This window comes from Portunus trituberculatus, chromosome 37, assembly GCF_017591435.1.
Source record: "Portunus trituberculatus isolate SZX2019 chromosome 37, ASM1759143v1, whole genome shotgun sequence".
Taxonomy (NCBI): domain Eukaryota; kingdom Metazoa; phylum Arthropoda; class Malacostraca; order Decapoda; family Portunidae; genus Portunus; species Portunus trituberculatus.
Window position 1 is genome coordinate 23,430,636 of NC_059291.1, and position 72,089 is coordinate 23,502,724.

The 72,089-nt window shown below is 39.6% G+C and overlaps 2 protein-coding genes and 1 long non-coding RNA gene across 4 annotated transcripts in view; all 3 read left to right on the forward strand.

Annotated features, from left to right (window-relative positions):
- Window positions 1-12,661: 12,661 nt before the first annotated feature.
- On the forward strand, window positions 12,662-32,665 carry LOC123514048. Of its 2 annotated transcripts, none has more exons than XR_006677503.1 (3): window positions 12,662-12,898; window positions 15,432-15,559; window positions 32,180-32,665. It is a non-coding gene; the product is annotated as an uncharacterized LOC123514048 (long non-coding RNA). The 2 variants fall into 2 exon arrangements; XR_006677504.1 differs by lacking the exon at window positions 32,180-32,665 and adding an exon at window positions 30,678-30,727.
- A 19,292-nt stretch (window positions 32,666-51,957) lies between these two features.
- LOC123514161 (zinc finger protein 585B-like) lies at window positions 51,958-60,121 on the forward strand. Its single transcript, XM_045271810.1, has 5 exons — window positions 51,958-53,368; window positions 53,519-53,754; window positions 54,180-54,358; window positions 54,515-54,584; window positions 60,023-60,121. Exons 1-5 carry the CDS (start codon window positions 51,958-51,960, stop codon window positions 60,119-60,121), a joined length of 1,995 nt encoding a protein of 664 aa, XP_045127745.1.
- A 10,258-nt stretch (window positions 60,122-70,379) lies between these two features.
- Window positions 70,380-72,089, forward strand: part of LOC123514026 (daxx-like protein) — a 95,866-nt gene continuing 94,156 nt past the window's right edge. The window contains exon 1 of the mRNA XM_045271592.1: window positions 70,380-70,948. The gene's annotated coding sequence lies outside the window, so the exon portion shown is untranslated. The remainder of the gene's footprint in view (window positions 70,949-72,089) is intronic.

Below are 72,089 nucleotides of genomic sequence, written 5' to 3' on the forward strand. Positions count from 1 at the left end.
ATACTGTATCATCTGCGTACATTAGCACAAATAATTTCAAATAGATATTAAGAAATTCGTTATCAAAATCTAAATATTTACAATTAAGTTCAAGAAGTTTGTCCTGCAAGTCATTAATATAAAAAGCAAATAACAATGGTGACAAATTTTCTCCTGCCTTACCCCATATTACACGAAAATGTGTCCGACAATTTTTGATTCACCATCACACAAGATCTAACATTTTTATACATACTCTTAACAACATGTAACAATTTACCATTAACATTATCTCTAACCAGCTTAAACCATAATGCTTCCCTCCACACCATATCAAACGCCTTCTTATAATCTACGAACAAGCAAAATAATTTTTTCTTTTTCCATTTAAACAAATCAATAATACATTTGAGCAAATACATATGATCCAGGGTTGAATATCCTTGTCTAAATCCTGCCTGTGTTTCATTGATGATGTGGTTCGCTTCAGAATACTGATTCAAACGATTGTTCAAGATGGATGTAAATAACTTTCCCATACAGCTTAACAAGGTAATTCCCCGGTAGTTATTTGCGTCTCTGACGTCTCCCTTGTTTTTGTATAATGGTATTATTACTCCAATGGTCCACTCCATTGGGAAGACTCCTTCATCCAATATTTTATTAAACATCTTAACATAAAGAGGGATAATAGGTCTTGAGTACTTTTAATATATTCATTGATGATATTGTCAGAACCTGGTGATTTGTTATTTTCCAACTTATTGATGCATGTTTTATCTCTTCAGACGTAATAGGGTTGTTCAATATGGGCACATTCCTCTCTTGGTTAATTTCATAGTCAATGGTGTCATTTCCCTCGTTATCAATAGTTAATAATGCTTTAAAGTGGTCGTAAAATATCTCAAGATTAAGTTCACTCTCCTTGTTTCCTCCTTGTTCACCTTTTAATATTTGCCAGTATGATTTTGGATCTTTGCTTTTGTTTTCTCTCAGTTTTTTCACAACAATGGAATTTTCTTTATTTTTCACCCTTGTTATTTCTTTTTGTAGTTTTTACTTTTCTCTCTCATAATACTATACGTGACAGGATTTTTTTGTTTATTGTGCTTGTTCTTAGCTTTGTGGTATTGCTTTCTGGCATTATAACACTGTTTATCATAACCGTTCATATTGGTGTTATTGCTCTTTTAATGTATTTACTTTTACTTTTGTGGGAAATACCTTCATAGCAGGTTCTACTAGTACTAATTGTAATTGGTGTGTTATGTCATCCACAGATAAAACGTCAACTGTATGAAGTAGTTCATGCACTCTACTGACATCCACATGACTCACATATTCCTCTTTTCTCTCATGACTCCATTTACCTGGTCTTGCTCTCACTATTTCCTCCTCTTTATTACTCTCTCTCGTTGTCTGTCTTACCACACATGCAAATTCTAGCACCGTCTGCAAACCACAATGCACATCCGAAAACAATGGCTCAAAATCCAATACCTCAAAATTTTTAACATGTTTCACAACATTGCAAGTACCTATAACATAATCAATACTTGTATTGTATGTGGTAGTATATTCACCAATTCCCAAGTCATTGCCAACCCTTCCATTAAAAATAACGGCGTTATTGTTTTTACATACTTCTACTAATCTCTTACCGTAGGAACTTCTGTCAGGGGTATTGTCTTTATTACTCCTACTCATTAAACATCCTGCAGCACTTAACACAGCGTTGACATCAACTACTGGCAATATATCGTCCTCAGTTATATCAGCAACATCTGACAGTATACCAGTATGTGCGTTAAAGTCCCCACTGACAACGTGAAAACAATCTGAATGAGACAGAAAAAACTCATCAAGTTCATTAAAATGTTCTCTCTTAGCATACCGTGAGTGGCTTGGTGGTATGTAAATACAGCTAATAAATAAATTCTTTTCCAATCCAAGATCTTGTCCGTTTACGCAGATAGATAATAAGGTTTCCTCACTACTTTTAATTTCTTTCCACTTTATACTTAGAGTGTTTCTCACACCAATTAAAAGACCTCCTGATTTATATCTAGTTAGAGCACTTCTGTTCTTATACACAATATCAAACCCGTTATTTACCATTATTTTCCTAACGTTATTCATGTCAGCGTCATCACACCTGGTTTCACACATGCACAATACATCATAATTCACAAGAAACAACATAAATTCCTTCGTTAATAGCTTGGACTTTAAGCCACAAACGTTAATTGTCAAAATATTCATACGCAAACTTTGAGTGGTCGTTAGCGTAGGTCCTTGTGTAGTGGGACTCTGAGTGTGTGTTAAAACTTGTGGATCACTGTGTGCTTGTTTTGAACTTGTGTTTGCGTGTGCAGTTATAGAGTGTCGCTGTGGTGTTGGGTTGTTTATCACTGCGTAGTTTATATTGTTATGTATCTGTGTTAGAGTATATGTAGGCGTTATTTGTGTTGAATTTTTTTGCTGACTTACGGTGTTGATTGCAGAGTAGTGGGTTGCCCTTGGATAGTGCTGTACTCCTGCTACTTGTTACTTAACGAGGTGGTCCAATCTTAGGCGCTTCCAATCCGGAGATTCGATTCCCACTTTGAAGAGATCGTCTGGTGTTGTAATCTCGACGGGTCTCTCCTTGTCCTTGAGCCATGCCAGTATCTTACCATCCCGAGTAGTGACGTTCCTTACAGCCTCTTGTTCCTTTACCATCTTCATGAGCGTAGATCTCAGTGGTGTCAGATCTTCATTGATGTAGATTTTCTTCTGTTTCTTCTTAAGCTCTTTCTTGTTTTTCACCACTGCGTTCCTTTTCTTTCTGTGGCAGAAACGTACTATCACAGGCCTGCTTCTGTCACCAACCTTCCCCAACCGGTGAGCAATGGATATATCATCTGCTTCTAATTTCACTCCTACATCAGCAGCAACTTCGATAACCTTTGCTTGTAAAATATCCTCGTCCTCGTCCGGTTCTTCCTCAATACCAAATATACGCAGGTTGTCTTTCCGTGTATACTGCTCCAGACGGTCGTTTTCGTAGCGATGTTCCAGGTTGATTGTTTGCGTGTTGAGTGATAACGTGTTGGTTATATCTTTCACTGCCGTAGAAACTGCAGTTGTGACAGCCACCGATATAATGCTGGCAATTCCGGGCATGATGGCAGCAACGACTTCCTTAACAGTTTTGGTTCCCTTGATAGGCTCCCTCCCTTCGGTTGTTAGGTTTACAAGCTCTTCTTCCACTTTTTCCTTTACCAGCTGTTCCAAACTTGAGCTAACAGACTGCCCGGCCATTGTAGGGTCGGTAGGACTGCTAATGGTAAATCAAGGAGCTGTCCCATGCACGTCCTTCCTCGACCGCTGTGGCAGGTACAGCGGTGTGTGTGTGAGATACTTTGGTAAACATTTCAACATTTTAATGTTTACTAATGGGGTAAGATGGACACCATGCCAGGGGAAAGGTGGGTTTATTGTGCTAATTGCAAAAGCTGGGCTCATGAACAATGTACAGGGATAGATGGTGATGGTGATGATGCTGAGGGAGAGGTTTTTGTGTGTGATTTATGTCATTAAGTTGTGCAGGGATAGATGATAATTAGGGATTTTTTTTTTTTTCGTTTGATTTGTATCAATAAATTTGGCTCATGAGCAATGTGAAGGGTTATGACGATGACGAGGAAGAGTATTTTTTACTTGTGCTTTATTCCAATAAGGATTTGTTTCTTCATGTTCAGTTTGCAGGGTAAGATGGACCCCTGGGGGTCCGTCTTACCCCATAATTTTATTTTTGGCCCGAGAAAAAATATTTCTTTGTAAATTTTTGTGCTTCATTGTTTTCCTTTAAAAACCGTAATCCGGGTGTGGACTTCGAAGACAACATCCCAAAGCACCACCACAAACCCACAAACCCTCAAAAATCATATAAATGTAGTTTTTAGACTCAATACTTTGTTAAGTGGTCTGTCTTACCCCACCTTCCCCTACTCCTTTCTTTCCTTCTACTTAGCCAGAGACGTATCCACATGCAGGCATTTTCTTTTCTGTTGACTCTTTCGGTACCCCAAAAGAAGAGCAGCCACCGCATCAGGCATCATCACTAAAGGAAGACATCTTTGTGGGTAGGTATTAGTTTACATTCACTTCCTGCCAAGGCACCAACTAGTCTCCAGCAGACCAACTAGTTTCCAAACGTTACGTGTGACGCTTTCCGATTAGAAGGAATGAGTCAGTAACTCTACGTACGTAAAATTTCAATCACAAATTGGCAAGTGTGAACCCGCCTTAATAAAAATAAGTCATACTATACAGACTTTACTGACAATTTCACTATCATATTCATTTGCATCCAACAACAGAACCCAGTTGCGTCCTCCCCGCTGAGTCGGAAGGACGTCATATCACTCTTCGTGTTTACATGAGTGGCAGCCCCTACAAGCGGAAATCAGAAGTGATTTGGAGTGATCACGCCTACTCATTGGTTACTGAGGGAGGACTAGGCCCATTTTGCCAGCCAGAAATAGGCCAGAAGCCAGAAAATAAGCGTCCGTGCCTGGGTTTGGTGGTGCCCGCCGCCACAATAAAGCCTGCTGCGTTCCACGTGGGCCCAGCACAAAGGACTATGCTCGTCGAAGGCATTGTTGAGGTGGAGGTAGGCATAGCAGCCCTAAAGGACATGGAGATTGTCGAGGAGCCTCGTCCTGCACCATCTGGCAAGGAAAAAACACCAGGAAAATGCTGCTGCTGACCAGATCCCCTGTCCGAGGTGCCCCGGCCACCTCGGACCGTAAACAAAGGCGTCGTCTGCTCTTCCCTGCTGGCCATGGAAAGATGGCCAGTGAGCTGTTCAGCTGGTTTGCAGCCTTGATGAAGCAACATTCAGACCTGCAGCCACTCTACAAGGAGGGACGGAACCAGCCCTATATAACGGTCAGTACTGACTCCTCCTTTTACGCCACCCTGTTGAGTGAAGGCTTCCTGGGCCTGGTTATGGAGTGTCCTGGCGAAGGGGGCACTCACCCTGTCATTATTCATGGTGTGGCGACCCACATCAATGTCAACCTGATAGAGGTACCAGCTGGATTCCATGGGCTGAAGAGGAGGATGGTGGGGCAAGGCCCCAGCTGTTGGGAGTGGTGACAGGTAAGGTGCCTAGTGAGGTGCATCTCCTGGACCTTGGACGTCGGCGTGTGGAACGATACACGCCAGAACCAGACTTATGTCGTCACTGCAGTCGCTGGGGACACAAGGAGTGGCGCTGCCAGTCTGCCCCTCGCTGCAGGTACTGTGCTGGCCCCCTTAAGTCAGCACAGTGCCTGGATAAGATCAAGGAGGGCACCAAAATCCCTCCTCGCTGCTGCAATTGTGGGGGTGACCACAACGCCCACTCCACCCTCTGCACTGTCAGGCCTTGGCCTCAAAGGGAGCCTGCCACGGATGAGGTGAGTCGGCCCAGGTTTGTGTTCCGCCAGGCTCCACCTCCCCAAACCAACGCCTGGGCGACGAAGCCCTTCTTTTCGGCAGCTGCCCCTCACCTGTCCCAGCCTTCTTGCTCCACCAGTGGCACTTCAACCACACCTGCCGTGTCCTCACCTTTGCCGCAGCGCACTGCTACAGTGTCCCCTGTGCCTCCAAACACAGTGCCCCAGGCAGGTATCACTCAGGAACTGCCTGCCACCAACGCTACCCAGCAGCTAATGGCGGTGGTGAGTGCACTAGCCGCCAAAGTGGACAACGTGACTATTTGTGCAATAGAACAGCACAGGTTTGGTTTCAAGGTGCAGTCTCCTCTGAGGAAGTCTTTGAGCTTGGAACACCACAGGGTGGAGTCCTTAGTCCAATGCTTTTTAGTGTTTTAATGGACAAAATTGCGCGCTGTTCCTTTTCGCAGGGCACCCAGGTCCTCATCTATGCTGATGACATACTCTTCCAATGCCCCACACCCAGGATTCTCCAGTTAGCTTCGTCACAACTGGCAGCGTTGTGTGTCCAAATGGGATTAGTGATTAATGAATGTAAAACAAAATTTCAAGCTAAAGGGAAGGTCTCTCAGCTGCCCACTGTAAATAACATTCCCATCCCTAAAGTTCATATACACAAGTACCTGGGTGTTCAGATGAGCTTCAGGAAGTCTCTTCAAGCCGTCCAGTATGTTCGAGACCTCTGTCTGCCACGGCTAGCACCACTTCGGCTGCTAGCCAACAGGGGCCTGGGGGCTGGCATTCCAGTCTTAAGAATGTTCTATATATCTGTCATACGGTCCCTTATTGACTATGCCACCCCTGTTTTAATAGTGTTTAGTGCCACCCAACTCCGTCCCCTGGAGCTTGTTCAGAATGAAGCCATGCGGATAATCTTGGGATGCCCCAGGACTGCACGGATTGAAGTTCTCGGAGCTGAACTGCATCTGCCGAGTATTATGTGTAGGGTGCAGGAAATTACTTGTCGCACAATTAGTTGGATGCTATGCACGGGCTCTGACTCTCTAAAGCGATCACTGACCCCCCCTGTATCATGATCCTTGCACTCCTACAACACCATACCTCAGGAAGATCTTGGGAGTACTGACAAGTGTAGGTGTAGCCGAGGCTTGTATTAACGTTGTTGTCACCGATACAACCCGCCTGGAACCCTCACCGTGTCAGTGTTGATATTCACTCTCTGCATCAGTCCAAGAGGGACTGGCTCCCTCATGTGCTGCAAGACATGTTCATGACTAAATTGTCCAAGTACCCACACGTTCAGGCTATTCATGTTTATTGTGATGTCAATGGCAGCAGGTCTGGATGTGGGCTGTTCATCCGTGACTACATCTCTGACAGTCTCTACACTGACACTGAAGTTTCCAGGCGGCTCCCTGCACCCATGTCTTCCACTAGAGCTGAACTGTATGCTGTACTGGAGGCACTCCGTATTGTGGCGCCTCTCCATAAGAATGTGCCCTACAAGATGACACAGTGGACCCTGGCACTGAGTACACTCTGGGTTATGTTAAGAGTAGCATTAAGGACGTTGTACAAAGTAGCATTAGTGATCAGTTGGAGCTTTGTTGCCATAGGGGCAGTAGCACTAGTCTTGACTATACACGTGTCTCCCAGAGCTGTACTTACACCTACGAGAGACACACTGCATCACATGACAGGGTGGCAATGAGGCTCAGATTAGGCTACAAATACTTTTGGGAAGTCAGTGCTTCTCCTGGTGTGTGTTGTGTGCTGTGTGCTGCACCAAGGGGACATACTCTGCGTCACTATATCATGGAATGTCCTCTCATTGCTAAATTTAGGCCACAATGTCAGCATGGCTTGTACAGCCTCATTGACCATCTCTTAGACTCAGCCACTCTCAGGGATATACTCAGGGAATATCCTCAGTTTGCCCCCAGACTGTAGGATGTTTAGGCAATAAGGTGTGCAATATGTGTATCTATTTATTGAAATACTTGTATTCTTGTTGTGTATAATGTCTAGTGTTAGATTTTTGATACTTTAACCTTAAGTCTTTGCCCAGAGGGTGGATGGCAAGGTCCATCCTCCTCCTTTGTTGTAATTATTTATTAATTCAACAATAAATGTATCAATCAATCAATCCAACAGCAGGATCAGATGCAGTGGAACTTGGTAGCTCATTTGACGTTTTTTTTTTTTTTTTCTTAATATGAAATATTGTGATCTATTATCTAATAAGGATATGGATATACATGAATAGTATGAGAGGGATTCAGTGTCAAGTGAAATATTAACTTCATAATACAAGTTGATATTCAGAGTTTAAACTCAAGTGCGTGAGCTACGAGCTTTATAAGTCATCAAATATTGTATTACTGTTCTTATTACATAAAAAAAATATTTTGCATAGAGCTTAAAGATACCCCAAGATTGCTAAGTTAAAAAAAAAAAAAGAAAGCTTTAGGCTCGTCACCAAGGAGGTTGAATAAGGGAAGTCGGCATGACGTCACAAAGGTGAAGGGTACACTGGTGCCCCTATCCCTTCCACCTAAAACATTACCAGCCTCCCACTGAAAATACATAGAAACGCCCGAGTTAAAATCCTTATTTTCCGTCTTATGTCCATGTTTCGACGCTGAAGGTGGATGTTCACTCCTGGTGTCAGAACCGACCCCTCCGGTTCCATGTCAACTGAACCAGTGCCACTTGCACCAGTACCACATGCACCAGTGCCAACTGAACCAGTAGACAACTGAACCAGTAGACAACTGAACCAGTGGTCTACTGAACCAGTGGTCAACTGAACCAGTAACCATTTGAACCAGCGACCATCCGAACCAGTGCAACTTGAACCAGTGCAAACTGAACCAGTACTACTTGAACCAGTACTATTTCAACCAGTGACCATCTGAACCAGTGGTCATCTGAACCAGTGGTCAACTGAACCAGTGGTCAACTGAACCAGTAGTCAAGTGAACCAGTGGTCATTTGAACCAGTGGTCATTTGAACCAGTAACCATCTGAACCAGTGTAAACTGAACCAGTACTACTTGAACCAGTACTATTTCAACCAGTGACCATCTGAACCAGTGGTCATCTGAACCAGTGCTACTTGAACCAGTGCAAACTGAACCAGTACTACTACTTGAACCAGTACTAATTCAACCAGTGACCATCTGAACCAGTGGTCATCTGAACCAGTGCAACTTGAACCAGTGCAAACTGAACCAGTAGTACTTGAACCAGTACTATTTCAGCCAGTGACCGTGTAATACAATTTAACCCTTTTCGAAGGCCGATGGTACTGTACTCCGTTGTGTAACCCTTTCATTACAGGTGTAACTCGTTTATGTTAGCATCCTCCCTGCACCAGCTTAAACCACGCATACTGAATTAAAACAACAAATTATCCTAGGCTTTGCATTGAATTAAAACAAGAAATAACCCTAGGCTTTGTACTGAATTAAAGCAAAAAATAACCCTAGGCTTTGTACTGAATTAAAGCAAAAAATAATCCTAGGCTTTGTATTGAATTAAAACAAGAAATAAGCCTAGGCTTTGTACTGAATTAAAACAAGAAATAACCCTAGGTTAGTACTTATTTAAAGTAACTTGTCGGCTTCTTCACCATAAGATCTAACTTTAACTGCTAGTCTGTTTGCTAAAAGTACATACAGTATGTATTTCTTGGCCTCTCAAGATTGACAGCTTGGGCATTTTGCATTGTTAGCCTATGAACTGCAATGTTATTTCTTGTTTTAATTCAATGCAAAGCCTAGGATAATTTGTTGTTTTAATTCAGTATGCGTGGTTTAAGCTGGTACTGCATTTTATTTATATTTCTTCAACTTTATTTTTCTTCAAGATCTGAATATAATTAGTTTACTTACAATTCAGAGTATTTTTTATTCCATAAAATATGTGCGAGTTCAGCAGAATTTGTTGTGACTCAACTGTATTTTTATTTCCTTCGGAAACCTACATTAAAATGGTCACACTTCATTTACAAACACAAAGTGAAAAATATTTCACAAAAGTAATAAATAAAAATAAATAAAACAAGAAAAGGAAATATAAAAACTGTTATAAGCTAGGAAAAGAAAAAAAAACAAAGAAAAAAGTAAAAAAAAAAAAAAAAATAAATAAAAATATAATATAAAACTAAAAAAAAAAAAAGGTCCGCGACAGCATCCCGACTCCACGTGTCGCAGGACTGGGACCAGCTCAAAATAAAATGGCTTTGCATAAGCGCGTGGTTTAAGCTGGTGCAGGGAGGATGCTAACATAAACGAGTTACACCTGTAATGAAAGGGTTACACAACGGAGCACAGTACCATCGGCCTTCGAAAAAGGGTTAAATTGTATTACACGGTCACTGGCTGAAATAGTACAAATTCAGTACAAATCCTAGGATTATTTCCTGCTTTAATTAAGTACAAACCTAGGGTTATTTCTTGTTTTAATTCAGTACAAAGCCTAGGCTTATTTCTTGTTTTAATTCAATACAAAGCCTAGGATTATTTTTGCTTTAATTCAGTACAAAGCCTAGGGTTATTTTTGCTTTAATTCAGTACAAAGCCTAGGGTTATTTCTTGTTTTAATTCAATGCAAAGCCTAGGATAATTTGTTGTTTTAATTCAGTATGCGTGGTTTAAGCTGGTGCAGGGAGGATGCTAACATAAACGAGTTACACCTGTAATGAAAGGGTTACACAACGGAGTACAGTACCATCGGCCTTCGAAAAGGGTTAAATTGTATTACACGGTCACTGGCTGAAATAGTACTGGTTCAAGTACTACTGGTTCAGTTTGCACTGGTTCAAGTTGCACTGGTTCAGATGACCACTGGTTCAGATGGTCACTGGTTGAATTAGTACTGGTTCAAGTACTACTGGTTCAGTTTGCACTGGTTCAAGTTGCACTGGTTCAGATGACCACTGGTTCAGATGGTCACTGGTTGAATTAGTACTGGTTCAAGTAGTAGTACTGGTTCAGTTTGCACTGGTTCAAGTAGCACTGGTTCAGATGACCACTGGTTCAGATGGTCACTGGTTGAAATAGTACTGGTTCAAGTAGTACTGGTTCAGTTTACACTGGTTCAGATGGTTACTGGTTCAAATGACCACTGGTTCAAATGACCACTGGTTCACTTGACAACTGGTTCAGTTGACCACTGGTTCAGTTGACCACTGGTTCAGTTGGCACTGGTGCATGTGGTACTGGTGCAAGTGGCACTGGTTCAGTTGACCGGCAACCGACCCCTCCATACTCATGTCCAATGGGGCTGCAATGTCTATGGAAGTCCCAAAGAGATCTTGCGACGACGATGGGACATCATACCCATCATGCCCTTCCTCTGTCCCATCGTCTTTGGTGGGTAAACCATTTTGAGAGCACGGTGTGGACAGAGGCGTTTTTTTTATTTTTTTTATTTATTTTATTTATTTTTTTTTTACTACACGTAGAGACAACGCACGAGCGGTCACACTACTCACGACGATTCTAGCGACAACGTTTTCGTGCGTAACTGCCAAACGTATGTTCAAAGACCAGTCGTAACTCGGTATTTTAACGATTTTTGACTCGTTCGATGTCGAACGATGTCATTAACAGCACCTACGACATCGTATCTCTCTATAACGTCATCGTACGCCCGATGAAATGGCTCGATTGTCGTAATGCTTCTACGATGTCGCGTGACAAGGACATCTTACGACATCCTACAATATCATCGTGTTAACGTACGACTTGACTCACGACATCTTATGCTGGGGTCACACTACAGCTTTTTTTACTACAACGTCCCCGACGGTCGTATGAGGGCTGTCGCCGGCAGCAATGACGTCATTTTAACGGTGTCTGACCTGTCGTAAGATGTCGTGAGTCAAGTTTTACGTTAACGCGGCGATGTCGTACTATGTCGTAAGATGTCCTCGTTATCACACGAGATCGTAGAAGCATTACGACAATCGAGCGCTGCATTCGACTGTCGGGCAGAAGATTGATGATTAATTGATACATTTATTGTTGAATTGATAAATAAATACAGCAAAGAAGGAAGATGGACCTTGCCACCCACCCCCTGGGCAGAGTTAAGGTTAAAGTATCAAACATATAACAATAGACTGTATACATAACAAGAGTACAAGTACTTCAATAAATAAATACAGATATTGCACACCTTATTGCCTAAACATCCTAGAGTCTGAGGGCAAACTGAGGATATTCCCCGAGTATATCCCTGAGAGTGGTTGAGTCTAGGAGATGGTCAGTGAGGCTATACAAGTCATGTTGACCTTGTGGCCTAAATTTAGCAATGAGAGGACATTCCATGATATAATGACGCAGAGTATGTGTGTCCCCTAACACTATATATATCCCTCACTTATAGCTTCCTTCAGTGGCCCTCACCCAAAAAACCCGATTACCCACAGGCCTCCAAGCTTGTTTGTTGAGACGAGTGATGACAAACGAATATAATGAGGGTTATGCTTATCTCGGCACCTTTCTGCACCCTCAGAAGAGGTAGTCATATATCTTCCTGGCACAGAAACATGATTCCACCGATATACTATAATGTTATTTGTTATATCCCTGTATAAATGGCAGCACCACTGTAAAAATCACTGTCAATTATCGCCCGCACACTCTAGCTCAAGTTATCTGTTTTGTTTCTCCCGCGTCGTGCGGTGCCCACCAAAAAAATAAAATGTTGGAACATCTGGAAATCTCAGGTATCAAAAAACAAGCATGGGATTACAAGAAAATTCATAATGAACGATGAAAAATTATATAATAAAAATCTTATCATTATATACCTTACTCTAACAGATCTATCAGTAAAGAATAAAAGAAACTAATAGAAATGAAATAAGTTTATCTCAATCCACACCATCTACCGCCCTCCTCTACAAGATTATTACCAAAGCCTCACGAAATAGTTCATATAAGACTTAATACCTAAATCTTAGATAATGCATCATAACCAGAAATGGCAAAAAGTATTCCAGAACCTTTAAAAAATATATATTAATCTCTAACCAAGTCATTTTATACCCTTACAAAGATAACCATTTCAAACGTTCTCCAAATTAATATCTTGAATAAAAAGAAAAACTCGCACAAGTCTATTGATGCAAGTTCTGATATTATACACCACATTAAGGTTTAGAATGAACACTAAAAATATAAAAATAGAGCTAGATTTAATCAAGATCAAGTTAAGCTTTGCAAACAGACGCCTGCTGGAAGATCAAGAAAAAGAAAATAGAGGCTCAAACAAACCCAAACAACAACTGGAACCAGCATGTAACAAGCCAAAACACCATGACACTTACATACGCTTAATGAAACAGACAAAGAACAACAGGAACAGCCATAAGCCATGAGATAAAGGAGGGACAAGCACCGTTACGAAGGCTTTGAAAATTCCAACAGCGCAGCAGCTCTGTACTGGCAGACGGAGAGGTGAGGCTGAGCAATAACCGTTCAATTTTACGTATTTCCAGACTTTCCTAGCATTCATTAATATACTTATAACATCACTAGTCGCCCTTCATGCATTGGTGATTGGGGGCGTTAGGGAATGTGACTCTATGTGTGTGTGTTTCTGGGGGTGTGTTAAATGCCTGTGTTGGAAGTGTTGTAGATAGGGTATTCACTTGTGGGGGTGTGACCTTTAGTTGATTTTCATGAAGCCACATGAAGATTACTTTTCTATTAATTCGAAAAATTTTCAGTGGGTAAAACTGCAGAGTAAGGCCTTCCTCCTTTTCCCCACCAACCTCCTCCCCGACCAACAATCTCGGGGGACCTGTTTGGAAAGTGGGGTTTTTGGGTGGAGAATCCTAAATAGACCAAATTTTGCAATGAAAATGTATGAGGTTATATTTGACTGAATAAAAAAAATCCTTAAAATACTGTTGAAATCTAACAAACTAACCTAACCTGGCGGTGAGGATGGCTTCCTTTTGGCTTCAAACCAGCTTCCCCATGACCAGTTACAAGTTGTACAGTTTTACCATAAGCACTATTCCAGTAGTCTTTATCAGCCCATTATGGATTTATAACTGATTAGGAGGGAGGTGGTTGAGGAGGAACCCACCCCCAGCTAGGTTAGGTTAGAGTAGGGTAGGGTAGGTTAGGTTAAATGTTAGGTTTATAAAGTTTTGTTAAATTTCATCAGTATTTTAGGGATTTCCTTCCAATTTAATGAAAGATTGCCTCTTGAACTTTTTATAATTGAAAATTTTGTTTATTTTGGCTTTCCCCACCCAATAACCTCAACCTCAACAAATGCCTAAGCTTGTTGGTGTTGGGGACAGAGCTGGTTGCGAAAGGGAGAAAGACTATAATCATTACTGGGTATTTCAGGTCACTATTTACTAGATATGCTTACACCAATTAAAACAGCTGCTATGGATTTGGGTGTCTTAGTTGATACTTGATACTTCTTTGAAGTTCCACCAACATATGGCTAATATAGTGCATAAAGCGAGCAGAGTGGCAGAGAGCACCTTGAAATCCACAATTAATCATGAGGCTTCATTGATGTTACCTCTTTTCACCACTCACATAAGACCATTATTAGAGTATTCATCATTTCTGTGGAACACAGGATATCTTAGGGACATGAGAATGCTGGAAGGAGTCCAGGGAAGGTGGACTAAAACATTTTGTGTTGTGAAACATCTTACTTACCAAGACCACTTAAATTCTATCCAGGGTAGACTACTTCGTCATGATCTGATCAAATGTTGGCAGATTTTCCTTAGAGTTTCATTGATAAAGCCTGAAGACCTATTCCATTGTCCACCTATTAACTATATGAGAGGACATCAGTATAAATTTTTTTCTGTACATTCCCTGTTAGATATAAGATCATTTAGTATTTGAAGCATTAATACTTGGAATTCCTTGCCACAGAGGGTCATTTCTTGTCAAGAGTGTCACTATTTTCAAAACATCTCTAGCCACACATTTGGGTGACATTGTACCAATACTGTTAATTGTTGAGTCTGTTTGTACCGAATCCATCTCACCCAACTCTATTCTCCCTTGTTTGTTTGTATTTCCTGCTGCATATGTTGTACTCTCCAACCCAGAATTATAGTATTGTCTTTGTGGTTTATTTATTTATTTGGTGCTGGCACAACAACAGAATGTGGCTTCTCCTACCTTAGTTAGGGAAGCCCACTAGGTGAGTGTAGTTTCACCCTTCACTCCTGTTCCATTTGCTTTTTTACAAATTATTTATTTATTTGTTTATTTTTTATTTATTTATTTAATTTTCTTTTTTTTTTTTTTTTCTATAGGTAATTTGGGCCCATTTTCAGTTAATCTGTGTGTTGCTTTTTCCTGCAGATCATTAGTTTCTATCTGGGAGGAATACGGATAAGCTTAGAGTCTTCTCCCAACTTCTGGAAACTAGATGAAGCAAAACAAAAGATTGTGAAAAGTTGGTAAATATCAAGAACATTGCCCTGCAGTTCCTGTTTACAAATCTTTTACCTTATTATTATTAGTAGTAGTAGTAGTATTTTTATTAGTAATGTTATTTTATTTATTTCTTATTTATTTATTTTTTATTCTATTAATATTTAAATAAGTTTCCAGAAGTTGATACATATTGTATAATTTTTTGCAACCTTGATTCTATTGGGCATTTCAGTTGCAACCTCAGGGAAAGAGGCTAAAGTTATCTCCATACTGTCTGCCTTTTATTTATTTGTTTATTTGTTTATTTATTTATTATTTTTTTCCTTTTTACTTCCACCATCAAAGACTAAATGTTGTTTCATAGTAAAAATAGGAAGCAGGTTATTAATAAGATTCCACAGACTAATTAAAACATTTCAAAATTAACTCTTATCTTTCTCCACAGGATGAAATAAAACACAGTGATTGATTGATTAATTTTGTGTTTATTTGAATTTGCCAGAGGATGCATTCTCAAACACAAGGACCAAGCACTGTGACTTATTTCATGCTTGTTCAACAGATGTGACATAAGTGCACATAAACGAACACATTTTCAACGTTCGCTGGCGTGGCTCAGCATCTGCTTGTTCATCACACACCTGAGTGTATCATTTAACAGCATTGGCATGGTATTCCTCACCAAAACAGGTAAATTCAAAGAATTGTCAGCATTATAAATTATTTGTGGGGGCTATATGATATGTGTGCTTCAAATTATTCAGAATGAGAAGCTTTTTATGATGGGAATGGTAAGAAAAACCTTTTTTTTTTTTTTTTTTTTTTTTTTTTTTTTTTTTTTCCTCAGTATCTTCCACATATAGATAATGCTTACCCACTATTTCAGTGTTGGAATTGTGCCTGTCATACTGGAAGGCAATGAAATATGTATTTGTATTATTAGCTTATTGTGTTTATATACATTTCTGCTCCAGTGATATTTGAGAGATTGTCTCCTGCCCTGATGGCTAGGATGGTCAGCACCTGCACTAGCTAAGAATTAGTTAGATCATGTGCAGAAAAAAAAAAAAAAAAAAAAAAAAAATATATATATATATATATATATATATATATATATATATATATATATATATATATATATATGTGTGTGTGTGTGTGTGTATATATATATATATATATATATATATATATATATATATATATATATATATATATATATATATATATATAAATTCATATGATTTTTTTTTTTTTGCTTTGTCAGAAACAACATTCTGGGGATGAGAGTTCCAAAGTGTAATTCTTCTGACACTGAAGAACCATTTGTTTCTATCTAATTGTGTTTTCACATGAGCAAGCCTGTATAGCTGACTTCTCGTGTTATCCAATATTGTGTTACAGAACATATCTTTGGGAGCAGTGGTACAATGATCGTAAAGAATTTTCCTATACTTTATCGTGTTGTGGGACAACAGTTAACCATGAACCAGGCACAGGGCAGGGGTCTCAGCCTAAAGGGGTTGGAGCATTCTCGATGAGTCCTTATGATCGTTATTTAAACATGCCAGTTGTGCTAAATGTTTCTACATTTTGCACAACTTTAGGGAGGCTGTGGCATGTGGATAAGGTGGTGAGCATGGAATCGAGCAGATGTCCACGCGTAGGTTCGAATACCACCAGATACCACTCTGAAGCTATGCCATTTGTTGAATGGTTTAAAGTTACCTACATGTCACCATAATACCCAAGTTCTAAGTGGTTACACCAAAGATGCACTTGGGCCCCTCTGACACACACAAACACACACACACACACACACACACACACACACACACACACACACACACACACACACACACACACACACACACACACACATGCTCCTCAAGTTTGTTGTCATTTTATTCAAAAGTAAGAGATGCTGTACAGGAAAGGGATGGTTGGGTAGACAGTGTCTACCTAGATTTAATAAAAGCTTTTGACAAGGTACCACACAAGAGGTTACTATGGAAGATTAAGAACAATGGGGGAGTTGGAGGACAATTATTGGAATGGATGAAGGATTACCTTAGTGAGAAGGAAATGAGAACAGTGATAAGAAATAGTAGTTCTTCCTAAAGGTCACTAGTGGAGTACCTCAAGGGTCGGTGTTGGGACCAGTCATGTTTGGCATCTATGTGAATGACCTGCCTGAAGGAATTGAGAGTCATATCAATTTGTTTGCGGATGATGCCAAGATAATGGGGAGAGTGAAAAATGTAAATGACTGTATGAAACTGCAAGAGGACCTTGATAAAATTGGTAGATGGAGTAGAACTTGGCAAATGGAATTCAATCTGAATAAGTGTAAAGTCATGGAATTTGGAAAAAGCAAGTGGAGAGTACATGGCAATTACAAAATGGAAAATTTTAGTTTGGAGAGGTCTAAAGAGGAAGTGGATTTAGGGGTGACAATTACAGAGGGCTTAGCACCAGACAGGCATATAAATAAAATCACAGGAGAAGTAACAAATCTGCTAAGGAGAATTAAAATGACCTTCTCATATTTGGATTCTGATATGATGAAAAAGTTAATTAGTTCTATAATAAGACCAAGACTGGAGTATGCAGTGATTGTGTGGTCCCCTCACACTAAGAAGAATATTAGAAAATTGGAGAGGGTGCAGAGGGCAGCCACCAAGTTAGTACTGGAACTGAAGGATTTGACTTACGAGGAGCGGTTGAGAAAACTGAAAATTCCAATACTTCAAAGTGGAGAGAAAGGGGAGACTTGATAGGTATTTATAAAATGGTGAATAACCTGGATAAAGTGGATGGTGACTTTTTAAACCTGGAAACAGGGACTACAAGGGGACATGGGAAGAAATTGAAGAAGGTGTAGTGTATAAGAGACATTAAGAGGTACAGTTTCCCTCATAGAGCTGTGGACACCTGGAATGGATTAGATATAGACATCGTAAATGCAGTCAGTGTTCACAATTTCAAAGCTAAGCTGGATGAAACAAGGTATAAAGACAGGTCAATATGAGCTTGCTCCCCTCCTGTAAACTACAACTAGGTAAATACACACACACACACACACACACACACACACACACACACACACACACACACACACACACACACACACACACACACACACATGAGGAGGTAGTAGACACCTACCAAAGTGATAATTTACTCCCAGCGAGGTCTAATAACACTAATTCAAAGGGTGCTGTGAACCTTCTTATAAAGCTAGTTGTGATCTCGTTGAATGTTTCCCTTTTTGTCTCACAACTCAAGGGGGCAGTCACAGCCTGTCCTCTAAAGACAACTCTCCCTCTTCACTCAAAATTACATGCACTTACCACACACACACACACACACACACACACACACACACACACACACACACACACACACACACACACACACACACACACACACACACACACACACACACACACACACACACACACACACACACACACACACAGAAGTTGAGGAATATATGAGATTGGGAAAGTATGAAGAAGGAAAGTCTAGAGCCATAAAGATAACATTAAAATCCCAAGTAGCTGCCGAGCATGTATTGAGAAATGCATGGAAGCTGAAAAATTCTCAAGAGACAAACATGATTTACGTAAGAAGAAATATGTCGCAGGAGGAAAGGACTAAGATGAGAGAAATGGTGACAGAGGTGAGAGAGAGGAATGAGGCAAGAACAGAAGAAGAAAAGAAAAAGTTTTTTGGAAAATAAGAAATGACAAAGTGTGGAAGTGGTGGACAAAAGAGAGGGAGTAAAAGACCAGACAAAGGAGCAGATAAGGAAGAAAGACATAAGAGTATCATATACTAACATAGACGGCTTCCTATCAAAAAGATTAGAGTGTATGGACCATCTGATAAGGGATAAACCAGATATTATGTGTATAGTGGAGGCCAAATTGAGACCGAATATACAAATAGATTGGTTTGGAGGGGGAAATTATAGAATGTGGAGAAAAGATAGAGAATAAAAGTGGAGGTGGAATAATTGTGTTAACAAGAAAAGACTTAGTAGTGCAAAATGTGTGCCTTGGAGGAGACGAGGAGGAAGTGGTGGGTGTGGTGATGACTGATGGAAGGCAAGATATCAATATTGTAACTGTGTATGTACCACCAAAGACAAGTGCATGGTCAAATGATCAGCATAATAGTATGGTGGAAAGCACATTGGAAAGAATGAGAAATGAAGCTGCAAAGAAAGCAAAAATGGTTATAGTTGGAGATTTCAACTGTAAAGACGTCAATTGGGAGGAATTTGAAGTGGGGAATGGTGGAGAATGGGGTGAGCAGCTATTAAATTATGTGGTGGGAAATTTGATGACACAGTGGGTGAGGCATCCAACAAGGGGAAGGAGGGGGTGATGCCCCGTCGAGACTGGACTTGATATTCAAAAAGGGAGTAAATCTAGAAAATGAGATTGAGCATGAGTGTCCTTTGGGGAAGAGTGATCATGAATTATTGAAATTTGAGGTAAAGGTGGGGTTCAGCAAAGATAATGAAGTTGGATACAAGGAGGAATGCCTAAATTATGCTAAGGGAAGATATGAGTTGAGAAATTACTTTGGAAATGTGGATTGGTCCAAAATGTACCAGGAAACAAACATGCAGTTAAAATATGAAAAATTTATGGAAATATATAGTGAGGCCAGAGAACTTTGTGCCAAAATATACTAAGAAAATCTTAAAGGGAGATCAATGGTTTAACAAAACCTGTGACAAGGCAAAAAGGGAGAAGGAAAAGGTATGGGAAAAATGCAAGAGAAATAATGAGGAAGTGGAGAGAGAAGCATATAGGAATGCAAGAAATAAATATGTTCAAGTGAGAAGAAGGGCACAACAAGAATTTGAACAGAGAATAGTGGAGAATTGTGAAAGTGATCCCAAAATGTTTTATAAATTCATTAATGGTAAATTACAGAAAAAAGAAACAGTTGATAAATTAAAGGTTGGAGATTATATATATGAAGATACAAGTGTCATTGTTGAAAAATTGAATGAGAATTTCTGCAAAGTATTCACAGAAGATACACAATTCAATCGACGGATGTTACCTGTGACAAGATGGATGCAAGAAATTATAGTAACAAAGAGTGACATTGCAAAAGTTTTGAGTCAATTAGATGTTAACAAGGCAATGGGACCAGATGGTGTGTCTGGAAGAATGTTAAAAGAATGTCAAGAGCAGTTGCTAGATCCAATTTTAGATTTAACAAGAACATCTATCATTACGGGAAAGGTGCCAGTAGAATGGAAAAGGACAAATGTAGTACCAATTTACAAAAGTGGATGATGCATGGAACCATTGAATTATAGAACTGTTTCTTTGACCAGCATTATGTGTAAGATATGTGAAGAAGTGATCAAAAGCAAGTGGTGTGAGTTCCTGGAAAACAAAGAAATACTAGTGAGAAACAGTTTGGCTTTAGAAAAGGGAAATCGTGTGTATCAAATTTGCTATGTTTCTACTCAAAAGTGGTCGATATTTTACAAGAGAGGGATGGATGGGTTGATTTTGTATACCTAGACTTAAAAAAGCATTTGATAAAGTACCACATAACAGATTGATGTGGAAGTTAAGTAGTATCGGAGGAATAAGAGGAAATCTGACGGAGTGGATGAGAAATTATTTGACAGGTAGAGAAATGAGGACAGTAGTGAAGGGAGTGAAGTCAGAGTGGAGGAAGGTAACCAGTGGAGTTCCCCAAGGTTCCGTGCTTGGTCCCATCATGTTCCTGATCTATATAAATGACATGCCAGAGGGAGTGAGAAGTTATATGAATATGTTTGCAGATGATGCAAAGATTATGAGGAGAGTTAGGAATATGCATGACTGTAATATACTGCAGAAGGACTTGGACAAAATATATGAATGGAGCAGGACGTGGCAAATGGAATTCAATACCAACAAAAGCTGTGTAATGAGAATGGGTAGAAGTAAATATAGACCATATAAAGACTACCAGCTGGGGGGGAAGACTGTAATTGAAGTCAGTGAAGAAAAAGACTTGGGAGTGACTGTACAGAGTAATCTGTCTCCAGAAAAGCACATTAATAGAATATTTGGAAAAACGTACAGCATACTCCAAAGTATAGGATGGGCATTTAATTACCTGGACGGGAACATGATAAAGTAAATATTGACCACCCTGATTAGGCCACAGTTGGAATATGCATCAGTAATTTGGTCACCATACATGAAGAAACATGTCAAGAAACTGGAAAGAGTGCAGAGGTTAGCAACAAGAATGATACCAGATTTTAAGGAGATATTGTATGAGGAGAGGTTAAATAGGCTGGAATTAAGCATGTTGGAAGAAAGAAGAGTCAGAGGGGATATGATAACAATGTTCAAAATAGTACGTGGAGTGAACATATTGGATAGGGAGAACCTGATCACCATGGCATCCAGTAATTACCTAAGAGGACACCCAAAGAAAATACTGAAGGATTTCTGCACGAGCGACATCAAGAAATATATTTTCCTGTATCGGAACATTGATGCATGGAACAAACTGAGCGTGGATGTGGTGTGTGTGGCGAGTGTCAGTCAAATGAAGGAAAAATTGGACAAGTGTGGACATAGAGAGCTACGGCTTGAGCCCTGTAATCACAAATTACACACACACACACACACACACCACTTAGAATTCAAAATAAAAAATGGTGACTCCAAACCCAGCCTCGGAATCCCCTTCTGGGGAGAGGACCAGAAATGTCCCCAGGTCGGACTGCTCTTTTGACGATGAACTCAAATATCTCGACACCTTCCACAACTTTTTCTACGTTAATTTCTGCAACATTCACGGTCTTAGATCTAATTTTCAATCTGTGGAATACCACCTCTCCTCTACAAAACCTTATCGTCTTTTCCTCGCTGAAACACTGCTGTCTGAGGCAACTGACATTAGCCCATTCTCTGTTCCCTACTACTTCCTCTATTCTCATTTTTGTTCCAAAGTTGGATGTTGCGTCTATGTACGCAACAACTTAACTTGCTCTCATGCCCATGCTCTTGAATCTTTCAAGTTTTCCAACATCTGCCTTCATCTCAACAATCACTCTCTAACTAAATTTATCTGTACTGTCTATCTTTCCCCTAACTCCTTTGACTTTAATAAATTCTTTGACTATTTAACATCCAAAGTGGAGAACATTCTGTCTCTCTACCCTTTCGCAGAGATCTCCATCCATGGAGATTTCAATGTTCACCACCACCTTTGGCTTTCCTCTCCTTTCACTGACCATCCTGGTGAACTAGCCTTCAACTTTGCAATTCTCCATGACCTAGAGCAACTGGTGCAACACCCTATACTCATATTCTGATCACAATCTCATTTCTGTATCTTGTCCTATTTCTGCAATCCCTCCCCAGGATCCCTCTAAGAGGAGGTGCCTGTGGCATTTTGCCTCTGCCAGTTGGGGGCACTTGAGGTATTATGCTGAGTTTCCTTGGAGTGATTACTGTATCCATTTCAGAGACCCATCTCTTTTTGCTGAACATATAACAGAGGTGATAATGTCTGGCATGGAGGCATACATTCCTCATTCTTTCTCTTAATCTAAACCTTCTAAACCTTGGTTTAACACAGCCTGTTCTCGTGCTATACATGATAGAGAGGTTGTCCACAAAAGATACTTGAGCCTTCCATCTCCTCAATATCACACACTTTATATTTCTGCCCAAAATCATGTCAAGTCTGTTCTTCAACTTGCCAAACACTCCTTCATAAATAGAAAATGTCAAAATCTTTCAAACTCAAACTCCCCTCAAGACTTTTGGCATTTTAACTTTACTTCTTCATCTTTCCCTCCCTTATTTCATCCTGATGGCACCAAAGCCATCTCTTATGTCTCTAAAGCTGAATTCTCCTCTCAAGCCTTTGCTGTCAACTCCACCTTGGATGATTCTGGGCTTGTCCCTCCCTCTCTTCCTCCCTCTGACTATTTCATGTCTTCAATCAAAATTCTTTGTAATGATGTTTTCTATGCCCTTCCTGGCCTAAACCCTCAGAAGGCTTTTGGGCGTGATGGGGTCCCTCCTATTGTTCTCAAAAACTGTGCTTCCGTGTTTGCACCTTGCCTGGCCAAACTCTTCACACTTTGCCAACTTCTATCTTTCCATCTTGCTGGAAGTTTGCCTACATTCAACCTGTTCCTAAAATGGGTAACCATTCTAATTCCTATACCTTTAATCTCTTGCTTGTCTTAAGTTTTTTAATCTATCCTGAATAAGAAGAATCTTAAACATCTGTCACTTCACAATCTTCTGTATGCTGTATGATCATCAGTATGGCTTCCATCAAGATCTCTCTACTGGTGCTCTGGCTTTATTTACTGAGTCTTGGTCATTATCCTCTTTTAGAGATTTCAATGAAACTTTTGCTTTCACATTAGACTTCAAAAGCTTTTGATAGAGTCTGGCATAAAGCTTTGATTTCAAAACTGCCCTCTTACGGCTTCTATCCTTCTCTCTGCAAGTTTCCTTTCCGACCATTCTATTGCTGCTGTGATAGACGGCCACTATTCTTCTCTAAATCTGTTGATAGTGGTATTCCTTAGGGTTCTGTCCTATCGCCCACTCTCTATTGTTCATTACTGATCTTTTTAACTAAACTTATGGCCTTATCCACTGCTACGCTGATGATACTACCCTGCATCTTTCTATGTCCTTTCAGAGATGTCCAATCCTACAGGAAGTCAACAGATCATGCAGGGACACAATAGAACGCCTGACTTCTGATCTTTCTAAGATTTCCGATTGGGGCAGAGAAAACCTAGTAGTTTTCAATGTCTCAAAAACTCATTTCCTCCATCTATCAACTCGACACAACCTTCCAGACAACTATCCCCTCTTCTTCAATGACACTCAACTGTCTCTCTCTTCCACACTGAATATCCTCAGTCTATCCTTTACTCATAATCTTAACTGGAAACTTCACATCTCGTCTTTTGCTGAAATACCTATGAAGTTAGGTGTTCTGCGGCATCTCTGCCAGTTTATCTCGCCCCTCCAACTTCTTACTCTGTACAGAGGCATTATCTGCACCTGTATGGAGTACTCTTCACATGTTTGGGGGTTCCACTCACACTGTTTTATTAGATAGGGAGGAATCAAAAGATTTTCGTCTCATCAACTCCCCTCCTCTGACTGACTGTCTTCAGCCTCTTTCTCACCGCCGAAATGTTGCATCTCTTTCTATCCTTTATCGCTATTTTTATGCTAACTGTTCTACTGATCTTGCTAACTGTATGCCTCCCCTCCTCCTGTGGCCTCACTGCACAAGACTTTCTTCTTTCCCTCATCCCTTTTTCTGTCCAATTATAATGCAAGAGTTAATTAGTACTCTCAAACATTCATCCCTTTCACTGGTAAACTCTGGAACTGCCCCCCCCTCTGCTTCTGTATTTCCGTCTTCCTACTTGACTTTGCTTCTTATAAGAGAAAGGTATCTTGATACCTTTCTCTTATAAGAAGCAAAGTCATTTGCTCCCTAGTTTTGGGTAACCCTTCTTATCTTTTAGAGACCCAGCATTGTTTTTTTTTTTTTTTTTTTTTTTTCCTCCATTGTGTTGCCCTTGATTGGCCCTTTCTCCTACATTAAACACACACACACACACACACACACACACACACACACACACACACACACACACACACACACACACACACACACACACACACACACACACACACACACACACACACACACACACACACACACACACACACACACACACACACACACACACACACACACACACACACACACACACACACACACACACACACACACACACACACACCGCATAGTGTAGTGATTAGCACGCTCGACTCACAATCGAGAGGCCCGGGTTCAAGTCCCAGCGAGGCAAATGGGCAAGCTTCTTAATTTAGCCTCTCTTCACCTAGCAGTAAATAAGTACAGGATGTAACTCGAGGAATTGTGGTCTCGCTTTCCTGGTGTGTGGAGTGTGTTGTGGTCTCAGTCCTACCCGAAGATCGGTCTATGAGCTCTGAGCTCGCTCCATAATGGGGAAGACTAGCTGGGTGACCAGCAGGCTACCGTGGTGGTGAATTACACACACGCATAGTAAAAAGCTGAGGAAAGGAAGATGTCTAAGAGATATAAAAAAATACAGTTTCCCACAAAGATGAGTTTGAGACGTGGAACAGTCTGAGTGAAGAAGTGGTGACAGCAACGAGTGTGCATAGTTTTAAAGAAAAATTGGATAATTGTAGATATGGAGATGGGGCCACACGAGCGTAAAAGCCCAGGCCCTGTAAATCTACAACTAGGTAAATACATGTACACACACACACACACACACACACACACACACACACACACACACACACACACACACACACACACACACACACACAGACGAGACGCGGTAGAGGAAGGACGCAATACCGTCGCTCCCGAGAATCAGCTGATCTTCACTACCTTTGTTTGGGTTTACAGTGGCCTGGGCAATAAGTGTGGACTCATTTTTTTTCATGAATACAGTGTTAAATAATAATGAGTGAGAAAGATATTCCATCTAAATGCAGGTATGTGACAAGGGAAAGAATGAAAGCTGATGATGACAATGTTGGTGAGGGAGGAGGAGAATTTGAAGGCTTTGATACGGCGCAAACTTCACTATTTGATAGAGTCTTGACTATCGAACGTAAATTAGATAAATTGATAAAGGAGAGTATGGGAATGAAAGAGAATGAAGAACAGGATAAAGAGCTCCAGAAATTGAAAGAAAGGATAAAAGAGTGGAAGAAACGAAACTAGGCTAAGAACCGAAAATGAAGAATTAAAAGTCCAAATAGCGAACTACAAGAAATTGATGGAAGAAGGACTCGGTAAAGCCGAGAAAGAAAAAGAAAAGCTAAAAGATCTAGTTAACAAAGAAGAAGAAAGAGTACAAGACGTGATTAAAAAAGAAGTACAAGCATGGAGAATCCAAGATAAGAACGACAAGGAATCATTTCAAAAAGTATTTCAAGAACAGTTAAAAGAAAGAGATGAAAATATGACAAGCAAAATGATAGGAGTCCTCAAGAAAAAAAGAAAATTTAGTAAGAGAAATTGCAGAAAAAAAAATGTAATTATTTTTGGACTGAAAGAAAAAATGTTAAATATAGACCAAGAAGGGAAAAGGACGAAATGAAATCAGTAAAAGACCTACTAAAACATCTAAATGATGAGGATAGACAGAACTTAGAAGAGGAAGTAGAAGAAATCCATAGAATGGGACCATATCAAGAAGGAACAGTGAGACCAATTAAGATATTACTAAAATCACAAGCAGCAGCAGAAGTAGTACTATATAGAAAACGAAACTCAGAGAAACAGAAGGTTGCAAAGATATATATATATAAAGAAAAATAGAAACGAGGAGGAAAGGAAGAGACACAATGAACTGGTGGCAGAAGCAAGAGAAAAAATAATGAAAGGTCAGAGGAGGAGAAGAAGGCATTTTTTGGAGAATTATAGGAGACAGGATAAGGAAATGGTATATAAAAGAGAAAGAAGAGAAAAGAATGGAGCAAGTTTAACTAAAAATGATAAGAACAAGAGATTAAAAATGATGTATACAAACATAGATGGGATTTTATCTAGTAAATTAGAATTAAGAGATTACATAAAGAAAGAAGAACCAGATATTGTATGCCTGGTGGAAACAAAGTTAAATGAGGCAATAAAATAGACATAGATAAAAGGTATAATATATGGAGGAGAGACAGAGTGGGTAAAGGAGGAGGAGGAGTCATGATGATGTTAAGGAAGGAGATAGTGGTAAATCAAGTGGAGTTTGGGAAGGAAAATCAGAAATACTGTATGTTAAGATGCATATTAACAAAAGGAGTTAACAATCATTGGAACATATGTGCCACCAAAACAAACTCATGGACTAACCAAGAATATAGAGACATGATAGATGACACAATAAGGAGTCTTACAAGAATCATTAAGGAAAGGAGAAAAGTGATATTGGTAGGAGATTTCAACTGTAAGGAGGTAGACTGGGAAAATTATGAAAGTGGTATGGGGAAGATGCCTGGGAGATAGATTCCTGAACCTAATGATAGATAATTTGATGGTCCAAAGAGTAAAGGAAAACACAAGATTCAGAGGAAACGATGAGCCGGCAAGATTAGACCTAGTTTTTACAAGGGATATACCAATTAACGATGATATAAGATACAAGTGCCCATTGGGAAAGAGTGACCATGTAATATTAGAGATGGATATAGAAGAAGGAAAGGAAGATAGAGATGAATCATACAAAGGAGACCGATTAAATTACAGAAAGGCTGATATTGAGAATCTCAAGAACTATTTTAAAACGTAAACTGGGAGGAGATGGAAAACTCATTAACGGTTCAAGAGAAATATAACTTATTTTTGGAAATATACAAAACTGGGGTCAGGAATATGTTCCAAATATAGACCTAAAGAAGAAGGAAAGAAAGATTGGTTTAATGCAAGATGTGCTAGGGCAAAGGAGAAACGAGATGGAGCATGGAAAAGGTGGAGAAGAAACAGAAATCCAGAAAATAAGGAAAACTTCAAAACAGCAAGAAATGAATATGCTAAGGTAAGAAAGGAAGAAGAAAAGAACTATGAAAAGGACATTGTCGAAAAATGTAAGGAACAACCAAAATTGTTCTACAGATTCATAAATGGAAAAATAAGACAAAAAGAAACAATAGAAAGGTTAAAAGGAGAAACGGAATGGTGGAAGACCCAAAAAGTATGGCAGAACTGTTAAATAGTAAATTTCATGAGGTCTTTACTAAGGAATCCAAATTTGAAAGACCACAGGGTAATAGAGAGACTGTCTATATGAAAGAGATTAAAGTAACCAAGCTTGAAATAAAAAGTTGATGACGGAATTGGATGAGGAAAAGGCAATGGGACCAGATGAAGTCTCAGGCAGAATACTGAAAGAATGTAGGGAAGAACTAGCAAGTCCAATATACAACATCATAAAATGCTCAATAGAAAATGGAACAGTGCCAGTGGAGTGGAAAAGAGCTGAGGTGGTTCCCATATATAAGAGCGGAAGGAAGGAAGAACCTTTAAATTACAGACCGGTATCACTAACTAGTGTAATATGCAAGATGTGTGAAAAAGTAATAAAGAAGCAATGGATCAAGTTTCTTGAAGACAAAAAAATATTATCAAATAGCCAATTTGGTTTTAGAAAAGGTCGGTCATGTGTGACAAATTTATTGAGTTTCTACTCTAGAATAGTTGATAAAGTACAAGAGAGAGAGATGGGTTGACTGTATTTATTTAGATCTAAAAAAGGCTTTTGATAAAGTGCCACATGAAAGATTACTATGGAAGTTAGAAGAGAAGGGTGGCTTAAAAGGAAGCACATTGAGATGGATGAAGAATTACTTAAGGGGGAGAGAAATAAGGACGATAGTTAAAGATATGAAGTCCAAGTGGAGAACAGTAGACAGCGGAGTGCCACAGGGGTCAGTGCCAATACTTTTTCTCGTATATATAAATGACATGCCAGAGGGAGTGAACAGCTACATAAATCTGTTTGCGGACGATGCGAAACTGTGCAGAGTCATTAAACAAAAAGAGGATTGTGAAATACTACAGGAAGACTTAAACAAGATCTGGAAATGGAGCAAAAAATGGGAGATGGAATTCAATGTGGACAAAAGCCATGTCATGGAAATGGGAAAAAGTGAAAGACGACCAGTGGGAATCTATAAGATGGGAGATGGAGTAGAACTAGAAAAAGTAAAAAAGGAAAAGGACTTGGGAGTGACAATGGAAGAAAATAATCAACCGGTAAGCCATATTGATAGAATTTTCAGAGAGACGTATAATTTGCTAAGGAATATTGGAGTAGCATTTCACTATATGGACAAGGAAATGATGAAGAAATTGATAAGTACTAAAATAAGACCTAGATTGGAATATGCAGGAGTTGTGTGGACTTCCCATAAAAAGAAACACATAAGAAAATTAGAGAGACTACAAAAATGGCTACAAGAATGGTTCCAGAATTTAAAGGGATGGCATATGAGGAGAGACTAAAAGCAATGGATCTACCAACCTTGGAGCAGAGAAGAGAGAGGGATCTGATACAAGTTTATAAATTGATTAACGGAATGGATGAAGTGGATAATGAGAAACTGATCCTGAGAGAAGAATATGACTTTAGAAGCACAAGATCGCATAGTAAGAAACTAAGGAAGGGACGATGTCTGAGAGATGTTAAAAATTTAGTTTCCAAAAGATGTGTTGAGACTTGGAACAGTTTGAGTGAGGAAGTGGTATCAGCAAAGAGTGTACATAGTTTTAAAGAAAAATTGGATAAGTGTAGATATGGAGACGGGACCACACGAGCATAAAGCCCAGGCCCTGTAAAACTACAACTAGGTAAATACAACTAGGTAACTACACACACACACAAACTGAGAGGTGCCTCTGGCATTTTGCCTCTGCCATTTGGGAGAACTTGAGGAGGTATTATGATGATTTTCCCTGGAATAATTATTGCTTCCGTGTCAGAGACCCATCTCTTTGTGCTGAACGCATAACAGAGGTGATAGTGTTTGGCATGGAGGTGTACATTCCTCATTCTTTATCCCAACCTAAATCTTCTAAACCTTGGTTTAACTTGGCCTGTTCTCGTGCTATACATGATAGAGAGGTTGCTCACAAAAGGTACTTGAGTCTTCCATCTCCTGAATCGCACGCACTTTATATCTCTGCCTGGAATCATGCCAAGTCTGTTCTTCAACTTGCCAAACACTGCTTCATAAAAAGAAAATGTCAAAATCTTTGAAACTCAAACTCCCCTCGAGACTTCTGGCATCTAGCCAAAAACATCTCAAATAACTTCATTTCTTCATCTTTCCCTCCTTTATTTCATCCTGATGGCACCACTGCCATCTCTTCTGTCTCTAAAGCTGAACTCTTCTCTCAAACCTTTGCTCACAACTCCACCTTTGTACGATTCTGGGCTTGTCCCTCCCTCTCTTCCTCCCTCTGACTATTTCATGTCTACGATTAAAATTCTTCGTAATGATGTTTTCCATGCCCTCGCTGGCCTAAACCCTCAGAAGGCTTATGGTCCTGATGTGGTACCTCGTATTGTTCTCAAAAACTGTGCTTCTGTGCTTGCACCTTGCCTGGCCAAACTTTTCTAACTTTGTCTATCTACTTCTACCTTTCCTTCCTGCTGGAAGTTTGCCTACATTCAGCCTGTTCCTAAAAAGGGTGACCGTTCCAATCCCTCAAACTACCGTCCTATAGCTCTAATCTCTTGCTTGTTTTAAGTTTTTGAATCTATCCTTAATAGGAAAATTCTCAAGCATCTGTCACTTCACAATCTTCTGTCTGATTGCCAGTATGGCTTCCGTCAAGGTCACTCTACTGGTAATCTTCTGGCTTTCCTTACTGAGTCTTGGTCATCCTCTTTAAGAGATTTTGGTGAAACTTTTGCTGTAGCATTAGACATATCAAAAGCTTTTGATAGAGTCTGGCACAAAGCTTTGATTTCAAAACTGCCCTCCTACGGCTTCTATCGTTCTCTCTGCAACTTTATCTCAAGTTTCCTTTCTGACCGTTCTATTGCTGCTGTGGTAGATGGCCACTGTTCTTCTAAATCTATTAATAGTGGAGTTCCTCAGGGTTCTGTCCTGTCACCCACTCTCTATCATTCATTAATGACCTTAACCAAACTTCTTGCCTTATCCACTCCTACGCTGATGATACCACCTTTCATCTTTCCACATCCTTTCAGAGACGACGAACCCTTCAAGAAGTCAACAGATCACGCAGGGACACCACAGAATGCCTGACTTCCGATCTTTCTATGATTTCTGATTGGGGCAGAGAAAATCTAGTAGTTTTCAATCCCTCAAAAACTCAATTCCTCCATCTATCAACTCGACACAACCTTCTAGACAACTATCCCCTCTTCTTCAGTGACACTCAACTGTCTCCCTCTTCCACAATGAATATCCTAGGTCTGTCCTTTGCTCATAATCTTAACTGCAAACCTCACATCTCGTCTCTTTCTATAACAGCTTTTATGAAGTTAGGTGTTCTGAGGCATCTCCGCCAGTTTTTCTCGCCCCTCCAACTGCTTACTCTGTATAAGGGCCTTATCTGCACTTGTATGGAGTACTCTTTGCATGTTTGGGTGGGTTCCAGTCACACAGTTTTACTAGATAGGGTGGAATCAAAAGCTTTTCGTCTCATCAACTCCCCTCCTCTGACTAACTGTCTTCAGCCTCTTTGTCACAGCCGAAATGTTGCATCTCTTTCTATCTTTTATCGCTATTTTCATGCTAACTGTTCTACTGATCTTGCTAACTGCATGCCTTCCCTCCTGCGGCTTCGCTGCACAAGGCTTTCTTCTTCCTCTCATCGCTATTCTTTCCTTCTCTAACGCAAGAGTTAACCAGTACTCTCAATCATTCATCCCTTTCACTGGTAAACTCTATAACTCCCCTGCATCTGTATTTCCGAATTCCTACAACTTGTCTTCTTTTAAGAGGGAGGTATTGAGGCATTTGCTCCCTAATTTTGGCTGACGCTTTACCACTTTGTAGAGAGCCAGCACTCAAGTGGGCCTTTTTTTAATCTTTTCCTTTTTTTTTGCCCTTGGCTAGCCCTCTCCCCTACATAAAAAAAAATAAATAAATAAAAAAAAATAAAAATAAAAAATAAAAAGGCTATCAGAATGGCAGTACTGAGAGTATGTGGATTACGATGATGTGTTAATTCAGCACCATGGTGAGCGTCATGGATTTATCATCAGACTGCGACGTGTTGATTTCAGCACCACAGCTGCTGATAGGCTATTTCAGCACGTTGTTAATGGACATTACCAATAATTTTCTCAAACCTAGGTCATACAAAGGTTTAAAAGTAGCCTAAAGGAGACTAAGGGAAGAGGGTATGAAACAAGATATAAAAGGCAAATGACATCCAGTGATCTCAGATACAGTGCAACAAAGCCTAATAGCACAATTCAGGTCACACGGATCACTTAAAGTAAACAGACAAGATGCATGTGCGCTTGTACACTTCAACGTCACACACATGTTGACAGACAGGGGGAGAGGACTTATTTATTTTTTTTCTACTTTACTTTATAACCTTTATCCTTACAAATACAACAGCCAGAGTCTCTCTCTCTCTCTCTCTCTCTCTCTCTCTCTCTCTCTCTCTCTCTCTCTCTCTCTCTCTCTCTCTCTCTCTCTCTCTCTCTCTCTCCAACCCTTGCTCCATCATCAGTCTGGTGGTGGGCTGCCATGCAACAGTGGGCCCAGGGCAGCCGCCCCTCTACCCTCCTGCCTGTTCCGCTATTACCGTGAGCTGAGTTTAAATCCAAAGTGTTCGGTCTTTGGGAGTAATTCAGGTGTTCTATTCTATACCTTGGATGTTCTTTGGATATCTTGGCAAGCTTTAGCCTGATGCCTAGATGTCTATTGTAGTGAGAGTGAGAGTGTGTTAAAGTTCTAAGCCAGGCCAATGTACATCGTGAATAGATTACAAAAAACTGCAGTTGTTTAGTGTGAATTTTTGTGCAATATATTAATCCACTCTGGATGAAGTTTCCTTCATAACTGTTTTGTGGCGTTTTTAATGGTAAATCTATCTTGGTCAAGCATTGCATTAATTCAGCAACCACGGTATTGGGATCTGTATGAGCAACCATGTCCACCATCATGTTGACTCTCAATAGTAATAATAACGTAACCATTAATTTGTGTTGGTATCAGTTGTATTGTCATGTGTATTTACTTATTTGTGTATTACAGGGTCCGAGCTAAGCTCTCTGTGTCCTGTCTCCTTGTCCACTCCTGTCATATCTCTCTTTCATCTGATTGACACACACTGCGTCAACGACATCACTGCTCAGTTTATTCCACTTATCAATACTACGATGCGGGAAACTGTATTTTCTCACGTCATTTAGACAAGATGTCTTTTATTAGTTTTTTTCCATGTCCTCGGAGATAATTACTTGTGGTCACCTTTATCAATTCTCTGTCCAATATGTCAATCTTGTTCACCAATTTATACATAGTTATCATGTCTCCTCTTGTTCTTCTCTCTTCTAATGTGGTCAGCCCCAGTTTCCTCAGTCTTTCCTCATAGTCTAACTCCCTGAGTCCTGGTACCATCCTTGTTGCCAGCCTCTGTACCCTTTCCACCTTCTTCACATTTTTCTTCATATGCGGTGACCAGACACATGCTGCATATTCTCTAACTGGGCTCTTATTAAGGTGCATAATATCTTCTTCATCATTCCTTCATCTAGGTAGTGGAATGCAAGGCCAATATTTTGAAGCATGTTATATGTTTTCCAAAATATCTTGTTAATGTGTTTCTCCGGTGACAGAGTGTTTTGCACGGTTACTTGTAAGTCTTTCTCCTCATTGGTCTCATCAATTTTCTCATCACCCAGCCTGTAATCCTGTTTGGTCTGTATCTACTTCTTCCCATTTTTCATAACATGGCTCTTCTTTATATTGAATTCCATCTGCCACTCTTTACTCCACTCATATATTTTTTATCAAGATCTTCCTATAGCTTGTTACAATCTTCCACATTTTTTACTCTGCTCATAATTTTGGTATCGTCCGCGAACATGTTCATGTAACTGTCAATTCCTACTGGCATATCATTAACATAAATCAAAAACATGATGGGACCAAGCACTGACCCTTGTGGAACTCCACTGGTTACCTTCTTCCACTCGGACTTCCTTCCCTTCACCACTGTTCGCATTTCTCTTCCCACTAAGTAATTTTTCATCCATTTTGCTAGTTATCACTTACTCCTCCAATTTTCTTTAGTTTCCACATCAGTCTATTGTGTGGCACTTTATCAAAGGCCTTTCTCAAGTCCAGGTAAATAGCATCCACCCATCCCTCTCTATGTTGTAGTATGTCAGTCACTCTTGAATAAAAACATAATAAATTGGATACACACGATCTTCCTTTTCTGAAACCAAACTGCCTTTCACTCAGAATGTTTTCACTTTCTAGATACTCACTCCACTTAGCTTTAATTACTTCACATACTTTGCACAATATACTAGTCAACGATACTGGTCTGTAATTTAACGGTTCCATTCTATTACCATTCTTATATATAGGCACAATGTCAGCTCTTTTCCACTCTTTCGGGACTAATCCTGTTCGTATGGAGGTATCCACAATATCAAATACGGGGTTCAACAATTGATCCTTACATTCTTTTAGCAACCTTCCAGATATGCCATCAGGCCCCATTGATTTATTAATATCCAGATTGCTTATAATTTTCCTTACATCTTCTTTAGTAACCATGATGTCCTGCATTTGCTTTATCTCCGTTGGCCCTTCTCCTATAAAATGCTCCTCCTTTGTAAACACTTTGCAAAAGTTGTCGTTCAAAATTTCAGCTATATCTCTAGCATCCTCATATACTTTTTCCCCATTTTTTACCTTTTCTATTGTGTCCCTTTTATTTAGTTTTCCATTTATGAATTTGTAAAACAGTGTAGGGTCACTATCACAGTTTTCCACCACTCTCTGTTCATATTCCTTTTGTGCTGTTCTTCTTACTTCAACATATCTATTCCTTGCTGTTTTGTAAACTTCTCTTGATAATACATCACTGTTTTTCTTAAGTTTCTTCCATGCCTTTTCTTTGTTCTTTTTTGCTTCTTCACAATTTCTATTAAACCACTGTTTATTGTCTAAAGTCCTCTTTCTGTGATATGGCACAAACCTCTTCACAGCAGAGTTATATAAATCCATAAATTTATCGTATTTCAATTGCATATCCCCTTCCTGGTATACCACGGACCAGTCAATTTCATTAAAGAACTCCCTCATATGGTTATAATTTGCCCTAATATAATTCAATTTTTCCTCCCTGCGTTCCACAATCTTATTCGTGCTTAATTCCGTATCCAGCTCAAAGCTAAGGACATCATGATCGCTTTTCCCCAAGGGACATTCATGCTCAATTTCTTCTTTTAAGGAGATGGCCCTGGTAAATACCAAATCCAACCTTGCTGCAGCATCTTGTCCCCTGCACCTTGTTGGTGATCTCACCCACTGTGTCATCAAGTTATTTGTTGCTACGTTTAACAATTCCTCTGCCCACTCACCACCGTTCACCACTTCGTAGTCTTCCCACACTATTTCTTTACAATTAAAGTCCCCGACTATCATCACTCTATCCTTTCTGATGAGTTCCTGCTTCATTCTGTCTAGAGTATTTCTCATCACCATTTGGTACTGTTCATATTCCCAAGCACTGGTTCTGGGTGGTATGTATACTGTTATAATATTAATGTCCCTCTTACCATCTGTTATAAGCATACTTATCACTTCCTCATTTCCTTACTATAGTTCACCTCCTTCACTATCAGATCTTCCTTAGTAAGAACCATTATACCACCACCTCCTTTATTTTTTCTATCATTTCTCCATACTTTGTAGTGTTTTACATCAAACCAATCTAGCTTTATTTCGGGCCTTAGCTTTGTTTCCACCACACACATTATGTCCGGTTCATTGTTTATTAGGTAATCCATACATTCCAACCTCTTAGACAGAAATCCATCTATGTTCGTGTAAGTCACTTGAATTCCATTCCTAGTCTCTTTCTTCCATGTTTCTGTCAGTGTAATGTCTATTCCGTCTGTTTTATCCACCACTTCTTCAGCCTCCCATTTCTCATCCTCCAAAAATTCTTGGTCTTTTCCTCCTCGGTTCTTTCTTCATTCCTCTCTCTCACCTCAGTTACAAGCTCTTTCATTTTCATCCGTTCGTCCTGTGACATATTTCTTCTTATGTAAATTGTTTTGGTTTCCTTAGAGTCCTTAAGTTTCCAAGCCCTCCTCAACAAGTCCTCAGTTGCCACCTGAGACTTTACTTTCAATTTTAATGGTCTATTCTTGCCTTCCTCAAAAGCTCCTAGTCTAACACTTTCTTCTACCTCAGCATACAGGCACTCTTCCTCTTCTGAGATCTTATTCAGTAAAGACTTAATCCTGTCATTTTCCTTATCTCTCCTATCTTGCCAGTTCCTGTTAGTTTCCTCCCTCAATCCTGTTATGATCACGCATTTTTTCTTTTCAGCAATATCTCTCACTACATACTCATTTTCCTTTAATGCCTTTACCATTTCACTCTGTGTAATCACTTTATTTTCTTCTTCCTGCTTTTTCACTATCTCCCTAAAGGACCTTTGTACTTTCTGGTGTTCTTGTTTCACTTCTTTCATCCTGGCATCAATTAGGTTAAGGCATTTCTCCTTCCCCAGGTCCCCTTCAGATATTTTCTTCTCCATTTCGAGGAGTTTAGCCTTCATCTCGTCACACTGTTTCCTTAGTTTTTTTTCCTCCATTTCCACTTTTTCCCTCAATAGCTCTTTGTTCTCTCTCGTTAACAAATAGATTTCTTTTTTGAAGGTATCGTTCTCCGCTATGACTCTATCCAGTTTTTTTTTCTATGGAACAAATGTTTAGAAACTTACATAATCTTCTTTTCTCCAAGTTTATATGCCTTGTTATCCTATTTTGACTCTTCCCAAATTCCATTACCCTACATTTCTTAATGTTGAAGTCCATCTCCCATCTTTTACTCCATTTCCGTAGTCTGTCTAAGTCGTGCTGTAGAGTTTTACCATCATTGTACGACCCAACTTTCTTCAAAAGTTTTGCGTCATCTGCAAAGAAACTCACATAGCTTTCTACTCCTTTGTCCATGTCATTTATGTATATTGCAAACATAATTAGGGCCAACACAGAACCTTGCGGAACCCCACTTATAACTTCCTTGGAGGTGGACTTCTCTCTAATTGTCACTTTCATAGTTCTTCCAGTTAGGAAATCCTTCATCCATTCCAGCAATTTTCCTTTTATTCCCCCTTTATTTTCTAGTTTTCTTATTAATTTTCCTTGTGGAGCTTTATCAAATGCTTTTTTATTTTTTAGATCTAAAAATACACTGTCAGCCCATCCATCTTTCTTGTGTTATGTCTATGACTTTAGAGTAAAAGCATATAAGGTTTGTTACACATGATCTTCCTTTTGTAAAGCCAAATTGTCTTTCATTATTTATATTTTTTTCTTCCAAATGTTTGGTCCATCTTTCTTTGATCACGCATTCACATATTTTAGCTATTGTGCTTGTTAGGGACACTGGCCGGTAATTTGTTGGGTTCTCCTTATTTCCTGCTTTATGTATTGGCACAATATTAGCTTTTTTCCAGTCTTTGGTACTTTTCCCTTTTCAAAAGAATATTTTATTATATTGTATACCTTATTTGCTAGCTCTTCTCTACACTTCTTCAATATCCAATTTGTAATTCCATCCAGACTATGTGATTTTCTTACACAAATTTCTTAATTGTATCATTATTTCCTGCTCTGAAATAATGATATCACTCATCAGAGGGGATTTATCTCCTAGTTCCTCATAATTAGGGTGAGTTGGGGACGAATCATACAATTTTTTTTAAATAATCATAAAAAAAAACTTTAGTGAATTACGTAAAGTTGAAGTTATTAATATAAAATATAGTCATTTGGCTATGTTGTGTGTATGGCACAGTTTTGGCATCACAATATTAATGGGTGAAAATAAGGTAAGAAAAAAAGAAAACTAAATGTACAGATCGCCCACAGGTGTGGACGATCTGTACAGGCATGTAGGTCCCTCAGAATTTTTTTTTTATATATATAAACAATTGAATATATTACCAGTTTGCCCTCCCATTCCCTTGCATGGGCTCCAGTGATGATTTCAAAGTGATTGGCAACATAGATATGTACCTACAAAACACTGCATGTTGAAACACAAAGTGAAAGGTTATTCATCAAACTTTATTGTACAAAAAAGTACAAAAATATTCAGTATCAAATTGTTTGAATCACAGCAGGTCATTCTACACATCACACTGCTTAAAGATAATAAAATAAATCATCATTCTAATCCTTATAGGATGACAAAGTAATAAATGTTGATATTCAGTAAATTGAAGATTTTTTTCAATTACTGAAAATCATCAAAATAAGATTAAACAATCTTTCATTCCACTGACATTTTTTTCTGCAGTGCAAAAGTACCATATAGGGCTGGTCTACCCTACAAAGCCATGAAGGCAAGCCTACTTAACATTGTAGGATGCCAGAGAGTGCTGGAATCTGATGAATCGCTTCAATCTAGGGGTGGGTGCTGGCAATGGAGCAAACAAAATCCCCTTCACCTGCTTAAGCTCAATATCTCCTTCATCTTCAATGTTAGGGAAGATAAAAGAGTCACTCAGTTTACGTGAGGATGTTCCGTACATTTAAAATCCAAGCTGTACGATAAGTGCACAACATGCCATTAAAATGTAAACGAACGCCACGCCATTCCTTACGGGAGCACTTCCATTTAATCTTTGTCATATCATCACATACAGGCATATCTTGGTATCGAATACCTTACCATCACACTCCTGGGATATTCATGAGCACTATAAGCCATAAATTAGTGGCAAAATATTACATCAGACATGCACAAAACAAGAAAACAAACCTGGTCATGACAGTGCGAGGCGTGGAGCATTAGTGGCGGGTGTCAGCTGTGCGCCTCCGTTTACTTTCTCGGCTGATTTGTGGCATCTGATATTCTACTGCCATTGTGACTATATTTTTCTTACCACGCAACTGATGGTGCATCCCATGAGTCGAGGGAGGATAGGAGAATGTCATCTGGCAACTAGCAGCAGCCAGGAGGCGCGCGGTTTAATTCTGTGACTCGTCAAATATGGGACTTCAATCGTGGACAGGAGGCATTTCCCTCAAAGCTACGATCGTGGTCCGGAGCTTTGAAAGGCTTAATATCCTGTCTCAATATCTATATTTTATCCAATTTTTCTTTAAAGGTGTGTACTTTTTGCTGTAATGACCAGCTCACTCTAGCCATTCCAAATATCCACAGTTCTATATGGAAAACTATACTTCTTGATGTCCCCTTATACATTGACTTTTCTTGATCTTTGAATGTCCTCTCGTCTATCTACTTCCATCTCACAGCAACACCAGGTCCTACCTGTCTAAGTTTTCAATGCAGTTATTTTTTTTTTTTTTATTTATTTATTTTTTTTTTTTTTTTTTTTTTTTTTTTATTTATTTATTTTTTTTTTATGGCCTACATATCGTGCCTGTAGGTCTACTTGAAGAGTATGGGAAGCGCTGTCCAGCTTCCACCCATTAACAGTACAGGCAATTGTATTTGTATTGGTACCCATATCACCACCCAAGCATATCTTTGGTAAAAGGCAATTACACCTCCACCTAGACTAACATTGGTATCATGGTGACACATAGGTAACTTTAAACCACTTGACAAATGACAAAGTTTCAAGGCAGCACATGGTGGTATTTGAATTTGTGCTTGGATGTCTGTCCAATCCCACACTCACCACCTTATCCATTATGCCACCGGGTTCCTATGTCATTCATTATTAGATCGCCTTTCTCTTTTTATGTAAAGTGGGCAATCCCATTTCCCTCAATTTATCTTTGTGGGTTAAATCTTTCAGCTTTGGTATCATCTTTGTAGCTGCACTCTTTTCTTAATCCCTTCCAACTTCATGATGTCTTTTTTCGTACATGGAGACCACACTGCCACTGTGTACGTGCAGTAAAAGGTTTAATGAAAGTAAAAATTATGAAGTTAAACATTTAGGTAGTTTAATTTAAGTCATTATAATGTACACTAATGTATGTATGTACATAACTTTATAATGTTGATGATCTTAACTTTATGAAGGGAGGGAGAGTGAAACGGGAAATACACTAACCGGCAACCTGTGGAATGTAAACAAAGTGCTCATCATGGTACTGCATACAAAACTTATGTACCACATTTCCACAAGGCTTTCCATTTTATCCATTGTAGAGTCACGAGTTCAGGTGGTTCTTTTAGCTTTCAAGGAAGATGCGGTCTCACCAGCCTTCTTAATAGAGTCTGCTGACTTGAAAATAGTAGACGGTAGATGGAGTCAAGATGGTGGCAAGCAATGTTATTAGTTTTCTGGCCTCTCACTTGTCTGTGAATAATACCCAGCTTCACTTTGAGAGTAAGACACTTCCTGGTCTTCTTAGGAACGTTAGGCCACATTGCAGGGCGTTTTGGTGGTAAGTTGAACTAGGGAAGATGAGCTGCTGGTGACGTTGTTATGTTTTGACTGGGGAGTGAGTGGTGCACGTGATCGTGATCTTGATGCTATAGGTGACGCAGAATTTCTTCTGAGTCAGGCCTTTGTATCGGCGGCGCCTGTGTTGTCCATGAGAGGCTTGATCTTGATCTTTATTCTACAGGTATCTCAGAATTTCTCCTAAGGCAGGTCTTAATACCAGCAGCTCCTGGTGTATTGAAAAGCCTGTCAGCTTGCATGATACGGTGGGACTTTCAAATCTGGAAAAAATTACCAGGATAAAACTTTGTTAAAGCGAGTTTGGTGTTCGTTAAACGAGCAGATGGTAGTAAAACGAAACCTTCGTTGTAGCGAAATTTCGTCGTGTGAACCTTCGTTAAACGGGGGTTGCCTGTATTCCAACCTAGGGTAGAATCCATGAAACTTGTCAGTAGCGTGTTAGTAATAACAAAACCCTAACTAACGACCAGGTGTGATAGTGACATTGCAATGAGGTCAGAGAAATGGTATCTTTGAACACTTGTCGCTATTGGGGATGGATGTCGCTAACCAATTGAAGAGTAATTGGCTACCAAGGGTGTTACATCATCACCATGACGTCATGAGCAAAGGCAGCCAATCACAAAGCAGCTTTGGATTCTCTCTTGCTGAGGAGTATGATATTGTTTGTAAACTTTGATACAGCATAATGCCCCCAAAGCTACTACTCACCACAGTCAACACTCTTAACAATCCTTTTATTATGGCTACTGAACCTCATGATAAACCCAGGAAACAATGATTCATTGACATCAAGAACTTACTTAACCTTGACAAAATAGATGTAAAGTCTGGGGTGTAGTGATTTTGGGCAAGCTTGACAACAAAAATCACAACAAAAAAAAGAAGAAACACTGGCAGAATGTAGTTGGCTAGTGGCTATGGTTTATGGCTGAATGTTTATTCCATAACAACAGTTACTAGAGTAGAAGGAAGTTCACAAATATTGTGGTGAGTGTGGGCGCTGGCTGCCGGCCATGCTACTCACTGCTCGGCATTGTTGGCAGCGCAGTAAAACTTAAAATTTTGCTCTGTCATTTTGATATTTATATCTGCTGTTCTGTGGAAGATTTCATTTTGTATATCACAAAATCATGTTTCTTGTGAGGTAAAGCTTGGATAAGGCTAAAAAAATAGGTTATTTGGTGCACATGAATATTTACATATACAGTAAGTCCTCATTATACTGTACACATGCGTTCTTGAAAACCTTACCGCAAATCGAAATTACCATATACCATTATAACATGTAATGATAGGGGATGTATTCCAGCATGTCGAAAATCATCCCTATTGAAATGAAAATACAGGCAACCCCGTTTAACGAAGGGGTTACGTTCCTAAAAAACACTTCATTAAGCGAAATTTCGTTAAGCGAACCAATTATAAGAAGTTTAACCCCTGACTTGAACTTCCACTGAGAGTAAGCAAAGCGAGAGTGCATCATAGTACAGTGAAAGGTTTAATGAAAGTAAAAATTATGAAGTTTAACATTTAGGCAGTTAAATTTAATTTGTCATTATAATGTACACTAATGTATGTATGTACGTAGCTTTATAATGTTGATGATCTTAAATTTATGAAGGGAGGGAGAGTGAAACGGGAAAGACACTAACCGCAACCTGTGGAATGTAAACAAAGGCGCATCATTGTACCGCATACAAAACTTATGTACCACATTTCCACAAGGCTTTCCATTTTATCCATTGTAGAGTCATGAGTTCAGGTGGTTCTTTTAGTTTGCAAGGAACATACAGACTCACCAGCCTTCTTGATAGTCTGCTGACTTGAAAATAGTAGAGACAGTAGATGGAGTCAAGATGGTGGCCAGCAATGCTATAGTTTTCTCGCCTCTCGTGTCTGTGAATAATATCCAGCTTCACTTCGAGAGTAAGAGACTTCCTGGTCTTCTTAGGAATGCTAGGCCACATTGCAGGGCGTTTTGGTGGTAAATTGAGCGAGTGAAGACGAGCTGCTGCTGACGCTGTTATGGGAGTGAGTGGTGCGTGTTGTCCACAAGAGGCTTGATCTTGATCTTGATCTTGATTCTACAGGTGTCCCAGGATTTCTCCTGAGGCAGGCCTTAGTATTTGCAGCTGCTAGTGTATTCAAAAGCTTGTTGGCTTGCTTGATACGACGGGGCTTTCAAACTTGAAAAAAATTACCTGGATAAAACTTTGTTAAAGCGAGTTTGGTATTCGTTAAATGAGCAGATGGTAGTAAAATGAAACCTTCGTTGTATCGAAATTTCGTTGTGTGAATCTTCGTTAAACGGGGGTTGCCTGTACATGAAAATAGTCATATAAGAAAAATGTAAAGTACTGCACAAAAGAAATAAACAGAAAATGTTTTTATTTACCTTTCACTTGCTATGTATTCTATCAGTTTTACCCGTAAGATGGTTTCAAATTATACTTGTTAATAGAGCATCTTATACTAAGACAGATTGTATTAATAAATCAGTCGCTGCCCACTCCCCCATCCCTCCCCATCCTTCCTCACCCAATGATAGGTACTCTCCCACATAGTACCGTACGTGAGTGCTTACTTTTAATCACCTCAATAATGTTATCGTGTGATGTGTTACCACACATCAGGTGGTTGTAGGACAGTGAGACCCTCACGTTGATGCGATAATACATATATATTTCGGTCAAAACCTGTTGACAAGAAACACCACGATAAAAACAATACAATAAGTGCTTTTCCCTTTCGCAAGGATGCAGGTGAAATAATTAGGACCCCTCGACGGGTCGAATCCTTATATTACACCCACATTCCCACCACATGAGAATGGCTGTGATATAGGTACGTATGTGCTACATTATGCGAGACTAAATACATTATGCGCCTCTAAATATGACAAATAGCATGTGGGGTAAATACATATACGTCTGAAGGATGATGAACTTACGTGTTCGGGTCTACGCCACGTTACAGAGGAGATGACGATGTTAATGTGTACTCTGTGATAGCTTGCTATGGACTGCGCAATGGTGAGGGCACAGCATGAGGTAGTGACCTCACCGCTGTCTATGGGACAGCACTCAGCACTTCTACCTTGTAAACAACTTACGATCTCTCCTTTCATCTCTCTCTCTCTCTCTCTCTCTCTCTCTCTCTCTCTCTCTCTCTCTCTCTCTCTCTCTCTCTCTCTCTCTCTCTCTCTCTCTCTCTCTCTGCCAGGTAGGAGATAACAGATGTTTATCATTAGATTGCATACTTGTTGATACAATCTGTCTTAAATGTAAGACTGCAAAACGTAATATTAAAACATTCGGTATTTAGCTAAGTGGCACCTCTGGCTGCTGCAGCAAGCCAGCCACAGTCATCGTCACCTCATAAAAGCACAATGGACTATCGTGCGCCTCTCAGAAATTTCAAAATCATCTTACAAGCCAAACAAAACCTTAAAATGCATATGTGTATGTAACATTTTCTGCTTAGAAATGCATGTTCTCTTACCTCTTTCAATATTTACAGAAAGTCGTATTACACCCTGGATACGTATATGCACTATATGCGCAAGGTAAAGTACACCAGTGTACCAATACGTTATGGTTTTTAACGCTCCATACTACAAAACACTATCTCAGGAACGCTGAGTTGCCATCCGTGGTTAACGTGTTAACATAATGAAAGAAATAAGAGGACAATAACCTAAAATTTGGTGTGGGGTCATCATGGTAAACACGGGGCCGTCAGGGTCGGGGGTCGTCATGGTCAGGGGCTGTCTTGATCAGGAAATGTTGCCGCTTGTTTCTGACTGTGAAGAAGTTTAATTTTCATATTACAATTTGCTTACTTCCCTTATTTATTTTCCATAATGAATGCAATATATCATAGAAAAACTTATTGGCTCATATAAGAGTGTGCGGTGTTGGCTTGATGGAGTCACATGTGGATGTGGTGACACTTGTTACTGACCACAAGAAGTTGAATTTTCATTATATTACATTTTGCCTACTTTCCTGCTTTATTTTCCTATCTTTTATAGTTAGAGCATAATAGTAGTAGTATATATAGTAATAGCAAAGAAATTAGGTGGAAAATAGAATTTTTTTGGTCCTGGGAGGTGGTTTGGAACAAATTATAAATACTTCCTTAAGAATACATGTATTTTGATGCTTTGGAGTAAGAATGTTTTGGAATTAAAACAAGATTTTGAACGGATTAAGTTCGTATTCCAAGGCACCACTGTAATGATAAATTAAAAACATTTTAATTTTATTGTACTCACCAATAATGAATGATGATGATGATGATGAAATTTGCTGTACCATACCATGAGAATGATTATGGTGGCATTATAGGGCATAAATAATACAGGGGTACAGTAGTAATTATACTATAACACACCAAAAACTTTAATTCAAACAATCACTTTGAAAACCCACGTGCGACTGAGAGAGAGAACTGTTTACCATCATGCGCATGAAGATGCTTTTGACGTCACGTCTGCAGCCAATCAGCAGGAAGGAGAAATGAAAGCTCGTAACTGACATTGTTATTGTAAAATTACTTACCAGTTAGGGTGAATGTGAGCGTTTTTCTGCTAAAAAATGGCCTAAGAAATTAACGAAATTGCCAAAATTATGAAAAAAAAACTTTGAGAGGAAAATCCGAAAGTATGTGGGGCCGCGAACAGTGAACCGTGAATGAGTGAGGGTATACTGTACACAGATATTTTGGCAAAAATTTATATGACATCAGTGAAAACGAGTTGGGGCTGAAACTGAAGTAGGTTTATACCTAAATAACACTAGTAATGTTTTCATTTCACAGGTAGGGTATACAGTATAATGCTATAAGCAGTACAGAGGCATACAATAATCATTTAGAAAATTCATCAATTTAACCTACCTTGAGGTAAATTAAGGGATGGAATTGCAGCATCTGTCAGTGGCCTATAACTATTGGTGCCTCAGTGCTTAAGAGGCGATGCTTTAAATAATTCTTATAGTCAGAACTTGTAAAATGCATGGAACATCACTGCATTGTTTACATTGAACACATCACCTCAGGAACAAGCTTGAATCTACTGCTGTCTGCAATTTTTTTCCTTGGGAAACTTGAAATACAGGTAACCCCCGCTTAACAAATGTTCACACAACAAAATTTCACTACAACAAATTTCACTACAACAAATGTTTCTTTTTACTACCATCTGCTCGTATAATGAACACTAAAGTCGCTTTAATGAAATTTTATCCATGTAATTTTTTTTATGCTTAAAAGCCCCACCATATCATGCAAGTTGACAGGCTTTTGAATACACCAGTGCCTCTTGTGGACAAAACGTGCACCACTCACTCCCCTACCCTTCCCCACTCTTAGTTCAAAACAGAAACAAAGTCCAGCATCATCTCATTATCTAACACTCAACATGCCACCAAAACACCCTGCAACCAGCCCTGCAATGTCGCCTAGCATTGCTAAGAAGACAAGGAAGTCTCTTACTCTCGAAGTGAAGCTGGATATTATTCACAGACATGAGAGAGGCGAGAAAACTAATAGCATTGCTCGCCACCATGGCTTGACTCCATCTACTGTTTCTACTATATTCAAGTCAGCAGACTCTATTAAGAAGGCTGATGAGACCTTATCTTCCTTGCAAGCTAAAAGAACTGCCTGAACTTGTGACTGCAATGGTAAAATGGAAAGCCTTGTGGAAATGTGGTACATAAGTTTTGTATGTGGTACAATGATGCAGCTTTTGTTTACATTCCACAGGTTGCCAGCTAGTGTATTTCCCTCTCTACTCTCCCTCCCTTCATTAATTTAAGATCATCAACATTATAAAGTTACTTACATACATACATTAGTGTACATTATAATGACTTAGTCTTAAATTAAACTGCTTAAATGTTTAACTTCATAATTTTTACTTTCATTAAACCTTTTACTGTACTATGATGCACTCTCGCTTTGTTTACTCTCAATGGAAGTTCAAGTCATGGGTCAAACTTGTTATAATTGATTCGCCTAATGAAAATTCACACAATGAAAGTTTTTTTTAGGAATGTAACCTGTTCGTTAAGCAGGGGTTGCCTGTACATATGCCTAAACGCTGTTTTTCTTTTCGTGTTATTGCATCCAAACACTGAGCAATTGTTCGGTATGTTTAGTTGTTTACAGCACTGTGGAGAGTTTGATGAACACTCCAGCTAGCCCAGTGTCCACAAGCGATTTTCAAACAACAGGAAACCTCAGGCGTCAGGCCAAAGTGCCCGAACATCCCACCAAAAGTCAGCTGTCATTGAGCACTGAGCTGGGGTGACGTGGGAAGTGTGCTGTGGATGATGTCACAACAACAATCAGTCACTCCCTGCGTTTCCCACTGAACACAAGTAAAATCCTTACGCGTGTTTATCACTTTTTTTTTTTTTTTTTTTTTTTTTTATGACTGTTTTCGTGTATTTTTCTTTCCGGAGGGGTGACTTTTGACGTGTTGGAATGCATTCCTTATCGTTACATGTTATAATGGGTTCGGTATACAGTAATTTTGATTTGCGGTAAGGTTTTCAGGAACACATACGTATCGTATAACGAGGACTTACTGTATAATATTTGGTGTTTAACAGTTTTGTTTGGGTCACTCATCCACCCTAAATAGTATTGTCTATGAGACATGTATATCAAATACAGGTAACTTGATTTACATGATAGATGCATTCCAAGAGGCAAAATTCATGTAAAACAAACATGTGTTCTCATAAGAAACAATAGATAATAAGGGGATGCAGGATGTGGTCCAAAAAATTTTGTACAAAATACTCTATTTATTTGGCTAAATTGTTTTTATTATTGACCATTCTAAATACTAGGAGTGTATTTAAAGTAAAGGGAAAAGTAAGAAATAAAAAGAGAAAGCAAAAAATAATAAGAGAAAACAACAAAACAAAGAATACAGGCAACCCCCGCGTAATGAAGGTTCACACAACAAAATTTCGCTACAACGAATTACCATCTGCTTGTTTAACAAACACCAAACTTGCTTCAACGAAGTTTTATCCAGGTGATTTTTTCCAAATTTGAAAGCCCCGCCGTATCACACAAGCCGACAGGCTTTTGAATACACGAGCGCCTCTCATGGACAACATGTGCACCACTCACTCCCCCTAGTTCAAAACAATAACAGCGTCAGCAGCAGCTCGTCTTCCCTCGTTCAACTTACCACCAATATGCCCTGCAATGTCGCCTAGCATTGCTAAGAAGACCAGGAGGTCTCTTACTCTCAAAGTGAAGCTGGATATTATTCACAGACACGAGAGAGGCGAGAAAACTAAAAGCATTGCTTGCCACCATCTTGACTTCATCTACTGTCTCTACTATTTTCAAGTCAGCAGACTCTATTAAGAAGGCTGGTGAGACCGTATCTTCCTTGCAAGCTAAAAGAACCACCTGAACTTGTGACTCTGCTATGGATAAAATGGAAAGCCTTGTACATAAGTTTTGTATGTGATACAATGATGCGCCCTTTCTTTACTTTCCGCAGGTTGCCGGTTAGTGTCTTTCCCGTTTCACTCTCCCTCCCTTCATAAATTTAAGATCATCAACATTATAATTACGTACATACATACATTAGTGTACATTATAATGACTTAAATTAAACTGCCTAAAAGTTTAACTTCATAATTTTTACTTTCATTAAACCTTTCACTGTACTATGATGCACTCTTGCTTTGTTTACTCTCAATGGAAGTTCAAGTCAGGGGTTAAACTTGTTATAATTGATTCGCTTAACGAAGTTTTGCTTAACAAAGGGTTTTTAGGAACTTAACCCCTTTGTTAAACGGGGGTTGCCTGTACGTAAACAAAACGCTCACTGCGTCACTGCCTTCACCACTCACACCACAATCAGTCACCATCTTCCTCTGAGCTTTACCACTTTATCAAAAATCTACTTATCAAAAATAACCCCACATGCAAAAGATGAATGACGTTTTGGGGCCATTTTGGTGAATTATAGGCAGATTGAAGAGATTCCGTCTGTATTCAGTGCTGGCAAACTGCAAATGAGGCTCGAGAAGAGCGGGAGCTGGATCCAAGAAACTTTAATGTCAGAGCAACCTCCTGCCGCAAAATGACATCCATGAACGCTTGGAGGGACAGTAACGAGGTTGCTATGAGGCTGCTCTCAGGGTGCTGGTAACACAACCTCTCCAGGTGGTGTTACCAGCACTGAGTGATAGTGAATTACTAATGAAATACTGTGGTATTTCATTAGTAATTCAGTAACTTTCATTGCCATGGAGTCGAGGTTATCTTCATGGCATGAGCGTATATGAATACAGTGGTACCTCGAGATACGAAATTAATTTGTTCCGGAGTGACTTTCGTATCATGAGTTGCGTTTGACATGTAAATCGCCTACTTCGTTCCAAGCTCTACGAAACACCACATTAAATTTTATAATGAGGGTAAAACCAGAATGAAATAGAGACAAATACATTTGAATCATTCAATATACCTAACCTAACCGTTAATAAATGTAAATTAAGTAGATAATGGAACATAATGCAATAATAAATGAAAAATAATAATATGAAAATTATACAAAAATGTGGAACCTTGTCTTTCGAGTGAGGCGATGTCCAAAAGCGAAAGTGGCGGCAGAGGAGGAGGGCAAACGGCAAAAAATATAGAAAATGGTAGGAAACATTAACACTTAACTTTACGAAACACTTAGAATTATCATTATTAGCTGTTATAAGTATTTCCAATACCATAATCCTTCCTGCAGCCTACTCAGCGTGTGGAGAAAATGGCCCGCTCCCTCGTCTCATAGCAATACACATGTATGGACATGCACACGAATGCACACAAGTTTATAAATTGATAAACGGAATGGACCAAGATGACAATGAGTATCTGATCCTGAGAGAAGAATATGCCAGTCGAAGCACAAGATCGCATAGTAAGAAGCTGAGGAAGGGAAGATGTGTAAAAGATATTAAAAAGTATAGTTTTCTGCAAAGATGTGTTGAGACGTGGAACAGTTTGAATGAAGAAGTAGTGTCTGCAACGAGTGTGCATACTTTTAAAGTAAGATTGGATAAGTGTAGATATGGAGATGGGGCCACACGAGCATAAAGCCCAGGCCCTGTAAAACTACAACTAGGTAAATACATGCCAGGTACCTTTATACTTTTATTAATAGAACATCCAAATGGCTTACTCGTTTAAGCAAGAGTCAAAACTCCACTTGTGAATTATATTCACAATGATAAAGCCTATGAAGCATGATTGCAAAATAAAATAAATACAAACTGCAGCACTGACGCGTTCGGTTTGGATGATCGGACAAGTGATTATGTAATGTAAACAAATACATCTAAAACATGCCGTTGCCTGCCACTAAAACAAGAAGAGGTGGACTATTTCATTGTGTGTACATATTTACCTATGGTGTTTTTTATTTATATAGTTGTAAATTTGTGGTGAGTGCTCCAGCAAATTTGTAATGAGTGGTGAAACAATAGTGTCTTGCAGACTCCTTGCTTCTGATGTTTTTGTGTTCAGTGGTTGGGTATATGGGGAATGTGATCTTGTATGAGAATGACTTATTTTTCTTAAAAATTTCTTTCAAATATAAGGGTGCGTCTTCCAAGATGCACTGCACCGTCTTGCAAGCTGTGAAATACGTTATTTTTTTATTTTATTTATTTATTTATTTTCACTTTCTAAATGGCAAGAATTTTTTTTATTTTCTGCACGCAGGAATTTAAAGTTTTGTTTTGCATTTTTCATATGCTGAGTAATTTTTCATATTATGAAGTGGAAAAATCTTCGCATATCATTTCATAAAATGAAAATTTTGTATACAGAAGCTTTCGTATCTAGAGGTACCACTCTACTAAGATATGGTATCCATTATAGCAGGCAATAGAGGAGTGGAAACATAAATATTGTGGTGAAAGACAACACGCAAGCTAAAAGGGTCATAAGAAAAAGAAGCGGCTGCCGAGTCGCCGTGAGTCTTTGCCTCGTCTGTGGGTGATCTCACTTTATGCATTACAAAACAATCCTTTCTTGGGGGCAAGGTTTGTAAAAAGCTAATAGAAATGTTTTGTGAACATAAATGCATATATATAAGACAGTAACGCCACCTGGAGAGGTGGTGTTACCAGGAACCTGAGAGCAACCTCATAGAAACCTCGTTACCGTCCCTCCAAGCATTCATGGATGCCGTTTCGCGGCAGGAGGTTGCTCTGACATTGTTAAAGTTTCTTGGATCCAGCTCCTGGCAGCCAATGAGCACTTTACCAACATAGACAACAACCTGCTTCTTGGATCTGGCCCCAGAGCTCCCACCTATCAGCCAGCTGTGGAGCTCTGGCGCACAGTTTGAAATTGCATCTGGCACTCAATTTGAAAATGCAGTTGAGCCAAATCACGTATAAGCAAACCAATCGTGCAAATTAAATTAATTATAATATTTTTTCAGTTGCATTATAACAAAAACGCATAAACACGTGTAAATCGAGTTACGTGTATGTATTTTTTAAATTTTTTTTATTATTATTATTATTATTATTATTTATTTATTTATTTTTTTTATGTACATTCATTCCCTTTAAAGGCAGTACTGGTGGCTTAGTAATTTACCTAATGTCATCTATGGTAAGACTGAAACCATTCATATACCACACACCAAGACTGAGGTCACAAACCAATGGCTTACATTCCATACCTACTTACTGCTGAGAATAGGGGCTATACAGTCACCATGACCAGGACTAAACTCATGCCTTCTTGGGTGTGTGTGTTCGTGTGTGTATGTGTGTGTGTGTGCATGCATGAGTGACATTTTAACACTAGATATATTGCACACATCTCTGCATGACCTATTTTAATGTTTTTAAGTAGGAATGTTTATGAGTTTTGGAGTAGAAAACAGTGTTGTTTGAATTCTTTTGCAGTAAATTGGGCACTGTATTGCTGGTGATTTTTGTTTGAATCAAAGAACAAAAGAATTATTTCCATGTGGGTTTGGATGGAATCAAACATTTGGGCCCTGACAGCCACCATTATTACAGATACTAAGGAGATGCCTGAGACCAGTTGCTCTGCCCACAATTGACATCAAGGATTCCCATCACTTCTTGTTGGATGGACTCATCCATGGAGCAGCTCTAATTTTGGCCTCATGGATGTCATGGAGAGGAACCTTCAGGAACCTTCCTCACTTCACTTAGCAAGAAAGCTCCAGCAAGACTGAGTGGACTCATATAATTTAGTGTTAGTAGTAGTGAAGCAAGCATGTTGAAGTTTGAAAGTGGCAGGAGTTTCTGGAGTTAGCGGGGATACCATTTCTCAGGTCTGATTGCATAGACAGAGATGCACTGATGTTACAAATGTGAATGATCAGAGTGAGGAAAATATTATGTGAAAATTCTCATCTCACTCAGGATGTGATCATTAGTATTGGAAGTGATAAAGGTTAACATTTTGAAAAAGAAAAGACTACTTGAAAATGTTACTTCACCTCAATTGCCTTGATATTCAGTGGTGACAGGAGTTTTTAATCCTAATAACTAAAAAGAAGTGTATTAGAAATACCACTTTGAATTTTAGCTTACACACATTGATAAAATACATGAAGGTCAGAAAAATATTCAGAAATATACATTTGGATGCCACATTGATACACACTTTGGTGGGACAGACATTTTGAATGCATAAAGTGTGGAAAAATATTGTTTTTCAAAGGTATTGCCCCATTTGACATACCATTCCACATATGTTTGCTGGAAAGTTAACTTCTACCATTCATTTGATGCTGGGGTAGCAGAGGCTGCTTATTTAGACATACCATGAGTGACTTGGAACAGCAGGAAGAGTCTGCTTCAAGGGAATGGGAAGGTGAGGAGCATCAGGAAGATCTCCCCATTATAGATCACTCTGCTCATGAAGAGGATGAGGAAAATGAAAACAATTTTCAAGTGAAGAATGATGTAGTTGAACATGTCCTGAGAGAGTGTGATATTGGACATTTTGTGTGCCAAGAATGTGGAAAGCAATTTCCTGATGAGTCTAGTCTCACGAGACACACCCTGATTCATAGAGTTAGAAACACAAATGAAAACTTTTGTGAATGCCAGAAGTGTGGAAAAATTCTTTCTTGGGAGTCTGATATTACTAAACACATCCATATACATACAGGTGACGTAAACTTTAATCCCCATGTGAGCTATGCTGTTGAAAGCATCATCAATGATATGGATGAAGAGCAGTCTCAAGAAAATCAGAAAAGTATTTTCAAAGGTATAAAAAATGATACTGGTGAGATGGAGGTGGACGCTTCAGAGGTTGACAGCAGTATGGATAGATTGGATGGCCAGGAGACATATGCCTCAGGTGAATGGCAAGCCGAAGTAAACCAGGGGAATCATACATCACAAGAGAGTCACTTTGAGTGTTCAGATTGTGGGAAAGCCTTCAGTATGAAAAGCAGCCTTGCTTGGTATGGTCCCAATTATCTTGGTATTATGACTTTCAGATGTAAAGAGTGTGCTCAAGATGATGAGTATAATATTGGAGATCATGAATGTAAAGATTGTGGAAAAAGATTCATTAAGGAATCTAGCCTTACCACGCACATGCTGATACACAGTGGTGTTAGAAATTATGAATGTCAAGAGTGTGGAAAAAAATTCCTTCAGAAAAATCATATGCTTCAACACATGTCAATACACAATGACGAGAAAAATTATGAATGCAAGTTATGTACTAAAACTTTTGGCCTGAAAACTTCTTTTGATAAACACATCCATTCACATGTTTATGTCAAAAAGTTTGCCTGCACTCACTGTGGAAAAAAATATACACGAAAATCTTATCTCAAGGTTCACTTAGATAAATGTACCATTGCTAAGGAGAAAACATGTGCCAGTCATCCTAATAGTGATGAAGGTACAGTTGGGCCTGCTGATGTGGCCCATGAGTTTGCCTCAAGTCTGAAGATAGAAGTGCAGGATCAGAATACAATGCAGGATTATGATACAGATAACTCTATTCAAAAGGAGGAGGAGGAGGAAATGCTTCAGTGTCCAGGATGTAGAAGCATTTTTCCGACTAAGGGTGAGCTTGTTGAGCACACCCTCAGACAGTGTGATATTGGAACTTTTGAGTGCCAAGTATGTAGCAAGAAATTCACTCACAAGTCTAACCTCACCAGACACATGCAGATTCACACTGGTGTTAAAAATCATGAATGTCCAGAATGTGGGAAAAAATTTTTTCAGAAGGGTAATCTCAAACAACATATGCTTACTCATAGGGGTGACTGTAATTATGAATGTATACAATGTGGGAAAAATTTCTTTTTGTTGTCTAGCCTTGTTAAACATTGCCATTTTCACAATATGACAAAAGATGAATACCAAGAGACTGAAATGATTGTGACAGCTGACAAAACACAGGTTGCCAGCAGTGCTGTTGAAGAGGGGGAAACCAATCAGGTAGCCAGCAGTGAGGATGCAGAAGTGTGTGCAGACATGGACAGTAGTGGGAGCAACTCAGAAATACAGGTAATATCTGCTTCAGTTGAGTCAGACTATGTGAAGGACAAGGAGAATCACCTTATCACAGAAACCTCTGTTGAAGAAGGCGTCAGTTTTAAGTGTTCAGAATGTGGAGAACATTTTCTGACCAAGAGCAAGCTCGCTGCACATACTCTTAGACACAGTTCTGCTCGAACTTTTGAATGTGAAGTGTGTGGCAAAGTATTCACTTATAAGTCTAACCTTACCAGACACCTTTTGATACACAGTGGTATTAAAAATTTTGAATGTGAACGGTGTGGGAAAAGATTCACTCAGAAAGGTAATCTTCTTCAACACATGATAACACACAGAGGTGACAAAATTATGTGTGTCAGAGATGTGGAGAAAAGTTCTATTTGAAGTGTAGCCTCTCTCTTCATGTGTGTGCACAAGCTAGTGTTGGGGTTGACGGATACCAACAATCAGGAAAGCTACACACCCACTCTTCTCTTCCTCATCATGATAATTTGGGTGTGAACTTGGCATCACAGAGTAAGCAGGTTGGCAACAGTAATGTAGCTGCATACATCATAGTTGATCCAGCACCGTTGGCCAACAGTGGGGGCAGCATGGAGCTGCAGGAACAATCTGCCTCAAATGTTTCACAGTCTACAGGAGAGCAGATGAATCACCTTATTGCAGGCGCTGCTGCCTACAAAGAAGAGAAAAGGTATGCGTGCACTCAGTGTGGGAAAAGATTTACTTTTAGATCTAATCTCACTAGACACTGTATGATACACAGTGGTGTTAGAAATCATGAATGCTTTATCTGTGGAAAAAAATTCAATCAGAAAGGCAATCTGAATCAGCACATGCTTACACATAGAGGTGACAAGAATTATGTGTGTCCAGGATGTGGAGAGAGATTTCATTTGAAGTGTGCCCTCAATAAGCATGTATGTACATTCAATAGTGCTTGAAATTATGCATACCAAAAATCTGTAAAAATGCACTCTGAAGTCTTCCATCATTTAACATATTAAATTAATTTGGCATTTCACATCAACCATATTGCCAGTTAATTTCAAATGGATGTTACCAGTATAAGTAGCATTTTGAATAAGGAATAACTAGAGCAGTCATTTTACAGATGAGAATCTTGCAGATCACACATCCTTAGATACTACTGACAACATGCCAAAATTATATTGTAGTATTACAAAATTATGGATACCCTTGGTGTATGTGTATGGCATTCATTCAGGGTTAGAAAAATTTGTTTTCTAATAAAGCCTAGTAGATTGGGTTTTATAATCTATTGTTTTTTAGAGGATGTTTTTTGTTTATTCCTCATATTTATAAATAAGTCACTAACAAAATAAGCAATTGAAAAGTAATCTAAATGAAATGAAAGGTTTGAAGTGTTATCTGAAAGACGAATACTTGTTTAGGTTACATTGATACAGATTGGTATAGTTGGACAATGCCTATGTTGTATTGTACAGAAAGTGAATGGGCCAGGCTTGACTATTTTCACTTTTTTTTTTCATTTATATGTACCTGTATAGACCTTATTTTATCAATATGATATAAATTTTTTATATGAGAAATTAAAAAAAAACAGGCTGTTTTTACTTTTTATTTTATTTTCTTCAATGCCAACCATGCATTCATTCAGACAGTTGAGTGATTCACATCAGGTTCACTTAGAAATGTGGTCATACTGGATCCAGTTTGATATACACTGGTGTCAGAAATTAATGTAAAATGTACAAGAGATTACTTGAACAATCTTTGCATTCAACATGTCCAGTTGAAGGGCATAGTTACATGTAAGAGATTCTTCTTGAATATATTATTATTTAACATGCACAATGGCTTCACTCCATAAGGGATCAGAATTTGTGTTACTTTTTTGTAACATGATTATTATGATTTTATCTGTTGATGATAAAAGTATTCTGTTTCTTGTGAAGACTTTAACAAATATACATAAAATGTGACAAATTTGAATACAAAATACTATAAATGTATAAAAGAAATCAGCACTTTAGGAAAATATGATTCAGGGCTGGATTATGACAAGCTGGCTTGTTTTTCACTGTGGCTTCATGAAAACCTTGATTTGTCTTTTGTCAATTAGCATTGATACTATTTAAATGTTCTTTGTACAATTATATATTGAATTTCTTGGTCTCATTTTGTTTTCCAGTAAAAATAAGAAAATACAATGGAGATTCAATACTCAAACTTAATTCATTCCAAATTGCTGCTGAAGTATCAAGAAGTTTGACTATCTATACTTATAAATCAGGTAATTTGTTCTGATCTTATAAAAACCTCAAGTTTATAAAAATTTCAATGTATTTTATATATTTTATATATATATATATATATATATATATATATATATATATATATATATATATATATATATATATATATATATATATATATATATATATACAGGCAACCCCCGCTTAACGAAGGGGTTACGTTCCTAAAAAACACTTCGTTAAGTAAACTGATTATAACAAGTTTAACCCCTGACTTAAACTTCCATTGAGAGTAAACAAAGCGAGAGTGCATCATAGTACAGTGAAAGGTTTAATGAAAGTAAAAATTATGAAGTTAAACATTTAGGCAGTTTAATTTAAGTCATTATAATGTACACTAATGTATGTATGTAAGTAACTTTGTAATGTTGATGATCTTAAATTTATGAAGGGAGGGAGAGTGAAACAGGAAAGACACTAACCGGCAACCTGTGGAATGTAAACAAAGGGCGCATCATTGTATCACATACAAAACTTATGTACCACATTTCCACAAGGCTTTCCATTTTATCCATTGTAGAGTCACGAGTTCAGGTGGTTCTTTTAGCTTGCAAGGAAGATACGGTCTCACCAGCCTTCTTAATAGAGTCTGTTGACTTAAAAATAGTAGAGACAGTAGATGGTGGCAAGCATTGCTATAGTTTTCTCGCCTCTCGTGTCTGTGAATAATATCCAGCTTCACGTTGAGAGTAAGAGACTTCCTGGTCTTCTTAGGAACGCTAGGCCACATTGCAGGCCGTTTTGGTGGTAAGTTGAGCGAGGGAAGACAAGCTGTTGCTGATGCTGTTAATGTCTTGAACAGGAGAATGAGTGGTGCGCGTGTTGTCCACGAGAGGCTTGATCTTGATCTTCATCTTGATTCTACAGGTGTCCCAGGATTTCTTCTGAGGCAGGCCTTAGTATTGGCAGCTCCTGGTGTATTCAAAAGCCTGTTGGCTTGTGTGATACGGCGGGGCTTTCAAACTTGGAAAAAATTACTTGGATAAAACTTCGTTAAAGCGAGTTTGGTGTTCGTTAAACAAGCAGATAGTAGTAAAATGAAACCTTCATTGTAGCGAAATTTCGTTGTGTGAACCTTCGTTAAGCGGGGGTTGCCTGTATATATTTACAGTGGAGACTCAATACTCAGACTTGATTAGTTCCAAATGGCTGTTCAAGTATTAAAAAGTTTGACTATTGATACCTATAAATTAGGTAATTCGTTCCAGCCATTACCAAACACAAGTTTAGAAAAAAATAGCGGTTTAATTTTGCAGTCGCCGCTAGCATTGGCACACAGAAGCAGGGTTAGCCTGTCTTTCATGGACTTGTCTCCTGGCAAACACTTCTCTTCCTTTGTTATATAGATCATGTTTAGTAGTTTTTTTTTCCAAGACAGGCCAGTTTCATCACAATTAAAGATCTGTTGTGGGCTCAAGTGCTCCTCAGGATCCACAAATTTCTTAAATTCAGGCACAAATTACTCAGCGGCAACTGTCAGTACTTTTGGGCTCACCGTGCCTCACAACAATGAATTCCAGTTCTTTTCTTGAAACTTGCAAACCACCCTTTACTTGCTTTAAAATCATCATTGGAGTCAAATGTAATACCAGAAATATGATCATGATGCAGCAGCTTGGCTAGCCTTTGCACAAATTATGCCCTCTGACAAAGAATCACCAGCCATCTGCCTTTGGTTTATCCAGTCAACAGTTTTTTCATTTCTTCCACTGCCGCAGGTCGCTTAAATTGCCTTTTCACACCAATAGCCACATCAGCTCTTTTAATGAGCTCTGTCTTCTTCAGTATTGTGGCTACAGTAGATTTAGCCATACAGTATTCAGCTACAAGATCGGTTATTCTTCCTCTTTTCTCGTATTTATCAATAATTTCCTTTTTCCTTTTGATGGTTGTCACTATATTTTTTTTTGTAGGCTTATTCTCACCACTAACAAGCCTCTTCAGTGCCATTGTAACCTTCTAAATGCAAAAAAAAAAAAAAAAAAAAAATTCCAGAGAGAATGCTCAGGACAATGTTATTCTTATGACAGCAAAGGATTAACTGGCTGTGATGGACTGGTGGTGCGCATGGGGCGGCGCGAAGGGAGAGACTCTTTGTTTACAGCCGCTTGGACAGACGTTCAACTAATAAGTATATTTTCAAGTATTAAGTTGAACTTTTGTGTTTGACTATTGAAAAGTTTGACTATTTAGACGTTTGAGTATTGAGTCTCCACTATACAGGCAAGCCCCGCTTAACGAAGGTTCACACAACAAAATTTCGCTACAACGTAGGTTTCATTTCACTACCATCTGCTCGTTTAACGAACACCAAACTTGCTTTAACGACAGGCTTTTGAATACACCAGCGCCTCTCATGGACAACACACGCACCACTCACTCCCCCTGTTCAAAACAATAACAGCGTCAGCAGCAGCTCGTCTTCCCTCGCTCGATAGGTAGGGTACGTTCCTGGCCACTGGGAAAATCTGTATTTTAAGGATTTTGTTACTCAAATCTTAAAAAAAAAACTTTACCTCTTCACTCTGGGCAACAGAAAAAAGCTTCTGGCTGGATTCACTAACACTCCCTACTGTAGCATTACATACAAAGACAAGGAGTCTATACGAACTCCCCCTAAAGTGATTCACTAAAACCACCATGGTACAGTGGAACCATGCATGCTTTGGGGTCTGAGGGATCTCCAAACACATGAGTTCGAATCCTGTCCACGGTCTGAGTTTAGGTTAGGCTTCCTCACTCAGGGCAACAATTTCCTAGTGGGTGGGCTTTGAAATAGGAGGTACCTCATAAAGTATCCCCTTTAGCCCATAAATTCCTGTAAAAAGCCCACATGGTATAAAAAAAAAGTTTTCTAAGGTTGCCATCTTAGATACTTTCGTTTCAACAGTTTCACTTCTCTGGCATTAGTTCCCACTAGGTGGCATTAGTGCATGGTTGACATTTTTCCTTAAGACAATAGCAGCACTTTTTCTTGAGGGAAATTAACCAATCAGCAGCTAGTAGGAACAAATAATGCATCATAATCACATGATACAAGAGACAGCAGTGTCAGTGGAGCCCAAAAGAGGGTTACAGAGCAACTCATCCCAGCCCATTGCCAACTCGACTCATTGTCAACTCAGCTCATCTATACCAACTCGGACCACTGTGTGTATCAAAGCGGCCTATTGTGTGTATCAACATTATTGATGATGGAAAACATGATCTACAAGTTATGAAACATATATTTATTACTTTATTAATGTTGACTTTAAAAGCTGGGAATTAATCACTGCCAAACATTATTATATGTATACAAGTGAAATGAACACCATTCTTACATTGTATTGTCACTGTCAGGCTCTCTCTCTCTCTCTCTCTCTCTCTCTCTCTCTCTCTCTCTCCCTTTGTGTACGTCACTGCCAGGCACTAACACCTCCCCAATCATTGCTTTACACTACGCATAATCGCCAAAAAGTCACCAAAAAAGTCTTAGCACTATCATTGAGCATCTTTCTAGATTCGCTGTATTGGTACATATATCTATATCTCCTACTCCCCTTAGGCCATTGTCATATGATAATGCCACTTATAATTAGCCTATATATTTCACTCTCCCTTCCTTTTCAGTTGCTACTATCATGTGCTATTACACTAATATTTTCATATATAGAGAGCCTTTCAGTGCTTCTCAGGCCACCATGCTTGTAGTTATAGTAAGAGATGTTCTAATTAGGCTAAGGCTGAGTGATCTCGACTAATATAGTAATTATTCGGATTATTATAGATTTCAAAACTGTGATGTGATTACAATAGTTATAAGGATGAGATGAATGATATGATATGATATGTGAAGGTGTTCTTGTATCATGTGTTTATATGTGAATCGTCAGTGTGGAAAGAAGTGAAATATAAGGAAGTGCATGTGTGTACAGCATATATGAGTGAATGTATACTGTAATATATATATAGAAATAGAATGTAAGAGAAAGAAAACGAGTTTATAATAGTCTGTCTTAGAAGTGTGGTGAGAACGTGTGACAGGCACAATAGAACACATGGAATGCATGCAATAGGTGACTGAGATGATCCACTACATAGTCACCTCTGGTTCTTTATTTGATTCTTCTTGGGGGTTTGTTGGGGCTGTGCAGGCTGTGTGTCATAGCCTCTAGTGCCCCAAAGGTGCAGTATGCGGTGGAGTTGATTTGGTTTTCTGTAGGAAGGTCCTGGTGAGGTTGAGGGTCTTGAAAGCCTGTGTGGTATTTGTGCAGCCACCTAGGAGGTCAGTCAGTATTGGTCTGTGTGGTTGAATAGCAGACAGTGAGTGGAGGATGGCCACACGGTGTGAATGGTGACGAGGGCAGTGCAGTAGCAGGTGTTCTGGGGTGTCAGGCTGTGTAGGGCACCAGGAGCAGTGGAGAGAGTCGGTCATACCCAGCCTGTGCAGGTGGGCATTGAGGCAGGTATGGCCAATTCTCATTCTGGTGATGGCTGTGTCCAGTGCTCAGTTGGGGGAGTAGGTCCACCAGTGGTGTCTTGTGTCCTGTCTTATGAGTCCCAGTTAGGTGTGCTGTAAAAAATCAGTCGGTGTTATGTCCCAAGTGTCACCTGCAGGCTGTCTTGAGGTCAGTTAGGAAGTCTATCTGGTCAGTAGCTAAGTGAATAGGGGAGGGGTGGCTATTTCCCTGTCAGCCACTGTTTCCCATGACACTGACGTGGGAGGGCACCCACTGAAGGTGGATGGTGTGTCCCAGGGAGGTCAGGTGGAGGATGAGATGATGAATGATAAGGGTGAGGTTGTGGTGGGAGTGTGGGTGGTGGGATTTAATGGCTTGGAGGGCAGAGAGAGAGAGAGAGTCTGAAAAGAGGGTTATTGAGCAAAGGGCAGCAAAGGTAGTGCACCCATTGATGGTTAACAGTTCTGCTGTGCAGTGCTTCCATTTTAGGGTAAAATACCCTAAACTAGGGTAATTGGACTCTTCTTAGGGTAGTGTTTAGGGTAATACATAAACTAGGGTAATTTTAGGGTAATCTGCTGTCCTATGGATAGGTGTGCTTGGAATGGTGCCAATCTGGTGGCAGGCTGGTTCTCTTTCATGTTTGATTCATGTACACAATCATCCCCGTGACTTGTATCATCTTTTCACCCCCCCCACCCCATCCCCTTTCTCCCCAGTCTCCACTCACCCGTCTACTACGCGTACACGTTTTGGACCTTCGGGCGGTTAGATAACAGTTCACACACAGAGTCAGTCACTTGCGATGACGAGTCCACATAGAGCAGCCGCAGTAGTGGCTGTAGTGTGTATTCCTGTGTGTGTGTTTGGGGGTGGGGGGGGCCAATATTTAAACTTATGTATGAAAATCAACAAATAATGGGCAACTTCGACAATCTAGGGTAAAACACTCGAATCTAGGGTAAAATCGACAAAAATATAGGGTAAGATTTCATCAACTCATGGAAGCACTGCTGCTGTGGTGATGGAGGCAGTGGCCAGTAACCTTCAAGCAGTGGCAAGGGACCTGGAGGGGATATAGATGGCTGCACCGACGGATGGACGGTTAGTGAGGTGTGAGCCGTCGGTGTAGATGTGGAAGTGGTTGTGGTACAGTGATTGGAGGAGTGAGGTGAATAGGGTCGTGCCCTGCACTAGGCAGCTGGCTTTGAATCATTGTTTGGATGTGTGAAGGGACAGAGAAACTATGGAAGAGTGAGGGTACCAAGGCTCCAGATAAGAATTTTTTTCGAGGATGAGGAAAGGGAGGAGGCACCCAGAGAACTTTATTTCAATCTGCTTCTCCTAAACTTCTGCCATCGTCAGTGTTTACCTTGGGTGTAACCAGGGTGTTGTGTAGTGGAGAATAGGTGCTCATAGGTCCGGGTTACGAAACCTTATGGGGCCCCGAGAGAGTACTTAACTTTTGAGGTGTACATATGAAGTCCGTAAATGTATAGTGAATAGCTCATAGCATAGATACAGATTTCTTAAGGATTTACGAAATACGTAACTGTTTAGTGAATCGTACCCCTAACTCAAAAGCATTTCTCTCTCTCTCTCTCTCTCTCTCTCTCTCTCTGTGAAAATAATGATGACTGTAAGTGATTTTTCATAATAGGTACGTACAATAAAAAATAAGCCCATGCAAATTTTAGAGGAAAAAATTAGGTGCTACTTTAGTGTGAGGTCCACCACACTAGCGTGAGATCTACCTCCCGTTAGTACTATAGCGTGAGGTCTACCGCTGCATTATCCTCCCTCATGGACATCACACATTTCCATACATTTATATTAGCGATAAACACTTAATTTGTACATATCCTAGGAATGACTTAAATAGATAAGGAAGAAAGGTAAAAATTCTCTTCAGAATCACCGTTTTAGCGTCCAACCACGATCGCTCAATTGCCTGTGTGTGCTCCTGTCATTGGATCCTCAAAATGTTGCTGGTGGTTCACTGTAAAAATGCTGGTACCCCATGGTATTTAGGTTGCTATAAGCAGGCCACTCATCTGAATAAATCACCGAACCATGTGCACACTCCCTTTCAATAATAGGGATAAGAGTGTTGCGGTCACGCCATTCTACCCAAAAGTACCGACAGTCTGAGCCTTGTTTAAGACCAAACACCCAAGGCCCATCAATTCTGCGCCTATGGTTTCTGTTGTTTTCTTGTTCTGCGTCACTGTCCTCGGAGAGAGGAGCGTTGTCTCCATTCAGCATCCTTCCTCGGTTGTACTTCCGTCGACCAGCAAATCTTGCCTAATCAGGCGGTGGCGTAGTGGATAAGGTGGTGAGCGTGGGATCGGGCAGACGTCCACGCGTAGGTTCAAATCCCACCACGTACAGCCTTAAAACACTTTGCCATTTGTCGAGTGGTTTAAAGTTACCTACATGTCACCATGATACCCATGTTCTAGGTGGTTACACTCAAGATGAGCTTCGGGGGTGATGTGGGCCTTTATATGGGTACCACTATAAATAACTGTTGACTTCCTGAAGGGTTGGTCGTCTTTGAAAGGACGTGGAAAGATGTAGGGTGGTATCATCAGCGTAGGAGTGGATAGGGCAAGAAGTTTGGTTAAGAAGATCATTAATAAACAATAGAAAGAGAGTGGGTGACAGGACAGAACCCCGAGGAATACCACTATTAATAAATTTAGGAGAAGAAAAGTGGCCGTCTATCACAGCAGCAATAGAATGGTCGGAAAGGAAACTTGAGAGAAAGTTGCAGAGAGAATGATAGAAACCGTAGAAGGGCAGTTTTGAAATCAAAGCTTTGTGCCAGACTCTATCAAAAACTTTTGATATGTCTAACGCTATAACAAAAGATTCACCGAAATTTCTGAAAGAGAATGATCAAGACCCAGTAAGGAAAGCCAGAAGATCACCAGTAGAACGACCTTGACGGAAGCCATACTGGCGATCAGATAGAAGACTGTGAAGTGACAGATGTTTGAGTATCTTCCTATTGAGGATAGATTCAGAAATTTTAGACAAGCAAGAAATTAAAGCTATAGGGCGGTAGTTTGAGAGATTAGAACGGTCACCTTTCTTAGGAAATGGCTGAATGTAGGCAAACTCCCAGCATGAAAGAAAGGTAGAAGTCGATAGTTGAAAGAGTGGCCAGGCAAGGTGCAAGCTCAGAAGCACAGTTTTCTGAGAATAATAGGAGCGACCGCATCAGGTTCATAAAACTTCCGAGGGTTTAGGCAAGTGAGGGCATGGAAAACATCATTACGAAAAACTTTAATTGTAAGCATGAAAGAGTCAGAGGGAGGAGGAGAGGGAGGGAGAAGCCCAGAATCATCCAAGGTGGAGTTGTTAGCAAAGGTATGAGAGAAGAATTCAGCTTCAGAGAAAGATGAAGAAGTAAAATTATTGGAGATGTTTTTTGGCCAGATGCCAGAAGTCTTGATGGAAGTTTGAGTTTGAAAGATTTTGACATTTTCTATTTATGAAGGAGTGTTTGGCAAGTTGAAGAACAGACTTGGCATGATTCCGGGCAGAAATATAAAGTGCATGAGATTCAGGAGATGGAAGGCTCAAGTACCTTTTGTGGGCAACCTCTCTATCATGTATAGCACGAGAACAGGCTGTGTTAAACCAAGGTTTAGAAGGTTTAGGTTGAAAAAGAAGAGTGAGGAATGCACGCCTCCATGCCAGACACTATCACCTCTGTTATGCGTTCAGCACAAAGAGATGGGTCTGACATGGATACAGTAATCATTCCAGGGAAAATCAGCATAATATCTCGTCAGGTCCCCCCAACTGGCAGAGGCAAAGCGCCAGAGGCACCTCCGCCTTGGGGGGATCCTGAAGAAGAAAGAATTGGAGAAATAGAAGATACAGATATGAAGTTGTGATTGGAGCAGCTCAATAGAGAAGATAAGGAGATAAGGTAACAGCATAAGCAGAAGGATTAGAGAGAAAAGAAGGTAAAAAATGTTGGGTATATCTCCAAGACGGTCAGGGATACGAGTATGGTGTTGCACCAGTTGCTCTAGGTCATGGAGGATAGCAAAGTTGAAGGCTAGTTCACCAGGATGGTCAGTGAAGAGAGAAGAAAGCCAAAAACTGGTGGTGAACATTGAAATCTCCAAGGATGGAGATCTCCGCGAAAGGATAGAGGGACAGATTGTGCTCCACTTTGGAAGTTAAATAGTCGAAGAATTTACTATAGTCAGAGGAGTTAGGGGAGAGAAAGACAGTACAGATAACTTTAGTTAGGGAGTGACTATTGAGTCGAAGCCAGATGATGGAAAACTTGGAAGATTCAAGAGCGTGGGCACGAAAGAAAGTTAAGTCGTTGCGCACATAGCAGTAACATCCAACTGTTAAACAAAAATGAGGATAGAGAAAGTAGGAGGGAACAGAGAAGGGGCTCCTGTCAGTTACCTCAGACAGCTGTGTTTTGGTGAGGAAAAGAAGATGAGGTTTAGTAGAGGAGAGGTGATGTTCTACAGACTGAAAGTTAGATTTAAGACCGCAAATGTTGCAGAAGTTAAAGAAGAAAAAATTGAGGAAGATGTTAAGACATTTTGGGTCGGCACTGAGAGTGCAGTCTGACCTGGGGACATTTCTGGTCCCTTCCTCAGAACGGGACTCCGAGGCTGGATTTGGAGTCACCATTTTTTTTTATTTGAATGCTACTGCAGTTGCTGTTATTGATCTTGCCTTCTCCTTCTACTGCTTCTTCTACTAGTATTATTGCTGCTACTGCTACTACTGATTCTGCAACTACTCTACTACTACTACTACTACTACTACTACTACTACTACTACTACTACTACTACTACTACTACTACTACTACTACTACTACTACTACTACTACTACTATAATTGACAATGGTGGTGATGAAGCTCCTCTCCCTCTTCCTGCTCTTCATTCTCTTTCTCCTTCTCCTTTATACAATAATAACAATAATAATAAATATGATAGATAGAGGGGTAGAATGTGCTCGACTTTGGAAGTTAAATAGTCAAAGAATTTACTATAGTCAGAGGAGTGAAAGGAGAGATAGACAGCACAGATATCACAGATATGACTATTGAGTCAAAGCCAGATGGTGGAAAACTCAGAAAATTCAAGAGTGTGGGCACGAGAGCAAGTCAAGTAGTTGCGCACATAGACGCAACATCCAACTTTGGAACGGAAATGAGGATAAGGAAAGTAGAAGGGAACAGAAAAGGGGCTACTGTCAGTTGCCTCAGACAGCTGTACTTCGATGAAGAAAAGAAGACGAGGTTTAGTATAGAGGAGAGGTGATGTTCTACAGATTGAAAATTAGATCTAAGACCACAAATGTTGCAGAACTGAATGAAGAAAAAGTTGAGGGAGGTGTCAAGACATTTTGAGTCGCTACGTGAAGAGCAGTCCGACCGGGGGACATTATTGGTACCCTCCCTAGAAGGGAAGTCTGAGGGGGATTAGGATTCACCATTTTTTTTATTTTGAATGAAAGAGGTGTGTGTATTAAGTGCATGTAGTTTCATGAGAAGGAGAGTTGTCTTTAGAGAGCAGGCTGTGACTGTCACATTGAGTTGTGAAACACAAAGGGAAACGTTTAGCGAGATCACAACTAGCTTTACTGGAAGGTTCACAATACTCCCAGAACTGATCCAGACCAGAATTGATCCGGAAGAGAACTAGTGCTATTAGACCTCACTGGGAGTAAATGATTATTTCAATAGGTGTCTTCTTCCTCCTCCATGAGGCCATTACACTGTGCTTCATGGTCACAGGTGAGGCCTACAAAACTTTATTGACTTATAGTGTTTATAGTGTTATTTTCGTCCAAGACTCGATTTGCAATTGTGATTAACCCCAGTGTATCATGGATATTTTCGTGGTAGGTTCGTTATGTTATCATTCCATCATCGTTTGGCTTTCAGTCAGTTATTGAGCTACCATATCTATTGTCATACAATTTTTGGGAGGCGACAAATACAACGACCATGCAATAAATACAATGATTACCAAACAACAATCACAGGAACGTACTCCGATAGCAACGCCCTTGATTGTCCCACAATATTTCACGACTCCATAGGTTTTTTTACACGATATTATACGATAATTAGTTTAAAAAAAATTATGTAAGTCATGCTAATTCGTGGTACGGTTACCTCACATAGTACCGTGTGGGACGTGGCCTTAAGAAATTGAAAGAAATTTCTAATGTCCAAATTCTTTTCCTTAATCAGTAGATCTCTCTCTCTCTCTCTCTCTCTCTCTCTCTCTCTCTCTCTCTCTCTCTCTCTCTCTCTCTCTCTCTCTCTCTCTCTAGGTTCCCTTCGGCCTTCTTAGAGGATCTTTAGTAGAGAAGTGAAGCGAGGTGCTAAGGGTGCTGGTATAATATATTTGCGTGGTGCGTGGCTGGCTATCAGCGCGCGTCATTCTGTCTTCTGGAGGATAGAAGGGAAGACTTGGAAATAAGTTGGATGTTGATGCTGGGAGTCCTGGTGTGAATGTAGGCTACTTTTTTCATTCGTAGGCGAGCTTTGCTTGTTTCTTTATGAAAGATGGCTGTTCTCTTCTACCTTCTTCCGGGTGAAACTAGTACCTGCGTGGTTGGTGACGTGGTGTTTCTTGATGGCGCCGTCTTGCAGGTGAACTGTGATGTGCTTGGACAAGGTTGTGATGGTTGAGCCAATATACGTAGAGGGTCGGCGACTGCAGTCACCGTAGTTGCATGTGTATTGATACACTATATTCATCTCTTGAAGCGTTGTTATCTGCGGATGGCAGTTGTTTTTTAGTACGAGGCTGGTTGTGCGTTTAGTTTTGTATTAGAGTATGAGTTTATCTTGAAAGTTAGAGTCGACGTGCTTGGTATGAATTATTTTTTCCAATGGTTTTTCTTCAGCACTGTTGACGGAGGTCATGAAATTCTTCTAGTAGAGGCATATTTCTTGAGATGAGGAATTTAGTTTTTCTTTCAATGGAAGTTTTTATTCATATGTGGTCGTGTTACTTCATCAATTTTTTCTTTACTGTATCCTCTTTTGAGTTCTCTGTTGATGGTGGACGATAATGACCAATGGATGAAGTCTCGCTTGACAAAAGAGTTGATGACACTACGACGGTAAATCTCTGGACAGAACTTTCTTTCTCAGCTTTCTTGATATTAAAATTTCGAGAGAAAATCTGTGTATCATAATTTACTTGGGTCTGGCTGGTGCTGGTAACATTGCTTGGGATGTTATTTCTCATCTGTCTACGTAATGCTCGTGAGTGATGCGAGGCTCCAGTCGCTGGTACAGCAGTGTTCAGTAGCATTGCTAAGTGAAATACATGAAACTAAATATCAGGTAGCCTAGATCGACCCGTAAAACAAAACAACAGAAATCGTGTTGACTGTACAAAGATATCGTATAATGGAGCATTGACGGGTAAAGAAGTACACTTGGTATATGTTTAATAATTATCATTGGTACTGTACATGCGTACAATACATATATTGGTACTAATGATAATTGACATCTGGAAACTCTGTTTACTCTTTGTACTTACATAATAATAATAATAATAATAATAATAATAATAATAATAATAATAACAATAATGATAATAATAATAATAATGATGACGATAATAATAATAATAACAATAGTAATAATAATAATAATAATAATAATAATAATAATAATAATAATAATAATAAATGGTTTATTCAGGCATAAGCAACTCGGGAGCTGAAAATCTACATTTTACAGGGGGAAATATCCTAACAGTTTCAGTGGGCATCAACAGTCTCAGTGGGCACCAACAGTCTCAGTGGGCATGTAGTCAGGGGTGAGTCAATAGGGAGCTTTACAAGAAAGTTAGATGAATTCATGGATGGGGAAGATAGATGGAATTAGGTAGATTAAGCACACTGGGACTGCCTCGTGTAGGCCTGGCGGACTCTTGCAGCTTCCATCCTTTCTTATGTTCTTATGTTCTTAATATTAAATACTTAAAATTACATACTTAAAATTGATCACAAGTACAGCCAGTGTTCACGAGTTGAGTATTTTGACTATTGTGGGTATTGACTGCACTGTTTTTGTATCTGTCTGTCCGGGAACGTATGGGAGCAGCTTGTTGTGGTGTCGGACATTGGCGGGGAGAGTGGGTTGCCGGAGGGAGTAGGTTCCTGTGCCGCTGATGGTGGAGCAGCTATGTATGTAGATACCAAAGATAATCAATGTCTGGCAGCTACTCAACTCCCATATTTCCCTACCAGTGCCACATTACACCATACTTCTTTCTACAATCACTACTCTTTCTGACGTTTTTCTATTACGGTTAGATATACCTGTCATTATTTATCATGTATTTCAGTTAGCATGCCGCTGAACACAACACCAGAGGTTGGAGCCAGGCATGAAATGTTATTTTTTTATTTCTTGTCTCTTACTTGTCCTTTTCAATAAAGTGTGTTTGCAATGCTTTTGTCTTTATAAAAGCATCAATCACTGAAACTGCAACACAACCATCAATTTAAAAGTATGTATTTTGAGACAAGGGTGTACAGTGGTGGGGCGTGGGTGATCAGCTTCTTAAGGTCCCGGAGATTTTTTCTTCATTTCAGTGAGTTTCGCGATCCTCCAGTTCAGCGCTCTCTCTCTCTCTCTCTCTCTCTCTCTCTCTCTCTCTCTCTCTCTCTCTCTCTCTCTCTCTCTCTCTCTCTCTCTCTCTCTCTCTCTCTCTCTCTCTCCTGAGATTGACAGCAACAGGAGATCACAGGCATCAACTGACTGACACCTTTCAAGAACAGACATCCAGCACACTATTACCACACTGCATCGTACAAATAATGTCACCGGCACAAAAACCTATAACTGACGCTCTGCTGGTCTGGAGAGCGAATGCCGAAACACCTCTTGCAGTCCATTCACCAATAAAAAGGTAACGTGCCTCATTTTATTATAGTTATCTTGTTGGGTGGAACTGTAAGGATGTATAGCACACTTATCCTTCTTATTTGAGCTCTGAATATCGTTAAATGCTCAGAGAATATTATAGTGGGAGAGTTCATTCGTGTGTGTAATGTAATTCTCTCCACTCCATTATACCTGTGTGTGAATCCATTAAATAAACGCAATATCCGGGGCCCGAATTCTGGATAACGAGGATGACTCAACTCTCAGGGACGGCATTCTCCGAGTTCAACCAACTGCTGTCCTGGGCGTGATTTGCTGCCCGATCCGTTTAAGTTCATTCTACTTAGGCGATGTGAACAGAAAAAATCTTTCGAACGTAATTATGTTGGTGTTTGTTTCTGTGAGTGGTGAGAAGCGCTGTACAGCTAGTGATAAAATTGTTGTCACCTGATGATCTACTTCCTTGCATATTTCGCTGATTATTTTAGATAGATGGTAAGATAATAAGTAATGTATCTTACAGTAAGTAGAGCAGAACTCTTTGGCCACCTGTTGACGCCGCCGACTCGGTTATTTAGCGGGCGGAGGAGGACGCAGATAGTTCCATCAGAGTCCGGATGGAAAGTGTTAATGTGTGGTAAGCTGTGACGCGCCGTAGACTGTCACGTGCTGGTCTTCTGAAGTGCAAGATACGTCGAGGGCCCGTCCTACTGCATCTGGTGCAGGACTAAGGTTGCTACTAAGGAGACCTAAGGAATGAGTTCCTACAAGGCTGCATCCCAGGCAATGTGACGTAGAAGATGAGGTGCATCATTAAGGGAGGAAAGGTAAGAGGAGAATGTTACTGAGCAGTCTCGGGAGGGGAAAGAAAGCGTGGGTGGGTGTGTGGGCAACGATGCCACCTCTGAGCATGACCCGCTAACGAGACACCCATCCTGAACAATACCCAAACTGCAGGTGGCGCCTCTGCCGTCACAGCACCTTATAGCCTCCTCCCACCCCCTCTGCCTATAGGTGTCCTGCGATCAGCGCCCTTCAGCGGCGACTCAGGGTGGAAAGAAACACTTCGCGTCCTTAATGCACCCTGTGCTTACTAATGAGTCTAAAAACTGTGGGGGGAGTGCCAGCCGTACAACATACCACATGGGAGCCACTGGCGGGCTCCCTCGCAGGCCACCTGGTAGGTCGTCCGCCACCAACACCACCGCCAAAATGGCTTGCACTCGCGCAACAAACATATCGCCGCGGTGGCCGAAAGAAATCAGTTATGATGCACACGAGCACAAAAGAAAAAGTGAACTTGACTTGTCATAGGATGAGATAAGACGAGACTGCGAGAAGGAGGCGGGAGGGAGAGGTTGGAAGTTGGAGGCGAAGCAGTTGTGCACTGGTGAAGGACGCGGTGGCGGCGGTGCCAGTGACTTTCACACTCTGGTCGGGTGTGGGTGTGCACGCTGGCTGCACCTCCGTACCTCCACGTGCTGGCCGCGCCTCGTCCCTTAACCTTCCTTGTATCTCTCATCCCTCGCACATGCACAACACATGCACCAGTGGCTGCTAATGTGAATTTCAAGACTCCTTCAGATATTGAAGATATTGTCAGCACTACTGGAAAAAACAAAATAAGGTAAGATGCAATGCTAACGTAATTCTGTTAGTGGGAAGAGCTGATAGGATGTTTAAGGATGTGCTTCCAGCATGTGGGCCGAGATACAGCACTGCCTCGCCGAGTGCTGTGTAGCGGTAAACGGCGCTGCTCAAGGACAGGATATTAATTGGTCCTTGAAGGAATCGTGGTCGTCTCGCCCTCAGATGTGCGGGCTTGTGTGTAGTGATGGCACTTGTGAGGTCTATAGAAGGCACTGTTCTGTTCATTGCGTGTGTTCGTTGTGTCATACAGAAAGTTTTGCCTGGAAAGTATCCTGGGAGAAATAATGGATGTTTTATATGTGTGTGTGTGTGTGTGTGTGTGTGTGTGTGTGTGTGTGTGTGTGTATATATATATATATATATATATATATATATATATATATATATATATATATATATATATATATATATATATATATATATATATATATATATATATATATATATATATATATATATATATATATATATATATATATATATATATATATATATATATATATATATATATATATATATATATATATATATATATATATATATATATATATATATATATATATATATATATATATATATATATATATATATGTAATGTGTATGGAATTGTTTTTTTTTTTTTTTCCTCCCGAAAGGTGTTTGTTATTGTTGTTATTGTTGTTGTTGTTGTTGTTGTTGTGTGTGTGTGTGTGTGTGTGTGTGTGTGTGTGTGTGTGTGTGTGTGTGTGTGTGTGTGTGTGTGTGTGTGTGTGTGTGTGTGAAATTGAGGTTGTTTTCTCCCGAGAGTTAAGTGTTTGTTGTGTGTTTTGTTTCTTTTCATCTATTTATTTCTTTAGTCATACTTTTCGCTCGTAAGCTCACCACAACCACATGTAGCCGCTTTCATCACCGTTTGTGTTCGAATGCTAATCGCCTTCGCTTAGCGATCCTCACTGTAATGATAGTAGTAGTAGTAGTAGTAGTAGTAGTAGTAGTAGTAGTAGTAGTAGTAGTAGTAGTAGTAGTAGTAGTAGCAGTAGTAATAGGTAGGGATGCGGTGGCGTAGTAGATAAGGTGGTGAGCGTGGGATCGGGCAAACGTCAACGCGTAGGTTCGAATCCCACCACATACCCCTTCGA

What these genes read in the sequence shown, in the direction of transcription:
- LOC123514161 (XM_045271810.1), top strand. Translation starts at nt 51,958, where the DNA reads ATGAGTGACTTGGAACAGCAGGAAGAGTCTGCTTCAAGGGAATGGGAA. An exon ending in AAACCTCTGTTGAAGAAGGC is followed by an intron (nt 53,755 to 54,179) that starts GTCAGTTTTAAG and finishes TTGGCATCACAG; the next exon opens with AGTAAGCAGGTTGGCAACAG. An exon ending in AGTGTGCCCTCAATAAGCAT is followed by an intron (nt 54,585 to 60,022) that starts GTATGTACATTC and finishes TGCATGCAATAG; the next exon opens with GTGACTGAGATGATCCACTA.